At 44.0% G+C, this 72,089-nt stretch overlaps 2 pseudogenes; both read right to left on the bottom strand.

Annotated features, from left to right (window-relative positions):
• Positions 1 to 53,669: 53,669 nt before the first annotated feature.
• On the bottom strand, positions 53,670 to 53,788 carry LOC115107222 (5S ribosomal RNA; annotated as a pseudogene).
• Positions 53,789 to 67,302: 13,514 nt separating this feature from the next.
• On the bottom strand, positions 67,303 to 67,421 carry LOC115107217 (5S ribosomal RNA; annotated as a pseudogene).
• Between the last annotated feature and the right edge of the window lie 4,668 nt (positions 67,422 to 72,089).

Genomic DNA, 72,089 nt, shown 5'->3' with positions numbered 1-72,089 from the left:
GGCTCTGAGCTGAAGAAATCCTCAGAATTGAGTGGAGGTGTTCAGCAGTAAGTCGACTTCTGTGTGATGTTTTGTTCAGGTTCATCAAAGAAAACAGTTGTTCACACAGGTATGTGCTGCCAAACATAGACAACGTTTGAGCAGCCTGGATGCGCAGCTGGGGCATTGTGCCGGGAGGAAACGGGCGAACTCCGCAGCACCCACTGCCGCATATTTTGCCCTCAGTGCATCATTGCATTGGAGGTCAATCAACTCCATTTGGAGGTTTGGTGGTGAGCTTTCCACGTCAACAGCAAATGGGTTACCGAGCAGTTCCAACCTGCTTTTTTGTGCTTCAAAGTCAGCAAATCGGCGTCGAAAGTCAGCGGCAAGCATACCTATTTTATCAGCCAACTGTGTGCTCGGGAACGCACTGGTAGAGAGCTTCTCTTTCATGGTCTGGCAGCTGGGAAAGTGGCTCAAATTTTCTTTCCGCATCTGCGTCTCCCACAGAGTCAGTTTGGTTTTAAATGCCTTCACTGTACTGTACATATCAGAGATGACACGATCCCGACCCTGCAGCTGCAAGTTTATTGCATTCAGATGACTCGTAATGTCACACAGAAAAGCCATTTCACACAGAAACATTTCGTCTCGGAGTTGTGTTGTGTCTTTCCCTTTGCTGTCCAAGAACAGACAAATCTCCTCACGAAGCTCGAAACATCTTTGAAGCACCTTTCCCTGGCTTAGCCATCGCACCTCTGTGTGATAAGGCAAATCACCATGCTCCGTTTCTAACTCCGTCAGAAATGCCTTGAACTGGCGGTGATTCAAACCTTTGGCTCTGATAAAGTTAACTGTGCGCGTGATGATGCTCATTACATGCTCCATTTTCAAGGCTTTACCGCACAACGCTTCCTGGTGTATGATACAATGATAAGCTGTCAGCTCACCTGTCGCGTTTTCCTCTTGCATCTTTTCCCGTATCTTCGCCACCAGTCCGCTCCTGTGTCCACACATCGCAGGTGCTCCGTCGGTTGTCAAACCCACGAGTTTTTCCCAAGGCAGCTCCATCTCATTTACACATCTTGACACCTCTTCATACAAATCATGCCCCGTAGTTGTGCCATGCATAGGACGTAAAGCCAAAAACTCCTCTGTCACGCTTAGGTTGGAGTCCACTCCGCGGATGAAAATTGACAACTGGGCAATGTCAGAAATGTCGGTGCTCTCATCCACAGCCAAGGAATATGCAATAAAATCTTTTCCCTTTTTCACAAGCTGCTCTTTTAGATTGATGGACAACTGGTCTACTCTCTCGGCAATGGTGTTTCTGCTCAGACTCACATTTAAAAAGAGTTGCCTTTTTCTGGGCAAACTTCGTCACAAACTTTAATCATGCAGTTTTTGATGAAATCCCCTCCGTAAATGGCCGGGCTGATTTAGCGATCTCTTCTGCCAAAATAAAACTGGCCTTGACAGCAGCCTGGCCTTGTGATTTGGCTTTTTTGAACAGAGCCTGTCGAGATTTGAGGCCTCGTTTTAATTCCTCTGCCTTTTGTAGCCTTTGTTCCATGTCCATATTCTTGTTTTTGTCCGCGTGTTTCGTTTCATAATGTCGTCTCAGATTATACTCTTTCAGTACCGCCACACTTTCTCCACACAGAAGACACACAGGTTTTCCAGCTACCTTTGTGAACATATACTCCGACTCCCACCTTGTTTGAAACCCCCGGTTCTCAGTATCCACCTTCCGTTTTGCCATTTTTGATGGGTATCTGAAAGTTAATTTTACTGTGATGCTGACGACTGCTGTGCCAATAAATATTGAAATGAAGCAGCCTACTGCTCGGTGCGTCACCTTTGCATTGTGGGAAATGTAGTATTGGTGCGTGTAAAAGATCTGCGGGCTGCCGGCTTGCTGCGGGCCGGTTCTAATAATAAATCAAGATCATCCCAGGGGCCGTAAAAAACCTTCTTGCGGGCCGGATGTGGCCCGCGGGCCTTGACTCTGACATATGTGGTCTACAGGAATAGGAGTGAAGATACATCTATACGGTGTGGCAGGCAATCTTTTGTCAGGAAGGTGGCCGCTCTCCCTACATTGACCCCTCTAGCCTCTTATTTAGAAACATGACACAAAAGCAACTCTGCGGACATGCCTTTACCTTTGACAAGGTGTTCATGCGCATCGCCACCTTATCCCCATGCAGGATAATCCCTGCCACAAAGTGATCCACAATAAAAACATCCCTCTCCACTTGAAGGTCAACCCTCTTCAGTTGGAGGTAGAGGTAGAAGTCAATTACCTAAAGCAGAATGGCATATGGTTGACATGATGCTCAGGCAATAGTCAGCTCAGTCAACAACTCTAATTGTACTTTATACCAACTGCACGCATGGAAATTTCATACAATTCAACCATAACATGTGGGGGAGCTTAACATACCTCCCCACTAAGCCACTCATTGGGCTTCAATGTAAGGAAGTCATGGAGGTGCAGGATGGCAACGGATTCCCCCTAACAAAATTGTGCAGTTGCCCTGTCCACTCCATCCGTCGACATTGCCCCACAGTTGCTTCACCTATACAAACAGATTTTGGCCATCAAAAATGGGGTCCAAACTGCCTGAGAGTACAGATGCAATCAACATGCAGTAGGAAAACATGCAGAATATAACAACAGTCACATTCCACTTACTCTATTCTCCAATTCGTCATCCCTGCTGGGGTGTTTCTCAGACAGAGACTGTTGGAATTGCTCACCCTATTGAGTAATGGTTACAGTTCAGTTTGGGACAGATCTGCATTTTGTCTTCACGGATATACATTAAACCTATGAGGATCACATGGCTTAGTAAAAATGCTTACCATTTTAACATACCCAAATAAGAAATGTAACTAAATAGCAACACATAAGACCGACCTGTTGATGAACGGTCGATTGATCTTCCTGTTGTTTGGTGCCCGTCTGGACATACTCCTTGGTGGCACACTTATGGCCAGAGCGTTTTGCGGCCAGATGCCTTGTCCTCAGCTTTATTGGCATAGGACTGTCCACACTTCCGCCAATGGCCAGTACAGCTGCCAGTCGGTGGACACACCTCTGGGCACTGTCAGATGCAGAGCAGTAGCACGTCTCCGTTGGTAACAGAGTAACCACATGCTGCTTGTCTGAGAAGCCCTGGTAGAGGAACGATTTGGTGCTTGGCACCAGGAGGATCCGTCCTATTGCCACAATCATCCTGGCTGAGGCCTCCGCTCCAGTTTCTGCCATGACAACCTCTTCTTGTGCCACACAGGACTGGATGCATTCAGCAAAAGACACCATGTCTCCCTCTGACATGTGGTAGGGGAAACTGGTGGTGGGCATTCGCCTGGAAAATTGCTCATGGCACTCAGGGGTCAGGTGGAAATTCCCTAGATTACAGTAGCCCCGCAGCACCTCCCTCAAGGCATTGGTTTGGAGTTGGTAGAGTAGATAAACCAATTTATCTACTCTGACCTTCTTCCATCCAACCGATGCCTTGAGGACAGCATTGAAGCTCTCTGAGCAGTTGTTGGTTATTCCATCTGACTGGATGCCCAAGCTGTTGAGCACGTATTGTGCGCTCGTCTATGGCATCAGAGAGCGACTGATGGAAATAAGCCGTGAAATCAGGGCTCCAGTGAAGACACACCCTCGCCAGTGTGCATTCGTAGTCACTCCTTGATTTCGTTGCCAAGAGTTCTTTGATGGCCTGCTGGTAATCGGCCACAGCTTGGGCACCCTCTGACCCCATCTTGTGCTTCACATTGTTGGAGATGTCTTTCCAGCAATTGACAATCCTGGCTTGCTCCCTCTATAGCCGCCTCACGGTCTGTGCAGAAGATTGCTGTTGATAGTTGGGGAAGGATGGTGCGAAAGAACTGTTTGTGGTTTTCCATGTGCCGGGTGGTGTAAATTAGTTATGCCAGGGGAAGGACAGGTGCCTCTTGAAATGCAACATGATGGAAAACAAGGGGTGAAACATAAAAATTGCAGAGGTCAAACGTGGTGTCATAGTGAAAAATGTGTGCCCCTTGGTGTTTGCTTTTAATAACTGCCTTGGCCTCTTCAACCATTTCTGGTGCTGCCACTACCAGAAGGGTTGCGGGTCGAGTCTCCATATGGGTGACAAATCCGGGGAGAATGTCACCCATATGTGTTGCCACCAACTCGTCCCGGTCCAAAACAGTGACGTCCCTTGCTCAACGAATTGTGTTCTTTACTTGTGCCAAGTTGCGAGGTAAACTAGCATGAATGATGCATTTGTGGGTGGTGGTGGGTTATTAGTAATGTCTGAGTATACTTTGCCAGGTGTTTCAGTCTTTCGCCGGGACATTTCATCTATGATTGAGGTAGCCGATCGGATGAAATCCCTTGCTTGCTGCTGTTGGCGTGGGGGTGGGGGACATTGGAGTGTGCCTCCTCACCAAAGTAGTGAATTAGCACAGGAGTATCAGGCTGGTGAAGCAACTCATACTCCCTTTTTTTGGAACCCTGGTGCTTCCTTTCCTGCATAGTACCGCACCCTTAGTTTTGGTGAACGGCGAGGAAGGCTGTGGGATCCCTTCTGAATCCATCTTTTTTGGTCCGCTTTCCAGTCCTCACATGACAAGGAACTACCTGCAAACAGAAAAATGTCTCCAGGCTTGGGGTGGAGTGGTGGAAGGTGGGATACCTTAGTGGGATCAACCGTTTCAATCATTTCAGCTGCTTGTGCTGGTGTTAAAGGCAGCAGGCGTGTGGTGTATACTTGTTGTGGTAGTGATTGGAGGACCTGGGGTTGTGCATTGGCCATCCTTCCCTTACTCCATACATCGTAGAGTTGACGGCGATAGCTGAAGGTGTTAGACCTTTCCAGTTCAATGACTATCAAAGAAAATAATCGATTTTCCTGATGGTAGCTCGCTGTTGTAACTTCCTCTGGTGAGAGGCCAAGCCTTTCAACAACTGAGGCAATGTAATCAAAAGTTGGGGCCCTCTTTCTCTTTGGCATTCTGACAAGGAAAATTACATTGGTATAAGTATTGATATTAAGACACTTAACTAACTATATGGAATGTTATATGGAAAAATATCTCCAGTGCTTCAAATCGTTTACTAAGCCAGACTGGGGTACATTCACAAAGAATTTGAGACCTCTTACATTCTACATAAATTAAATCATTTTGATTTAAAATCTGCATGCAGAATTTAAATTAAATCATTTTGATTTAAAATCTGCATGCAGAATTTGACATTAAAGGTAAAGGATTTAAAGTGAATTCTAACCTTTGATAAAAAATGAACCATATCCCCCCTGTAATCATTTCTAAATACATGACTTTCCAAATCATGTCTAAGCAATGATTACGCTATCATTCATAACCAGTGGGCTGCAGGTATAAGGGACATAAGCAGTAGCTAGGGGGCCACCTACCATTATTATTAGGATTGATTTTTTTAAAGAATTCAGTCACTTACTATTGTATTAGAATAGTAAAATACACAAGTTGAAATTGAGATTTGGTTATGAATCAGCAGTTGGTTATCAAATTGTAACATACACAGTAATACCTAACAAAATGTTTTTGCAATACCTAACAATAGAAAACACATTTTCTTTAAAGTATGTAATAAATATCAGAACAGGTTGTATAAGTCACTGAGTCACATGTCGGCTACAAATATTTAGATTGGTAGTCGCACCAGTTAAACTTCTAGTAATAATGGCCCAATACGGATTTTGTTGGGGGGGGGGGGGGCGCTAAAAAGTTGCCAGCGAGGTGGGGGCACCCCAACAAAATCTCAGTTAGGGCCCCCAAAAGGCATGTTATCCAAATGATCATCAGAACATGGACAGAGGGGGACCTGGAACTTCATCCACAAATCATCTCAGAGTCAGTGTTGATCTAGGATGTGTAATCTTATTCTTGTTGTAAACTGAAAAACTGATCCGAGAGGAACACTTCTACTCTGAGACACTTGATACGCAAGACCCCAGGTTAGATTGAATGTTGACACTCCCTGGGGTTGAGTGGGGTTATTTGGGTATCAAACTTAATGCTAATGAATTTACCTGGAGTAGGAGTGATGAGTTATTGCTGATGCGGATGACGCAGACGCTCAAGTGTTTCCACTGTACGAGATATCTGGAATGGTACAGACAGTATACAGGTCAGAGGTAAAAAGTCTATTATATGCAAATAACACAATTGGGATGTCGAGCTGACAATAGTGGCTTGCTCAATCTTTACATACAGTGCCTTGCGAAAGTATTCGGCCCCCTTGAACTTTGCGACCTTTTGCCACATTTCAGGCTTCAAACATAAAGATATAAAACTATTTTTTTGTGAAGAATCAACAAGTGGGAAACAATCATGAAGTGGAACGACATTTATTGGATATTTCAAACTTTTTTAACAAAACTGAAAAATTGGGCGTGCAAAATTATTCAGCCCCCTTAAGTTAATACTTTGTAGCGCCACCTTTTGCTGCGATTACAGCTGTAAGTCGCTTGGGGTATGTATCAGTTTTGTACATCGAGAGACTGACATTTTTTCCCATTCCTCCTTGCAAAACAGCTCGAGCGAGGTTGGATGGAGAGCATTTGTGAATAGCAGTTTTCAGTTCTTTCCACAGATTCTCGATTGGATTCAGGTCTGGACTTTGACTTGGCCATTCTAACACCTGGATATGTTTATTTTTGAACCATTCCATTGTAGATTTTGCTTTATGTTTTGGATCATTGTCTTGTTGGAAGACAAATCTCAGGTCTTTTGCAGACTCCATCAGGTTTTCTTCCAGAATGGTCCTGTATTTGGCTCCATCCACCTTCCCATCAATTTTAACCATCTTCCCTGTCCCTGCTGAAGAAAAGCAGGCCCAAACCATGATGCTGCCACCACCATGTTTGACAGTGGGGATGGTGTGTTCAGGGTGATGAGCTGTGTTGCTTTTACGCCAAACATAACGTTTTGCATTGTTGCCAAAAAGTTCAATTTTGGTTTCATCTGACCAGAGCACCTTCTTCCACATGTTTGGTGTGTCTCCCAGGTGGCTTGTGGCAAACTTTAAACGACACTTTTTATGGATATCTTTAAGAAATGGCTTTCTTCTTGCCACTCTTCCATAAAGGCCAGATTTGTGCAATATACGACTGATTGTTGTCCTATGGACAGAGTCTCCCACCTCAGCTGTAGATCTCTGCAGTTCATCCAGAGTGATCATGGGCCTCTTGGCTGCATCTCTGATCAGTCTTCTCCTTGTATGAGCTGAAAGTTTAGAGGGACGGCCAGGTCTTGGTAGATTTGCAGTGGTCTGATACTCCTTCTTCCATTTCAATATTATCGCTTGCACAGTGCTCCTTGGGATGTTTAAAGCTTGGGAAATATTTTTGTATCCAAATCCGGCTTTAAACTTCTTCACAACAGTATCTCGGACCTGCCTGGTGTGTTCCTTGTTCTTCATGATGCTCTCTGCGCTTTTAACGGACTTCTGAGACTATCACAGTGCAGGTGCATTTATACGGAGACTTGATTACACACAGGTGGATTGTATTTATCATCATTAGTCATTTAGGTCAACATTGGATCATTCAGAGATCCTCACTGAACTTCTGGAGAGAGTTTGCTGGGCTGAATAATTTTGCACGCCCAATTTTTCAGTTTTTGATTTGTTAAAAAAGTTTGAAATATCCAATAAATGTCGTTCCACTTCATGATTGTGTCCCACTTGTTGTTGATTCTTCACAAAAAAATACAGTTTTATATCTTTGTGTGAAGCCTGAAATGTGGCAAAAGGTCGCAAAGTTCAAGGGGGCCGAATACTTTCGCAAGGCACTGTATATCCCTCCTTTCTTCCTCCCTAAAAGTAATCACTGATTATAAATAACTAGAAGGTTTAAACTTATGTAGTGGAGCACTTGGTTTGACCTGCCCAATCCTGTCTAAGCAGTGATAGCTTCATTGAGGGAGGAAGGAGTTAGTACCAAACATCTCAGTTCTCCCAAAGTGCACCCATTCAATTCTCAGTATGTAGAGGAAATATGGTGCAAAGTCCTTTTAGGCCATGCATGTGCAAATCTAAATGCTTTTACACATATGGCAAATAATAATATGTGCGCCCTTCAGGAGAAGTGAGTGTTTGATATCATTAAACTAAATTGAAATCATGATCATTATTAGTTATTTGTTACATAGGCATCAGACCAGATTATGTAAAAATATTTACAGCCGACTCAAAACGACAAATTAATAGACTACAAATTAAATGCTTCACCCACATATTCAAAGTATGTCTACAAGAACATGTACTGATATACAGATAATATTTGCTATTTCAGTTGTCATTGATTGGCATTTCCCCTCATCCCAATTCACATGCAATGTCTACATCGTGTAGAACCTTTCCATTTAACTGCATAGTAGGCCAGCCAACATTTGACAAGTGCTGGGGGAAAAAGTCACATGCTAGATCAAACAGTGACATACCAAAGTTTGGAAGGATGTCATCCAGAATGTGGAAATTAAAGGGCGTTTGCAAGGGGTCAAAGGTCACAATTGGGCAGAATGGGAAATATCATCGATAATCAGAGATTGGATGCATTATTAGTATATTTGTATACAGTTATGCTTAAAGACCCGGTTCATTTTTCACACATTATATGGATTTTTTCTACCCCAAATTGTCATAGTTTTAGTAGTTCATTAAAGTCTTTGTACAGGAAAGTTGTGGTTAGCTAATGGGCCACTAAAGGCTATTTTTTTGTATAAAAGCAAAACGTTACTAAATGTTTTCTGATAGGGTATCCTACAGCATAGGAGAATGGTCCTTAGTGGTGATGCAGACCATCAAGGTAACAGAAAACCCAATTTCAACATTTCAGTATATTTCCATAACTGTAAAGGCTAAAGATTATTAGGGTAATGCATGCATGTTTGTCTGATAATGCATTCAGTCATTTTGGTAAATTAAAGGGTATTTCACCTGCATGTGTTACTAGTGCCATTCTGGCCCTAAAGATAAGATATTGGACCGTTGACCCTTCTAAATTCCGGATGACCTCCACCCATACAGTGTTCATCACCCTATCATTTCATATAGCATGGATGACTGACTGCAAAATTTAATGTAAATGACTCACCCAAAATAATTGGGTGAAATGTTTTCAATACACTACTTTTGAAATGTGAAGTCTTACATTTTAGATTGGAGGGTCACATCCTTTCACTTAAATTACATGGCATCTGTATATGAATTTTACCATGTCATGTGTAAAATGTGATGCTATAACAAATAAGTCAATGAATTGTTGGAGTCACGTTCCAGATTGCAGATGACTTTTAAGATGAATGGAGACTGATTAGATGAATTTATAAACTACTTAATATTATTTGAAGCTCAGTTATTCAGTCACAATTCACCCTTCATCGATCAGTCTTGATGCTCTAGAACACAGCAAAGGAGTCAGTCTATGATTTCAAGCACTTATAATGAGCACCTAGACAGACACCTGTGTAGCATTGACTGCACTTCTACTTGCACTAATGTGTGGTCAATTAGACATTAATGACAACAAATGACTAGACACCTTGTAAATACTTTACTTAACCCTTGTGTACTCAACATTCTGTTTACCCCGAAAATAAGCAGCTTAATTGAATTTTAAAGCCAAATCTATTTTGAATGAATAAACAACCTGTCATTCATCAAACTTTGAATGTCTGGGTTTTCCAGAAATACTGCATTTAGTCAGTGGACACCACTTGTTTTTATTACTAAAGCAGAGGTTAATTATTATTATTACTGCTAAAGGTATTGCAAAGTTATCAACATGTTGTTTTTCAAGAGATAGCACTTGTATAGCCTAAGACGGTAGCTGTAACGGTTTTCTTTAGGTGAAGTAGAGGCGGACCAAAATGCAGCATGGTTGTTATTCATTGTACTTTAATAAAGAAACTGTACACGAATAAACTAACAAAACAACAAACCTAAAACAGTCCTATCTGGTGCAAAACACAGAGACGGGAACAATCACCCACAAACACAGTGAAACCCAGGCTACCTAAATATGGTTCCCAATCAGAGACAATGACTAACACCTGCCTCTGATTGAGAACCATATCAGGCCAGACATAGAAATAGACAAACAAGACATCCAACATAGAATGCCCACTCAGATCACACCCTGACCAACCAAAACATAGAAACATACAAAGCAAACTATTGTCAGGGTGTGAAAGTAGTTTGGAAATATTTTTATTGAAGGGAACAATAACAGTCTTGAGCTTTTTGGAATAAGTTCTGATATATTCTGATATACAGTACAATGAGGAAGTCTTCTCCTATTTTTTTAAACCATTGTCCTCACCTGCAAGGTGTATAAACCTTGTGTAGAATGTTCTTTAATAGAGTTCTGATAACGTACTATGTTGTGGAGTAACAATATATTATCCTTGTCTGCAAAAGCCAACTTTGACCTGGGGGCATGCTTTGTAGACCATTCAAAAGCGTTCCGATACCTTGTTCCCAAGAAAACCCACATGTTATGATAGCTTATAGACAGTAGTAGGCAAATGAAGGGACAAAGTTCCAATATTAAAATTTTGGAATAACATTTCTAGGGTCTATTTGTTGGTAATTGGAAACACGCCTCTTTCTAATTTCGTCCCCCGTTCCTAAACACATCCATTTGTAGTCATCAAAAGAAGATTGAGGAACGGTTGGTGGACCCAAGAAGAACAAGCCCCCACACCATTCTCTAACCTCTGAAATGTTGTCTTTGATGTGTGCATTTTGAAGTACCCCTTAACATTCTGTCTCTGTCTGTCTGGTAGAGTAGTGGTTATGGCGTTTGCTCCCCACACCAGAGTTTGAGTTCAAATCAAAGAAGGGAGATTTTTAGAGAGCCATTTTTGATGTTGCCCTTTGTGGGCATGAAAGAGCTAACTTGAGGTGTGTAGAGGGGTAGGGGATTGTTCCCATTCAATATTTAAAAAAATGAAGTGACACCTTGTGATATCAGTAGTAAATCTATAAATGATTTGACCTTCCCTATATTAAAAACCAGACAGCACAACTTTCTTGTTTTTTTATTTAAGAAATAGCCATGGGAGCACTCAGACATGATTTACAAATGAAGCATGTTTAGTAAGTCCGCTAGATCAGATGCAGTAGGGATGACCAGGGATGTGTGATTTGGACCATTTTCCTGTCCGGCTTAGCATTCGAAATGAAACAAGCACTTTTGGGTGCCAGGGAAACTGTATGGTGTAAAAAAAAACATGATTTTCTTTAGAAATGTAGTGAAGTAAAATTAAAAGTTGTAAAGAAACAGAGAGTAAAAGTACAGATACAAACCCCCCCCAGATATAAACATAATGTAGTGGAGTACTTTAAATACATTTTTTGTTAAGTAATATACACCGCTGGACTTGAAAGGAACACCTCAATTACCTCGACTAACAGGTGCCCCCACACATTGACTCTGTACCGGTATCCCATGTATAATAGCCTCGCTATTTATTTGTTACTTAAAAAAAATAATAATAATTTACTTGACACATTTTTCTAACAACTAAATAGTTGGTTTAGGACTTGTAAGTCTGAATTCCACTTCAAAAGTCGGAAAGTTATTCAAAAGGAGGTGTAGTGAATCAAGCATCTTGGGGTTACCTGAAATAGGTCAAAGTATATATTTTAAATGTTCTAATTTATTTCATCTTTATTTAACTAGACAAGATGAACTCAACAACATCGACACAAGTTACCTGCTATATTTGGGAAACAGGATTAACAGAGAGAACTTGGCAAAAATACAATGCATGCGTCTGTAGTACGAGTAGGTATATACAGTATCATCGGTAACAATGATGTACAAGCCACCTAGCTAATAAAATTCTGGGGCTTGCGGTCATTAGTCACATTTCAACCACAGCGATTCCCCAATTGAGGAGCAACAGAGTTCACCGGCAAATGCAGGAACACCGGAAATAATAACTAAACCAACGAATGAGAAATGGTGGAGTCTACCAGAACGAAAATACATTTTTTTCCGAATAAACGTGGTGAGTGAAAAACGTAATTACATAGCTCACTCCCTACCCGGTATCTCATTCTACTGTTATATGACTCTGTATGTGTTGTTTGTTGGCAACCTTGTTATTTACGAAGTTTTTGGGAACGGATTCCTGTTGGAACATTACACAAATAATACCCACCCATCTGACAGGCTGGTTGAGCTCTGGGGATTTCAGTAAGATTAAGTGGCCCAGGGCTGACATCTGGTGGTTGTGTGGGGAACTGACGTTATGGCCAAATTTACCTACGAATTGGACAGGCCTATGTGCTCTAGTGCATTTGGGAATGTCTTTCACACTCATTCAACACCATGACATGAAGTTGGCCAAACGGGAGAAAAGAAGTACTCCGTCTGGGTCTTTTGACGATAGAATACATATCGATAACATTGGTGTTCCGGGGGGTGCCAGACGAGTTCAAAGCATGAAATCCGATCTTAGCAGGATTAGAGTAAAGTATTTTCTGGTGGTCCACTCTCAATAAGAATGTGGACTGGATCAATTATGTTTATTATAATCCACGATATCAGAGATGCAATAAAATGATTGGCAGAGCAGACTAAAGCGACCAGCCCAATGGCTTGGCAGAATAGAATAGCCTTGGATATATTACTGGCTGAAAAGGGTGGGGGGTGTATGAGGGTAATTTCAATCCGATTGACACAGCTCCAGACGGATCAGTGACCAAGGCCCTGGCAGAGAACTCTGGTAGATAATGCTCTAATGAATGTTTGATAGTGTGTTTGAGAAATGAATAAACGTCATGATCACTGTGTTTCGGGCAACCTTCACCTGTGTGACTGTGTTAGTTTTGTGTGAATGTTGTGAGAAAGGTTCTCATTTCTAGGACTCTGGAGAAATCGATGACACTACAGATGGTGAGGTACGAACCGATTCCAAGGTCTGATCAGTGGAATGATGAATTCAGACCTAGTAGATGAATCCGGATCTTTCACATATGAGGAGCCTATGTTGGATGAGACCATTTTTTATGTTTAGGGAAATTAGATGGTCTCTTGTTTTTATTGTTTAGACTGTTTCTTTGATGAAGATTGTAACGAAAATCCTGATAAGAGTTATGATTCTGATGTAGGGTAGAACAGTCATTGATGATGATCGAGTGTAAATACATGTATTGTTTTATTCTTGTATAACATTAATGTATCCATATAGTGTTTGATATGTCATTAAGGGTGGATTGTTAGGAATTTTATGAATGACTAAACAATATCTACATTGAAATAGAACTAATTAAACTTTACCCTGTTTTACAATATCTGATTAATAATGTTAGTTCCTAAGAAAGAGATTATGTAGCATGGATAAGGGGTAATTGGAAATGATAACCATTGTGTAGGAAGGAATGTGTGTGTGTCTTAAGTAAGCAAAGAGGGTCATTACCCTATTTTTGAACCGACTCAACTATAACTCTGTGGCGATCAAATACAGTGCCTTGCGAAAGTATTCGGCCCCCTTGAACTTTGCGACCTTTTGCCACATTTCAGGCTTCACACAAAGATATAAAACTGTATTTTTTGTGAAGAATCAACAACAAGTGGGACACAATCATGAAGTGGAACTACATTTATTGGATATTTCAAACTTTTTTAACAAATCAAAAACTGAAAAATTGGGCGTGCAAAATTATTCAGCCCCTTTACTTTCAGTGCAGCAAACTCTCTCCAGAAGTTCAGTGAGGATCTCTGAATGATCCAATGATGATAAATACAATCCACGTGTGTAATCAAGTCTCCGTATAAATGCACCTGCACTGTGATAGTCTCAGAGGTCCGTTAAAAGCGCAGAGAGCATCATGAAGAACAAGGAACACACCAGGCAGGTCCGAGATACTGTTGTGAAGAAGTTTAAAGCCGGATTTGGATACAAAAAGATTTCCCAAGCTTTAAACATCCCAAGGAGCACTGTGCAAGCGATAATATTGAAATGGAAGGAGTATCAGACCACTGCAAATCTACCAAGACCTGGCCGTACCTCTAAACTTTCAGCTCATACAAGGAGAAGACTGATCAGAGATGCAGCCAAGAGGCCCATGATCACTCTGGATGAACTGCAGAGATCTACAGTGGAGGTGGGACACTCTGTCCATAGGACAACAATCAGTCGTATATTGCACAAATCTGGCCTTTATGGAAGAGTGGCAAGAAGAAAGCCATTTCTTAAAGATATCCATAAAAAGTGTCGTTTAAAGTTTGCCACAAGCCACCTGGGAGACACACCAAACATGTGGAAGAAGGTGCTCTGGTCAGATGAAACCAAAATTGAACTTTTTGGCAACAACGCAAAACCATATGTTTGGCGTAAAAGCAACACAGCTCATCCCCACTGTCAAACATGATGGTGGCAGCATCATGGTTTGGGCCTGCTTTTCTTCAGCAGGGACAGGGAAGATGGTTAAGATGGATGGAGCCAAATACAGGACCATTCTGGAAGAAAACCTGATGGAGTCTGCAAAAGACCTGAGACTGGGACGAAGATTTGTCTTCCAACAAGACAATGATCCAAAACATAAAGCAAAATCTACAATGGAATGGTTCAAAAATAAACATATCCAGGTGTTAGAATGGCCAAGTCAAAGTCCAGACCTGAATCCAATCGAAAATCTGTGGAAAGAACTGAAAACTGCTGTTCACAAAATGCTCTCCATCCAACCTCACTTAGCTCGAGCTGTTTTGCAAGGAGGAATAGGAAAAAAATTCAGTCTCTCGATGTGCAAAACTGATAGACATACCCCAAGCGACTTACAGCTGTAATCGCAGCAAAAGGTGGCGCTACAAAGTATTAACTTAAGGGGGCTGAATAATTTTGCACGCCCAATTTTTCAGTTTTTGATTTGTTAAAAAAGTTTGAAATATCCAATAAATGTCGTTCCACTTCATGATTGTGTCCCACTTGTTGTTGATTCTTCACAAAGAAATACAGTTTTATATCTTTATGTTTGAAGCCTGAAATGTGGCAAAAGGTCGCAAAGTTCAAGGGGGCCGAATACTTTCGCAAGGCACTGTAAGACAGCGAGAGCCTCTCCAGGTTTTCCGTATCTGGAACTGTCTGCTAAGTAGTGATAAATTATGGTGAGACTTCAGGAGTTCCATATAGTGTGTGTCATGAGTGTGCGGTAGTAGGTTGGAATGAACTTTTGAACCTGCTTTGTCCTGGTCGAGAGGAGGAGATACATTTTTATAACCTATAATGTCATTTTACATATAAACAGCTGTAAATTGTTCTATGGGCAGCGCGCTCCGGGAATACATACTATTGGCTCATTTTTGATAGACTGGTCTGTCCATTTTATGCAAATAAGGATCTTACAAATTCTTAGAAACAGAGAGTGATTTTAATTGAATTGGTTAATGAACACATATAGGAATTGTAAAATTCTGTTGACAGTTTGATCCCTGTACTGGCCATGAGGTACATTGAGTGTTACATGAGTGTGTATCGTCAAGGGTGCCACATAATTAATTTTGGTGGCTTGCCAAAATAGCTCAGTTGGGAGAGCGTTAGACTGAAAATCTTAAGGTCTGTGGTTTGAGATTTGACATTAATTGTTCTTTCTTTATGCTCTGGCTTCAAGGAAACTGCCCACAGCTTTGTTTGTGGGCCTCAATGGTGTGTGCTATGCTGCTCCTCTGAAAGTAAGTAATGTCTTTCTTTTTCATCTGACATTGTGACATCAGTGTTACATGAAAGTTGCTTGTCATTGATGTAAGACAAGGCTGCATGAAGTGTGGATCTATGATCCACAAAAAAAAAATTGGGGGGAATGCGGGTTTCAATCCCACTACCTCTCGCATGCTAAGCAAGCACTCTACCATTTGATCAAATTACCCAGCTGTTTGGAATTGCCACAAGGAGCAACCAAGAGTGTCCAGTCTTGTCAGGCTATGCTGTTGGACTTGTTAGTTTGCGCTCCAGCACTTGCAGAGGCTCGGGTGCATCTCAACAATTGTGCTTTGTAGCCAGCGGCCGGTTAGCTCAGTTGGTTAGAGGGTGTGCTACGCTGCTCCTCTGAAAGTACGTAATGTCTTTCTTTTTCATCTGACATTGTGACATCAAATTTATTCATATAGCCCTTCGTACATCAGCTGATATCTCAGAGTGCTCTTACAGAAACCCAGCCTAAAACCCCAAACAGCAAGCAATGCAGGTGTAGAAGCACGGTGGCTAGGAAAAACTCCCCTGAAAGGCCAAAACCTAGGAAAAAACAGAGAGGAACAAGGCTATGAGGGGTGGCCAGTCCTCTTCTGGCTGTGCCGGGTGGAGATTATAACAGAACATAGCCACGATGTTCAAATGTTCATAAATGAGCAGCATGGTCAAGTAATAATAATCACAGCAGTTGTTGGTGTTTCATACTGGAGAGGGAATGCAAAACAACGACGCTGGACAGAGTGGAATCAGGTGTATCAAAAAGGCTGTTTATTGGTCAAAGATATCTTGTCCTGCCGTTTATCGTGCACGGACCTCAGGAATGTGACTCCTGTGAGGAGTCAGAATAATTAGGCTGCTCAGCCAGAGTTTACAGAATAATGTAGGTGGAGTCTCGTCGTGTTGGTCTTCTGACTGGTCCTGAAGAGTTTGAGGCGGGCCTTGCTCTAGCCAGAGCGGGCCCCATTGGTGCACAGCAAAGTCCTTTGCTCTTGGCACCCGACCAGTAGGGGGGGGGTAGAGTGTGTGTGTACAGTGCTCATGAAATGTATGTGTGTCAAGGAAACGTGGATATTGGTAATGTCTGCTTTAGGCCCAGGTGTTTCCTGTCTTTGCAGGAGTGCATGCAGGGTTCAATGTCAGTGAGATAGCTTGGCACTTCTAAGCTCGTTATTGTTGCAGGCTGCTCTTTGTAGTTTACAGGGGAGTATATTTGCGTGATGGCAGCTGTGTGTCCTTCGGATAATCATGTTATTGCACACAGGCTCTAGACTTGACTGTAACCAGAGCTTTGGTCTGCTAGTAACGCTTCATATTCGATTATTTATATAACACAAGTCAGCACCTCAGGACTAAATGTCAGTTGGCTTTTCATAGCCAATGGGTTTTAGTTGTCTCGCCTTCACCTACTCAACATGGCATCTTATTGGCTGGTTTGCGTAGCTTGCTTACGAGGGGGGATGTTTCAGTTAGAATCGTCCCAGTGAACAAGCACCAAACCAGCGGTAAGTTGTTGGTTGCAAAGCACTGTACGTCAAAAGTGATTTTTATACTCCCAAGTGATGATTTAAATGTACAATATATATCAATTTGTTTGTATATGTTATTCGAACATCACACATAAGATGCAGTGTTTTTGGGAGAATATTTGTTGTGCATTTTGTTGTAAAGAATTCCTGCCAGTACTAGCTAGCAACTTACGGTGTCTGGTGGAGGGGTTCATATATTTTGTACAGCGCGTGAGTGTGGAGTTGGATGGGGAGCCGTGCATTGCATGACATGCAATTTTGTGCTGTTCCTATCAGGTACATTGTTAAAGGTATTATTTTGGTAACTACATGCCCAGTGAACAAGCACCAAACCAGCGTGTGTGAGTGCAGAGTTGGATGGTGAGCTGTGCATTGCATGCTGTTCCTATCAGAATAAATGTTCATGACTGGTGCTACACGTTGGAGTTCGTGTCGATGATTGATTGTACACAACGCAAGCAGAGTACTGTTACACAGGGATAGGAGTATAGTGTTGTGTGTTAGAGAGTTGACGGGCTTCAAAGAGGTACTGTTGGTTGTCCATAATAATTATCTTTGAGCCTTTGTCTGCTGGCTTTATGGTTATATGTTTGTGTTTCCTTAGTTTAGCTATGGCTTGTCTTCTACTGTGATATTATGTTGTGAAGTTATGGTGGTGGTATGGAATTCTCTGTGTGTGTTGGTTTTAATGAGTTTCCTAAAGGGTGCTGATATTGTCTGTGATTTTGGTTCCCATCTGGATGGAGCTGTGAATGGCAGGGTTCGATAGTCAAAGTGGTCCAAAAGTTTCAGAGCTCTATGATACCTGTAGATGTCCCCATAGTCAGACTGCAGTGGTGTGGGGATAAAAGTGAGTCCCCTCTCCAGCAGTCGAGTCTCAGCGGGTGGGTGATAAGTGAAATGTGGATGAAAGATTAAGGATGTTTGTGTCTTGGTGGAGGGGCTGTGATGTAGCCATACCCTCCCCCACTATTTTAGTTGTTCCATCCAATGTTGGAGTATTTTTGCCCCTGTATTTGGTGTCCAATGTATGTTGTCTTTCTCTGTGTGGAAATCTAAATGGTGGATTTCTAATAGGGGGCTGTAGTGTGTGGCGATGTGCGAATTGCTATATTTCAACATGGTTTGTTGTTTCTCTGACAGGCGGGGCGGGGGCGGGGGGGGGGGGGGGGAGTAAATGGTTGCATTGGGATACATCGCTGTTGCTTTACTGTGAAGTGATTGCAGTTGTCCTAGGGTGTTTGTTCCTGTGTTTGATCTTTGTTGTTCAGGCACAGAGACAGCACAACTACCTTGGTGTTAGGATTTGGGGTAGATTTTTCCAATACCTCAGTAATGTGGTGGAACTGTGCTCCGGGATAACTATCAATTTGGATGTGTTTGTACGGATGGTAGGGTATTCTGTTCAAGTTTGAATCGCCAATGATGGCAATCGGTTTGAGAGATTTTATTTTCCAATTGTCGATTTTTCTATTTGTCATGTCATGTCTAGTTGGCTGGGGATGTTGGGGTAGAGTGTATTTTTATTTATTTTATATTTCACCTTTATTTAACCAGGTAGGCTAGTTGAGAACAAGTTCTCATTTGCAACTGCGACCTGGCCAAGATAAAGCATAGCAGTGAACAGAGAACAGAGTTACACATGGAGTAAACAATTAACAAGTCAATAACACAGTAGAAAAAAATGGAGTCTATATACATTGTGTGCAAAAGGCATGAGGAGGTAGGCGAATAATTACAATTTTGCAGATTAACACTGGAGTGATAAATGGTCAGATGGTCATGTACAGGTAGAGATATTGGTGTGCAAAAGAGAAGAAAAGTAAATAAATAAAAACAGTATGGGGATGAGGTAGGTAAAAATGGGTGGGCTATTTACAGATGGACTATGTACAGCTGCAGCGATCGTTAGCTGCTCAGATAGCAGATGTTTGAAATTGGTGAGGGAGATAAAAGTCCCCAACTTCAGCGATTTTTGCAATTCGTTCCAGTCACAGGCAGCAGAGAACTGGAACGAAAGGCAGCCAAATGAGGTGTTATACACCTGCTGGAGCGCGTGCTACGGGTGGGTGTTGCCATCGTGACCAGTGAACTGAGATAAGTCGGAGCTTTACCTAGCATGGACTTGTAGATGCCCTGGAGCCAGTGGGTCTGGCGACGAATATGTAGTGAGGGCCAGCCGACTAGAGCATACAGGTCGCAGTGGTGGGTGGTATAAGGTGCTTTAGTGACAAAAACGGATGGCACTGTGATAAACTGCATCCAGTTTGCTGAGTAGAGTGTTGGAAGCAATTTTGTAGATGACATCGCCGAAGTCGAGGATCGGTAGGATAGTCAGTTTTACTAGGGTAAGTTTGGCAGCGTGAGTGAAGGAGGCTTTGTTGCGGAATAGAAAGCAGACTCTAGATTTGATTTTCGATTGGAGATGTTTGATATGTTTAGTCTAGCCAGACACCTAGGTACTTATAGATGTCCACATATTCAGGGTGGTGATGCTAGTCAGGTGTGCGGGTGCAGGCAGCGAACGGTTGAAAAGCATGCATTTGGTTTTACTAGCGTTTAAGAGCAGTTGGAGGCCACGGAAGGAGTGTTGTATGGCATTGAAGCTCGTTTGGAGGTTAGATAGCACAGTGTCCAAGGACGGGCCGTAAGTATATAGAATGGTGTCGTCTGCGTAGAGGTGGATCAGGGAATCGCCCGCAGCAAGAGCAACATCATTGATATATACAGAGAAAAGAGTCGGCCCGAGAATTGAACCCTGTGGCACCCCCAGAGACTGCCAGAGGACCGGACAGCATGCCCTCCGATTTGACACACTGAACTCTGTCTGCAAAGTAGTTGGTGAACCAGGCAAGGCAGTCATCAGAAAAACCTACTGAGTCTGCCGATAAGAATATGGTGATTGACAGAGTCGAAAGCCTTGGGAAGGTCGATGAAGACGGCTGCACAGTACTGTCTTTTATCGATGGCGGTTATGATATCGTTTAGTACCTTGAGCGTGGCTGAGGTGCACCCGTGACCGGCTCGGAAACCAGATTGCACAGCGGAGAAGGTACGGTGGGATTCGAGATGTTCAGTGACCTGTTTGTTGACTTGGCTTTTCGAAGACCTTAGATGGGCAGGATGGATATAGGTCTGTAACAGTTTGGGTCCAGGGTGTCTCCCCCTTTGAAGAGGGGGATGACTGCGGCAGCTTTCCAATCCTTGGGGATCTCAGACGATATGAAATAATTTTGCACGCCCAATTCTTCAGTTTTTGATTTGTTAAAAAAGTTTGAAATATCCAATAAATGTCGTTCCACTTCATGATTGTGTCCCACTTGTTGTTGATTCTTCACAAAAAAATACAGTTTTATATCTTTGTTTGAAGCCTGAAATGTGGAAAAAGGTCGGGTTGGAGCGAGCCGGTCGCATCCGCGCTTCGGTCTGCAGGTTGTATAACTTTTTCATTACATTTCATTACATTTCATTATAGTACAACGGTCTGATTTGTCTAATCTTAGCAATTTCTTCTTAGCTAGCTACATAGTCGTCGTTGTATCAAAGATAATTGCGTAATTATCGTATTTCGTCGTCTCCTATCTGCCCAACACGTTCACCGTCTACCGTAGCACTGTAGTAACTATCACACTCAACTGAACGACTTGATTAGTGTAGTGTTAGCTAGCTACATAGTTGTCTTTGCTGTCTTCGTATCCAAGATAATTGTGTAGTTTAGAGTATGGAGTCTTAGAGTGATAATTGCGTTATTATCGTATTTCGTCGTCCTCCTATCTGCCTAGCAGCTAGCCAGCTAGCATACGTTCACCGGCTACCGTAGCACTGTAGTAACTATCACACTCAACTGAACGACTTGATTAGTGTAGTATTAGCTAGCTACATAGTTGTCTTTGCTGTCTTCGTATCCAAGATAATTGTGTAGTTTAGAGTGTGTAGTCTTAGAGTGATTATCTTAATTCACCGAGGTTAGCTAGCCAGCTATTTTGTCGTCCTTAACGTAGGAGACACTCCTAGCTAGCCAATAGCCAGCCAACGTCTACTGAATAGAACTTTCGCATTCCGGTCGCATTCCGCTTCGCTCCACAGGTAGTATCACATTTTCATTTCAGTCCCAACGGTGTGATTTGTTTGATCGTAGCTAGCTACATAGCCGTCTTTGTTTCAAAGATAATTGTGTAGTCTAGAGCGATTTTCTAGGTTAGCTAGCCAGCTATTGTCGTTCTCCTAACGCAACGTAACGTAACCAACACTGCTAGCTAGCCAGCTAGCTCCCGAAAAGCAGCATTGTAGAAACTTCACACTCAACGGTACGACTTGATTAGGGTAGTGTCAACAACGCAGCTAGCCTACCCCAGCAGTACTGTATCATTTTAATCATTTTAGTCAATTAGATTCTTGCTACGTAAGCTTAACTTTCTGAACATTCGAGACGTGTAGTCCACTTGTCATTCCAATCTCCTCTGCATTAGCGTAGCCTCTTCTCTAGCCTGTCAACTATGTGTCTGTCTATCCCTGTTCTCTCCTCTCTGCACAGACCATACAAACGCTCCACACCGCATGGCCGCGGCCACCCTAATCTGGTGGTCCCAGCGCGCACGACCCACGTGGAGTTCCAGGTCTCCGGTAGCCTCTGGAACTGCCGATCTGCGGCCAACAAGGCAGAGTTCATCTCAGCCTATGCCTCCCTCCAGTCCCTCGACTTCTTGGCTCTGACGGAAACATGGATCACCACAGACAACACCGCTACTCCTACTGCTCTCTCTTCGTCCGCCCACGTGCTCTTGCACACCCCGAGAGCTTCTGGTCAGCGGGGTGGTGGCACCGGGATCCTCATCTCTCCCAAGTGGTCATTCTCTCTTTCTCCCCTTACCCATCTGTCTATCGCCTCCTTTGAATTCCATGCTGTCACAGTTACTAGCCCTTTCAAGCTTAACATCCTTATCATTTATCACCCTCCAGGTTCCCTCGGAGAGTTCATCAATGAGCTTGATGCCTTGATAAGCTCCTTTCCTGAGGACGGCTCACCTCTCACAGTTCTGGGCGACTTTAACCTCCCCACGTCTACCTTCGACTCATTCCTCTCTGCCTCCTTCTTTCCACTCCTCTCCTCTTTTGACCTCACCCTCTCACCTTCCCCCCCTACTCACAAGGCAGGCAATACGCTCGACCTCATCTTTACTAGATGCTGTTCCTCCACTAACCTCATTGCAACTCCCTCCAAGTCTCCGACCACTACCTTGTATCCTTTTCCCTCTCGCTCTCATCCAACACTTCCCACACTGCCCCTACTCGGATGGTATCGCGCCGTCCCAACCTTCGCTCTCTCTCCCCCGCTACTCTCTCCTCTTCCATGCTATCATCTCTTCCCTCTGCTCAAACCTTCTCCAACCTATCTCCTGATTCTGCCTCCTCAACCCTCCTCTCCTCCCTTTCTGCATCCTTTGACTCTCTATGTCCCCTATCCTCCAGGCCGGCTCGGTCCTCCCCTCCCGCTCCGTGGCTCGACGACTCATTGCGAGCTCACAGAACAGGGCTCCGGGAAGCCGAGCGGAAATGGAGGAAAACTCGCCTCCCTGCGGACCTGGCATCCTTTCACTCCCTCCTCTCTACATTTTCCTCCTCTGTCTCTGCTGCTAAAGCCACTTTCTACCACTCTAAATTCCAAGCATCTGCCTCTAACCCTAGGAAGCTCTTTGCCACCTTCTCCTCCCTCTTGAATCCTCCTCCCCCTCCCCCTCCTCCCTCTCTGCAGATGACTTCGTCAACCATTTTGAAAAGAAGGTCGACGACATCCGATCCTCGTTTGCTAAGTCAAACGACACCGCTGGTTCTGCTCACACTGCCCTACCCTGTGCTCTGACCTCTTTCTCCCCTCTCTCTCCAGATGACATCTCGCGTCTTGTGACGGCCGGCCGCCCAACAACCTGCCCGCTTGACCCTATCCCCTCTCTTCTCCAGACCATCTCCGGTGACCTTCTCCCTTACCTCACCTCGCTCATCAACTCATCCCTGACCGCTGACTACGTCCCTCCTGTCTTCAAGAGAGCGAGAGTTGCACCCCTTCTGAAAAAACCTACACTCGATCCCTCCGATGTCAACAACTACAGACCAGTATCCCTTCTTTCTTTTCTCTCCAAAACTCTTGAACGTGCCGTCCTTGGCCAGCTCTCCCGCTATCTCTCTCAGAATGACCTTCTTGATCCAAATCAGTCAGGTTTCAAGACTAGTCATTCAACTGAGACGGCTCTTCTCTGTATCACGGAGGCGCTCCGCACTGCTAAAGCTAACTCTCTCTCCTCTGCTCTCATCCTTCTAGACCTATCGGCTGCCTTCGATACTGTGAACCATCAGATCCTCCTCTCCACCCTCTCCGAGTTGGGCATCTCCGGCGCGGCCCAAGCTTGGATTGCGTCCTACCTGACAGGTCGCTCCTACCAGGTGGCGTGGCGAGAATCCGTCTCCTCACCACTGGTGTCCCCCAGGGCTCTGTTCTAGGCCCTCTCATATTCTCGCTATACACCAAGTCACTTGGCTCTGTCATAACCTCACATGGTCTCTCCTATCATTGCTATGCAGACGACACACAATTAATCTTCTCCTTTCCCCCTTCTGACGACCAGGTGGCGAATCGCATCTCTGCATGTCTGGCAGACATATCAGTGTGGATGACGGATCATCACCTCAAGCTGAACCTCGGCAAGACGGAGCTGCTCTTCCTCCCGGGGAAGGACTGCCCGTTCCATGATCTCGCCATCACGGTTGACAACTCCATTGTGTCCTCGTCCCAGAGCGCTAAGAACCTTGGCGTGATCCTGGACAACACCCTGTCTTTCTCAAATAACATCAAGGCGGTGGCCCGTTCCTGTAGGTTCATGCTCTACAACATCCGCAGAGTACGACCCTGCCTCACACAGGAAGCGGCGCAGGTCCTAATCCAGGCACTTGTCATCTCCCGTCTGGATTACTGCAACTCGCTGTTGGCTGGGCTCCCTGCCTGTGCCATTAAACCCCTACAACTCATCCAGAACGCCGCAGCCCGTCTGGTGTTCAACCTTCCCAAGTTCTCTCACGTCACCCCGCTCCTCCGCTCTCTCCACTGGCTTCCAGTTGAAGCTCGCATCCGCTACAAGACCATGGTGCTTGCCTACGGAGCTGTGAGGGGAACGGCACCTCAGTACCTCCAGGCTCTGATCAGGCCCTACACCCAAACAAGGGCACTGCGTTCATCCACCTCTGGCCTGCTCGCCTCCCTACCATTGAGGAAGTACAGTTCCCGCTCAGCCCAGTCAAAACTGTTCGCTGCTCTGGCCCCCCAATGGTGGAACAAACTCCCTCACGACGCCAGGACAGCGGAGTCAATCACCACCTTCCGGAGACACCTGAAACCCCACCTCTTTAAGGAATACCTAGGATAGGATAAAGTAATCCTTCTCCCCTCCCCCCCCTTAAAAGACCTAGATGCACTATTGTAAAGTGGCTGTTCCACTGGATGTCATAAGGTGAAAGCACCAATTTGTAAGTCGCTCTGGATAAGAGCGTCTGCTAAATGACAATGTCTTAAATGTAAGTTCAAGGGGGCCGAATACTTTCGCAAGGCACTGTATATCTGTTCTTAGTTCTGCATTTTTTGAACGGAGCATGCTTATCTAAAATGGTGAGGAAGTTACTATTAAAGAATGACCAGGCATCCTCAACTGACGGGATGAGGTCAATGTCCTTCCAGGATACCCGGGCCAGGTCACAGAAGTGTTTTAGGGAGCGTTTGACAGTGATGAGGGGTGGTCGTTTGACTGCGGCTCCGTAGCGGATACAGGCAATGAGGCAGTGATCGCTGAGATCCTGGTTGAAGACAGCGGAGGTGTATTTGGAGGGCCAGTTGGTCAGGATGACGTCTATGAGGGTGCCCTTGTTTACAGATTTAGGGTTGTACCTGGTGGGTTCCTTGATGATTTGCGTGAGATTGAGGGCATCTAGCTTAGATTGTAGGACTGCCGGGGTGTGAATCATATCCCAGTTTAGGTCAACTAACAGAACAAACTCTGAAGCTAGATGGGGGGTGATCAATTCACAAATGGTGTCCAGGGCACAGCTGGGAGCTGAGGGGGGTTGGTAGCAGGCGGCAACAGTGAGAGACTTATTTCTGGAGAGAGTCATTTTCAAAATTAGTAGTTAGAACTGTTTGGGTATGGACCTGGAAAGTATGACATTACTTTGCAGGCTAACTCCTCCCCATTTGGCAGTTCTATCTTGACGGAAAATGTTAGTTGGGAATGGAAATCTCAGAATTTTTGGTGGCCTTCCTGAGCCAGGATTCAGACACGGCAAGGACATCAGGGTTAGCAGAGTGTGCTAAAGCAGTGAGTAAAACAAACTTAGGGAGGAGGCTTCTGATGTTGACATGCATGAAACCAAGGCTTTTTCGATCACAGAAGTCAACAAATGAGGGTGCCTGGGGACATGCAGGGCCTGGGTTTACCTCCACATCACCCGCGGAACAGAGGAGGAGTGGTATGAGGGTGCGGCTAAAGGCTATCAAAACTGGTCGCCTAGAGCGTTGGGGACAGAATAAAAGGAGCAGATTTCTGGGTATGGTAGAATATATTCAGGGAATAATGCGCAGACATGGGGTATGGTGGGGTGCGTGTACAGCGGAGGTAAGCCCAGGCACTGGGTGATGATGAGAGAGGTTGTATCTCTGGACATGCTGGTTGTAATGGGTGAGGTCACCGCATGTGTGGGAGGTGGGACAAAGGAGGTATCAGGGGTATGAAGAGTGGAACTAGGGGCTCCATTGTAAACTAAAACAATGATAACTAACCTGAACAACAGTATACAAGGCATATTGACATTTGAGAGAGACATACAACGAGGCATACAATAATCACAGGTGTTGAATTGGGAGAGCTAGCTAAAACCGTAGCTAAAACAGTAAGTGAGACACCAACAGCTAATCAGCTAGCACAACAACAGCAGGTAAAATGGCGTTGACTAGGCAGGGAGGGTCGGGAGGGTTAACTACACACAGAGCCTGAGTGCGGCTGGGGCCGACAGATAAAACATAAACAAGCAGAATGGAGTACCGTGATTAATGGACAGTCCAGCATGCATCAGCTATGTAGCCAAGTGATCAGTGTCCAGGGGGCAGCGGTGGATGGGGCAGGGAAGCTAGACTGGCGAGTATTATCCAGGTTTTAAAAAACTGGCTGTCTGTGCAGAAGGTAAAAGCCGCTAGCAGTGGCTAACAATGACTAAATAGCTTGTAGCTGGTTAGCTTCTGGAGGTTCTTGAATGTGTTCTAAAAATTAAAAAATAATAGAGATTCCGTATCACATTGGGTGAGGCAGGTTACCGGAAGGTATAATCAAATTAAAAATCGAAAAGAGATTGAAAGTAAATATGGGTCCAGTGAGTGGTTGGGACACGGCGATTCAGACAGTTAGCAGGCCTGTGCTAACAAGCTAACAGTTAGTAGGCCGGGGCTAAACAAGCTAGCAGTTAGCAGGCCGAATTAGCAAGCAAGGAGATAGCAAGGGCTAGAAAGTTAGCCTTTGGGGGACGTCGCGATGGGGTGAATCTGTTTATGCCTCTTCATGCGGTGACATCGATAGACCGGTCATGGGTCCGGATATTGTAGCCCAGGAGTATGCTTCGGTGATAGCACAGGAGCTCTGGCCGGGCTAGCTTCAAGCTAAGTGGATGGAAACGCTAGCCAGCTCTGGTTAGAGTCGCTAGTTGTGAAGATCCAGCTGAAAATGTTCCGTTTGCGGTGGGAATCCGGGGATAAAAAAATAATAGGTCCGTTATGCTCTGGTTAGAGTCGCGTTGTTCGAACTGGCGAGAGATTTCCGAGCTAAAGGTTAGCTGATGACCGGTTAGCAATGGTTTGCTGACTGATAGCTGGTAGTTAGCTGGCTAGCTTCAGTTGAGGGGTTCCGGATCCGAAGTAAATATAAATACTTTCGAGAAAAAAAGGTGAGGCGGGTTGCAGGAGAGTATTTAGAAGTTGAGGTTTAGCTAAATGTTTTAAAGATATGCAAAAAATATGTAAAAAATGTTAAAAAAAAAAAATATATATACAAGGGACACGACACGACGTCTGACTGCTACGCCATCTTGGGTGAAGGCAGAGGGGAGAGTCTCTGAAAGAACCCTATTTTTTGGAGACAGACTAAGTGGGGTGGGTAAGAGGCAAGAATTGGGGAAGGTTTGATTTTCCCTTTGTTTTCTCCCATCATCACAACTTTTTCCACCTTTTCTCCTCTTTTCATAATCACCACCTCAGCGGAGTTTTTGTGTCTATTTGGTTTAGCCTCTGTTGGAACAAAAGTGGAGATGTTAGTGTCTGACCCAGAAAGGTCAGAAAGGTTTAAATCAGAATGAGTCGCTACATTACTGATAATTGGTGTTTGGGGTGGTTGTGTGGTCTCCAGGGCCCTAGTCAATGTGGGGGCATTCCGGGAGTCAAGTTGGCTGCAGGGTCTGTGGATCAACGGTGCCTGGACAATGAGAGTCTTGGTCTGGGCTATGGTGTGTTCTGTCTGCACCATGATCGACTGGAGAGTGAGAAATTCTTCCTCCTCTAAGTTCAAAGTCTACTAAAAATTCATCAGGGTCAGGTGGTGGGGAGGTGAACTGGGGAAAAGCAAGGGTGTCCCTATTAAGAGTGGGGGAAGGTATTGGTGGTATGTTGTCTAGAGCCTTAGTCAGTGTCGAAGCTACGGGTATGGTAACAGTGCCCCTTGAGGACCAAGTCAAATTTGGAGGGGATGTTGGTTTGCTACTGACGGACCTAGGAGCCAAAGTTGGTGTTTTAATTGCTCCATGTCTCGGAGCTGGTCGTGTTGCCCTTACTACAGAAGATTGAGTGAGCCTGGAGGCCAGAGTGGATGGTAGTGTATCGGCTAGGACGTGTGGGGAAGGCCCTTAAGTTGGTAAACTGGTCTTAGCTCCGGCTGTTGGATGACGTGGCCATGAGGCTTGAGTAGGTCGTCTGGCCTGTGCTAAGGTTGGGCTATTTTCAGTCTTGGGGTGGTGATAGGAGAAAGGGAATTGTCCTAAAGCACTAGTAGATGGTGGGTCTTCTAACAGTGATTGCACTATGGGGACTGTACTGTCACGTAATTTGCGCTTGTACCTGTGTTGGGCCCAACGAACTGCTGTCTGGAAGGCACTACTGCTAAACAGGAAGCCTGTAGGGGATAGTGTTTAGTATTCCCTGATAGTGTTCATGTAAGATATGCATATTAGCTGACATCCAATTTTTGTATTGTCAGCTACTTTCTGCTTTGTCTCTGTTGGGGGATGATGGTTTAATAAAGTCTGAGTTTAGTGACCTGTCTCATCATCCCCACTGGAAATGTCTGAGTGTTGAGTGCATGTTCAATGATTTGTTTTTAGTGTATGGCTTGTATCAATTTGAAGTAGGTCTTAGTTGTGTGTTGAGTGGAAGGTGTGTTAGGCATTGTGTGTTGTACGTGTTTGTCTCCCCCTCCTGAGGAAGAGTGTTCAAAACAGTAAATCTATTGCTAAGCATATTTAACTCAGCTAATGTTCGGTCACATACAAAATGGTGGTTGTTGGATTATGCTTACCGCCTTCTGTGAGGGGTATTAGCACAGGTGGATGTTACAACCGACTTGACTGTTATCGTTGAAGTGGTGAATTCCTTTAAAGTTTTATGAGTTCATTATCCTTTTTGTGTTGGCTTGGAGCGACCCAGGTAGCTTATGTTGTTCATTGTCTTCTGGATAGTCTTTTTAGGTTTTCAGTTGTTGGTTCTTCGGTTGTCTTTGGTTGTTAGTTCTTAAATTGTCTTGTTTCCTCCCAATAGCTGGATTAAAATGTAACTTTATTATTAAAAAACTTCCAAAAGCGAATTTCAATAAATCAAAGAAAAGGAAAGAAAATCCTGACGTTTTGCATGTATGAGAGCTGTCTTTGAGGAAGGGATATAAATCCTATTTGGAAGGGGAGGGGGGTGGGTTCTCGACAGATTCCAAGAATGCTATTGGTTCATATTTGCCTCTGTTATTCTTTTTGGAAGAATGATATGTCCTAATTCTAATGTGTCTGATTGGATCGTAAAGTAGTGTTTACTAGTATGCTAGGTTGGGAGGGCATAAGTCAAGAACGTTTAGGCTGATGTTAGCTAGTATGGTAGGTTGAGAGTACAAGAGAACCCACTTATATCAGAAAGTAGAGGGGCAAATAGGCTAAAAAACTGTAGATAGAGAGAAAAAGAGGAAGACATTTAAATCAATATATATGTTGTAAGAACAATGATCGTCTCCCCCAATCTGGGTATTGTGAGAAGCCACACCATTGTTCTTTTTTAAGGATATTTTTAAGATAATCAAAAAGTGATAAAAGAAAAATGATACTACAATAGGATAGAATGTACCTGCATAGAAGTAAAATCTATCTAGGAAGGGCTCCTTAAAATATACTAAAATGCCAACATAATCTCTGGGTTCTAGTGGGTGTGGTTATGTAAATATCTATTGGTGTTGCATCATGGGTCTTTCTATATGGGGGGATCCCGTGAATGGAATCCATGTCTTTGTCCATTACCAGCATCAGTAGGTGTGCTATTTGGTTTATTAAAAACATCAGCAACCAACCAGAAAAATGTTAAGTAATATCTTTCAGACCAGTTCAAGTTTATCCATACAGAAGTTTGTCAGCTTTCTGGAGTTACCATGTTGTCAATGTTTCCTTTATCATGAGTGGATGGTGAATGTGTGTTCTGATCTCTCCAATAGGCCGAGCTTGTGTATTGAATGTGTAGCACTTTGATTTCTGTGGAGTCGAACACAAAGAATTCACCAAGAGTCTGTCAGTAAAATAACCATGGAGGGGGTGGACAGAGAATGTATAAAATAAAACTGTGATAATAAAAGGTGTACTGGTTATTCTGCAGATTACCGGGCAGATAAGTGGGAGCAATGGCACTGGCTAGGTTATAAAGGTTACACCAAATCTCATATAAAATCACATTAAAACATGTATACCAGATCAATTAGATAATTTAAAAAATGAATATTTAAATAAATAATCAAGTCACATGCCATGCTAAAATGTATAATATAATTGAATTCAGCACAAAATACAAAAAAAGACATCACCAGGTTGAGCAATCAAACGCTTATTTTTATTATTTTAAATGTGAACTTCCTCCTTGCTTCCGTGGCCCCTCCAGCCCTCTTCCTTAGGCCTCCACCCCCTCCCCCTGTTAGTGTTTTTTGTTATTTTATATTCAATCCCAGTGGAGACAAAGTATTCCGTTTTGAAATCCACCTAGATTCTGCCGTTTTTCTCTGGCCTGTGGTCCAGGTGGATTTCGTCTACAGACCGGTAATGCGGAGGGAGGGAGATTGATGGGTGGATTTGAACGTGTTGGACCAGGTGTGTTTGTAATCTGTTTATTCCAATTGTGTAGAGGTGCTGTTTGAGGCGTGTCAATACTGTGTGACCGGTTTCTCCTATATAAATGTTATGGCATAGACAATATTGGTGCTTTGAATGGTCATGAGTTGTGAGATAGGACTAGAGGTTTGCGCATGTGGATTTTGAATGTGTGTCTATAATACTGTTGTTCAATGAGTAGTTTAGGAGTGGGTTTATTGGAGAATTTTGCAAAAATTAAGAGATCCCTTAAGAACAATAAGTATTTTTTGGAAGATGGTAGGTTGAGAGGATATTTTGGGTTAATTTTATATTATCCAAGGATCCATGGTCCTGGTAACCCCAAGAGGAGAAAATTACTTTTTTGGTTAAATATATATTAGTTACCTAGTGATTTATTTGTACAGGATCCAAGGGATCATTTAGGATACATTTAAAGTACATTTTTAAGAGTCCGTGGTCACGGTAACTCTGAAATGCTATTAATCTGTTATGTCTGCGATCCCCATACAGGGATCAACATCAGGGAAAATTTCAGAGTGACAATTAAAAATACAACTTCGTAACATTAAACATTCTTGAAAATGCAAGTGTCTTACACCCTTCAAAAGATTAGAATCTTGGTAATCGAACTACGTTTTCCAATTTAAAATAGCTATTACAGAGAACAAATCCCATGCTTTTGTTTGAGAAGAGCAATCAACAACAGAAACATTTTCCGCCATGACAGTTTTTACACATTCACATCTGAAGGTAAAATTATGACTTACATTCTGATATCTTGCTCTTATTTCTCTTCGAGGGTCCCAGTGATCAAATGAAGTGCCGTTTTCTTTGATAGAAACATTTTGTAAACCGTTTTTGCCGTGAATTCCATCTCTATCAATTCTTTACGGAGCATTCGAGGTGATTCCCCCTGTTAACAATCGTTTATCTAGACATGGTGGGTTTCAGTGCATTCCTCTGGATGTTTGCAACACAGCCAAACATCATTGTTTTTTTGCAGGGAGTATTGACCAAAGTGAGCTGATTTTAAGACAACGATAAATTACTACCTTACGCAGCAATAATTTTAGCGAAGCTTCATTGATTGACTATATTTCTGCCCAATGACCACTGATCTTCTTGAAATCTAGCTGGGTAGATAGCCAATGAGCTGAGGTAAACGCCAGTATGTAATGGTTTTGGGTTGGACCACAATTCCTTTTTTGTAATCGCACGCGCAGGGAACTCCATTCTCGCCTTGACGATCAGAGGAGTTGCTGTAAGGCTTTTTACGTGCAGCTGTATTTCGGAAAGTTGTAGTTTCAACAATTTCAATGAAGATATCATGGCGAATAAATCAGTGAAAGTGAGATTTTTAGTTTGAGGAATCTTTAGTGTTATGATTCAAACGAACTGAGCTGTTTCTCCAGATCTCAACCCCAAAGAAAATCTTGAGGGAGTTGAAAGTCTGTGTTGCCCAGCAACATCCCCAAAACATCACTGCTCTAGATGAGATCTGCATGGTGGAATGGATCAAAATACCAGCAACAGTGTGTGAAAACCTTGTGAAGACTTACAGAAAACGTTTGACCTCTGTCATTGCCAACAAAGGGTATATAACAAATTATTGAGAAACTTTTGTTATTGACCAAATACTTATTTTCCACAATTTGCAAATAAATTAATTAAAAATCCTACAATGTGATTTTCTGGATTTTTTCCCCTCATTTTGTCTGTCATAGTTGAAGTGTACCTATGATGAAAATTACAGTCCTTTTTATGTTGGAGAACTTGCACAATTGGTGGCTGACTAAATACTTTTTTGCCCCACTGTACATCGGTCCTCAGCTGGAGACCTGCAATGTAGTGGTGCTCTTTGGCTTCCAATGTTTCCGGATTTGCCAACCAGTGATTGCTGTTTCTGTCCCTGCCAAATACCTGTATTCCAATTCCTTGCGACGTCAGGCTCTGCCATCTCAGGAACTCTACTTCTCCAGTCAGGAGTGACTAGGCTTTTTGGACTCACTGATTCGGTAGGGTCTGCACTCCATACAGTCTCCTCTTCCCTTTCTTCCATGGGAGGCAAACCTGCCTCATCCCCACCGGCTCTCATCAACATCCCAAGGTACTCCCTTGCCTTCACTGTCCTGCGGGTGACTAGCCGTGTAATGCCATCCTTGGAATGCCATAAGCGGAAGACCCTCCTAGCCTGGATAGCTGGGATTTGACAAGCTAGCTTTCCTATGCCAAGTCCTCCATCCCGGCATCTTGAGTAAAGCAGCCCATCACAGGTACACGGTGGAATGGGAAGCCACACCTTCACCGCTTTCCTGGTCATCCCATCAACTACCTTCAGGATTTTGGGCCTCAGCCCGCCAAGATCAGCCTGATACACCGTCCTCGGAATCGCATAAACATCCTCACCTTCTGCGAAGGCTTCAGCGGTGACAGCCCAATCGATCTAATCCAGTTACGGAGTCGTTCTACAGGTTCTGGTTCCATAATACCATGCCACGGACTCACCTTCAAACCCAGGTACGCCACCGACTCCTCCGTCCCGACCATGTGTAGTTCTTCCTCACACATTGTCCAGGGTTTACAGAGGTTAATCAGCCGCACTCACTGGACCCTCTGCGTGAGGAAACCGTGGCACGTCCTGGATTCTCAACCCAGTCAGACGGCAAAATTCAGGATATTGTACGCCATGCCCTCCCAAGTACAGCTCACCAAGACCAAATCATCAGCGAATGCCAAGGTTGTGATCTGACGATCATCCATCTTGTAGCCTTCAAGAGTTTCAATCAATGGGTCCAGGGCCAGATTGAACAACAGCGGAGACATTGGATTTCCCTGTTTGACCCCTACCCTCACGTCAACGGTAGGGGACTGTTCCCCGTTGACTGTAATTGTGGTCTCTACTTCGGTGTATGAATCACCTACGATTCCAATGATGTATTCATCGAGGCCTCTCATCCTGAGCACCTCCATGATGTGCAGATGACTTACCGAGTCAAATTCAACCAAAACCATGGCCAGCATCTCACCTTTCTCCCTACTATGCTTGATTAGCCCTCCCAAGATCATCAAGTTTTCTGAACACCCAGGTGAGGATATAAATCCTCTCTGGCGCAGGTTAATGGGACACACCCGCGCCAGAATTCGGGAGTATAGCCTCAATACCACCAACCCGATAGGTAGAGGTCTCCACCCAGCGACTTGGGTATCAAAGTTGTTCTGCACTTTTTGAAGGGCCCAGGACGGGTGCCCAACGTTAACCATATGGAAAAGGTAGTGGCCAATTTCGCACCAGAGGGATCCCATTATTTTATTGCCGTTTTCGCTATCCCATCTGGCCCAGCTGCTGTACCATTTTTTTATTGACCCCAGGTTCTCACATACCTCAGCCGCCGAGATAGGTGACCGAAATTCACCATTATCCGCGTCACCCCTCTGTGAACTGTCCAAGACCCAGGTATTCTTCTGTTACCTCCCACCACCTCTTGAATGTCGAAGCAACCTCCAGCGGCGGATATATAGCAGCCAATCCTCCTTTGCCATCTAGAATATTTTTGACCAACCTGGACTGATTGTTTTGAAAGATCTTTTGTACTTTTCCGTACTTTGTTTGCTTCAATCTTTTCTCAATCATTTGGCAATGTGGTCTCACCGAGTAGGTTTCCCGGACTCTGGGACCTCGATTTCCCACCTAGCAACCGCTGCAGCTCAAGAGCGGACGTATTGAGCAAGGCTGAGTCTTGCTCCACTCCCATTAGGGTCAATTTGACAGTTCCAATTTGGACACCATCTTTGGTAGCACCCCCTTTTAACTCTCAGCGGAGGATTCCACGTAAAGTATTTGGGGACGTTAATGGTGCCCCAGGGTTGAACAGCATTGAGAAAATCCTTTCCCTCACATGCTTCCTTGGAACTGCCACTTGGTACCTCCAAGTCTCATTTTACGCCTTCTCATCCTCACCTGTTCTGCGGTTTTGCCAGTTCCCAGGCTTTTTGGTACTCGCCTGTTGGTATGTCTTGTCCCAGTCATCTCACCACACAGTCGAGTAAGCTCAGTTTTCCCACTCGCTCCACCTCTCTCTGTTCACTTCACTTCCCCTTTTCCGCGCTGTCACCTCCCCCTCCTTCTCCCGACAGTATAGCTCAATGTGTTTGTGTCTCTTATGCTGGGTCAGCCCCCTGGAAGTTGTAAATCTTTTCATCATCTGTCATTTTCTCTCGCATCTGATCGTTCTCTTTTCGCCCCTCCAAGTTTTGCTTCTCACAATCATGCCCTTGGAGTAGCATGGTTGATCCCCCAGTTTGGACCCTCTGGGATGAGAAATGAATCAAAAACATTTCCCTGGTGAACAAATGGCTAGGATTCTGTCAAGTAGTCACTTGTACCTAGTTAAGAACCTTTGGTACGTCTAAGCCCGGAATCCAGCCAGGAGGGGCAGAAGGGGCCCTACTAGAGAGCCCCTCCCCCACCTCCCGGCCTTCTCCCACCAGAGCCCTTCAATATACACCACAGGTGTCATGTAGTGAGGGGTTGGGGAGGCCCTCAAAGGGCTCCCCCGTTGCCTCCCTGCTTTGACCTGTGTGAGCAGATCCGAAACATCCCCGCCACGCTTCTCACCAGGAGAGGCTGAAAAAGCCCGACTAGAGGGCTCATCCCCTACCCCCCGGCATCAGCCTGTCAGAGACATCTCGACCCACCCCTGCTAGGCATCATATAAAGAGGGGTTGGAGAAGCCCTAACAGAGCCTCCCCCTTACCTCTTCAGGAGCAGCTCCTCGAGCCTGCTCTATCTCCGACTCTTCCTCATACAGAGCTCTTAAACAAGGTCGTACAACGCTGATACCAACATCAATGGTCGAGGAATTATTGGAAATCGGTGAGTGGAGACTGATTACAGTTGGATCGATTGTCCTGAGACTCGAGAGGGCATGTCCCATTAACCCTAGACAACGGGGATTTATCGCCACCCCTGGGTGCACAGAAAACCTGATGGTCCTGAATGGAATAATACATCAGAGTAAGAAAGGTCATAGCAGTGGTATTCATTGATTTTGCGAAGGCATTCAACTCAGTGGCCCATGAACACACCATGTTCTAAGAGGAAGGGGCCTTGACGACCACATAGTAGGGCTGATCAAAAACTCCTACGAAGAGGATTACATGAGAGTAAAGGTTAAGGAAGGAACCTCACCGCCTATCAAAGTGGAGTGAATGTCCCCTCTCCTCTTCAATTTGGAGGTAGACCCTCTGATCCACAAGTTGGAAGAGATCGGAGAAGGATATATGTTCGAGGGACAGAAAGTAACTCCCTTGGCATTTCCCGATGATTTGGTGCTTATGAGCAGGCATGCAACATAACATCAAAGTATTAAAACTATTTTGTCAACTTTCTGGATTGCGTGTGCAGTGCAACCAAGGAAGTGTCATGGATTTATGGTGAGATGAGGGGCAGTGGCTTTCACCATCAACAATTGGGAAAACCTACACCTGATTCACCTAGATAAATCTTTAAAATATCTGGGCCTGAAAGTTAACCCCTGGCTGGGAATCGCTAAACCGGATTTGAGAAGACACATCTTTGAGTGGGTCAGCAAGATAAATAAAGCGCCACTCAAACCCAGACAGAAAATAACGATACTGAACTCGTATGCAGTCCCCCGGATGATATATAAGGTGAACCACGGGGACATAGGGTCAGTGGAGTTGACAGTCCTAGACGGTATAATAAAAACAGCCGTAAAGGTGGCTCCATCATACGCCCGGAATAGGCGAAATTGATACCAGCAATCCAGGCTCGAAGGTTATTCAACCTATCAGTGTCGTCAGACGCACTGACCAGGGCGGTGACGACATATGCCGCAAAGTTAATTCACTAAGTTGTGGGTGAGGGCAGGAGGAGACCCAGATCAAACTCCGGAATTGGGAACATACCCAGTTGAGGAGGAGAGCACTAGCATGAAGGGAGTTAAAGTAGTGCCGAAGAAGCACAAGCAGGTGTGCAGTCTCTTTCTGCTGTAAAGCAGAGGGTTACTGAACAGCTGGTGCAGGTGATGGGGCATTTCCTGTGACAAAGGACACAACGACGTCTCCCTATTGTGCCCTTTTTGCCCTGAGGCACATTCATGCCTGCAGAGATGAATCTGGGCAGGTGAACACTACTGGTTGGAGCAGAGGGGCCAGATGTAGAGGGGACAGAAGGTGCTACAGTGGACTTGCTGTAGCTAGCAAGCTCATGGATGGGGGGATGTCCACAGCTCTGAGCCATTTCTTTCTGGAGGATGAAGGCGTTCACCACATCAATGTCAACGAAATGATAAAAAAAATGTCTTGTACCACTTCATTGTCTTGTGGAGAACATTGTAGTATCCTATAAGCGCATCTGAGAGGTCTCCACCTCCCATGCTCTTGTTGTAGTCCTTGATTGCTTCAGGAATGGGGACATTTTTGGTGGTCCATGCCCCAGCAGCGTCCTTCACACGCCTGATGACGTGATCTCCACTGAAGGACTTGTGGATACTGGAGCACATGACCACCTCTCTGGTGTCCATCCACTTCACAAAGAGCAGGCCATCTTCACGGATCCATCTCATGGTACCCCGCTCAGCCCGCTTAGGCATGTCATTCACCTTGGTTTTCGGAAAGCCCACTCTATTGGGCCGAATGGTGCCACAAGCCAACACATCCCGCTTCCTCAGCTCTGTAAACAGGGTAGGGCTTGTGTAAAAGTTGTCCACAAAAAGTTTGTAGCCCTTCCCCAGCAGTTGAAAATCTAATAACTGCATAACAGAGTAACTAAGTCCCTTACCGGTCGCAAAACTGTTCTTCCCCTCATAAACAAAAAAATGCACGTGTATACACACACCGAATCAGCCAAAACAAACAGTTTGTAACCCCATTTAGTTGGTTTGTTGCGCATGTATTGTTTTAGGCCAATTCTGGCTTTTGAAGCTACCATCCTCTCATCGATGGAAACGTTCTGGGCAGGCTGAAAATAGGTTTTGCAAGCCTCAACGATGCTGGGGTAGAGAGGTTTTATTTTGCACAGCCTATCAAACCTAGCTGTGCCTCTCTTCTTCTCGTTGTCCTCATCAACTTCTGGGTCACTGATATGAAGCGCCCCTGAGATTGTCATAAACCTTTTGCATGATATGACCGTGGATGGGAAAGGCAGTTGATAGAGGGAAGCAGTTTTCCAGTAGTCTTTCAGGGATTTTAGCTTCACAAGACCCATTTAAATGACCATTGACATGAACCCAAAAAAATCTGAAATGGCAATGGGCTTCCATCCCTCTTTCTTGCCCGCCTGCTTCTTAGCACCATACTTGTTTGTGTTCGACACCAGGGAATCAACAACTGCCGAGGTGAAAAACAGCTGAAAAAGTTGCATGGGGCTGTACTTAGAAGTCATGTCCAGCTGAGGTCCTGTTGGCCTCTTCAGTCTGAATACTGGAGGTGTAAGGCAACACATCCTCCTCCAGCACAGAGTGCCAACGACCCTCCTCCTCTCTGATTGCAGGTTTAGCCCTTCCCCACCTCCGCTTCTTTGTCACAGATTTCACACCTTGCAGGGCGGGGGTAGGTGTGGAGCCGGAGACAGCAGGGGTCCGGCTAGATGGTCCAGCTCCTTTCAGTGGGGGCTCCCAATCAGAATCAGAGGGACTGGGACTGTGAAATAAAGACACAGAAACACAGATTATATTAGAGTAGGGAATGTAAATCACTCAGGTGAGGTTCAGACACACACAAGGCAAAGGGAAAGCCATGTGGCCAACAAACATTTCATGTTTAGATAAACTACATTATATATAGGAACGCGCAAAGGGAAAGCCATGTGGCCAACAATACAAACATTTCATTACTGAATATATAAATATATATATATATATATAATGTCAAATATTTCAAACAACTGCATGAGAAATACTTACCAATCGAGAATGGCATCCTCACCATGCAGAAACATGTCCTCAAAGTTGCTGTCCAAACTTGACACACAATCTGATAGATCATCTGGGAATTCTGTGTCACTTTCTCGTTCAATCTCGCAAATAATCTCTTGGAGATCCGTATACTTGGACTTTTCCTTTGCTTTTACAGCTTTACTCGCCATAATTACTTCAATAAAAGAGCGGAAAATTATCTTGACTAAATACTGCGTCGGGCAAAGAAAATGGCTCCTTCTGGTAGAAATTCCAATGGCGAATGGCTGCGTTACGCTCGAGTTTCGGTCAAGAGCTGGTCTTCCCTGATACAAACAATTGCTATTTCCATTTACCTCAGCCCATTGGCTATCTACCAAGCAAGATTTCAAGAGGATCAGTGGTGATTGGGCAGAAATACAGTCATTCAAAGAAGCACAGGTGAGATCATTGGCGCGTAATCAGGTCATTGTTTGCTGGGTTCAAATCACCTCCTTTCGGTCAATATGCACCTAACAAGAGCCATCAGGTGTCGTTGTGTTACTAACAAACAAAGGATTTCACAGAAACCAACCATGACTAGATAACGTCAATGCTGTGTGACTGATTGCATCCCATGTCTCGTTGAACGTCGAAGGATACGGAATTCACGACACAAGCCTTTTACAAAATGTGTTGTTTTATGCATAAAAACATGATTTAATCGAACAAAGCAACCATTTATTGTGAAGATTGAAGATCTTCTTTTGGCAATACAAAAGGTCCAAAGGTAATTGATTATTTTAGTGCTATTTCTGGCTTTTTGTGACGCTAATGCTTGGATGGAAAATGCTTGTAATACTTGTGTGTGTGGCGCGCTGTCATCAGATTATTGTAAGATTGCTTTCGCTGAAAAGCATTTAAAAAATCTGACACGGTGGTTGGATTAAGAGGAAGTTAAGCTTTTAAATGATGTTAGATACATGTATTTACAAGAAAGTTTAACATTACGAATTGTGCATCTAGTATCTTTGCGCTATGCTATTTCACCGGCTGTTAGCCTATGTGGGACGCTGACGTCCCACATAGGAGTAAGAGGTTAACAGTTCTGGCTCAGTCGTGTTCTTTGGTTTCCCGATGGGGACCCGTGGGAAATGGCCTACCTCAAGCTACGATCTGTTCAGGACGTTGGGCCTATCAAAGTCGCGAAGCCCGAGATTCGCAAAGGTGATCAGTATACGGGCTCTGTTGTACTCATTGGACATTCTGAAAGCCTTTGGCTTGGAGTGTGGAATAGGCGGGTGGAAGTTGGCTCTGTTCGGCAGCGGGAAGTTCCATCCCTTTGCTGCCTGGAAATTCGCAGAATGAAGAAACCACTTGCATAGCGTTTTTGTAAATTTGGCTATAAATTGGTGAACTGAGCCTAAATGTCTATCTAATCTGTTTTCCACAGATCAGACAGTCTCATATCGGTCTGCCCATTGTAACCCTTCGACGCTATTGCACTTCCCTTCCAGCCATTTAACCTAACCCGGAAGGGAGACCAGGTGCAGTTTGACCGGGAAGAGGATCCGTCAGATATAAAAACCAGCTTCGGAAACTCCGGACACCCGGCCCCGTCTCGCTCATACTGAGCCGACCACTACAAGACTTGAACAACATAGCGACAACAACTCACTGGCTAAGAATGACACCCTATGGGGAACCACGATCCTGGAAGCGAGTGGCCTCACTAGTCTTGCCATCTCAACCGCATTGCCTGATCCCACACCAAGTATGCTGCGACAGCACCAGCTAGACGTGAATACACGGCAATCGTTTCAGAGTAAGGATCCTGGAAGGGAATTATTCTTAAACGTATTGATGAACAAAAACATCCAGGATCCAATAACGGACGGACACTGAGTGACACTCGGCTAATCAGCAGTGGAGGACGGCCCCAGGGGCAATTTTCTCTCTGGTGGCCAGTTTTCACCACCTTTGACACCTTGACCAATCGAAGGACTCCTCTTATCCTTATGCTAACCCTAACCTCACTCTAACGCTAACCCCTACCCGGACTTAAAATAGACCTAAAAACCAACTCTAATGAAGTGGGCAACTATAGGGTTCTACAACCTGGACGGATCTGTGACCAGACCCCTCGACTCCCCCATTCCGCAAGCATAGTACACCCATCCCCCGGTCTCTGCATTAGCTTGAAGGCATCAGATCGACCTTGTGGATTCCTTAACAAAAACCTAACCCCTAACCCTAATATAGGAGAAACCGGTCAGTCTTGACACGCCTCAAACAGTACCTCTACACAATTGAAAAAAATCACCTGGTCAAACATTTTCAAAATCCACCCAACAACCTCCCTCCGCATTACCAGTCTGGAGATTAAATCCTCCTGGACCACAGGCCAGAGAAAAGCAGCCGAATCCAGGTGGATTTCAAAACGTAATACTTTGGCTCCAATTGGAATGAATATTAAGGAGTAGTATAAAACAGTGGGAGTGGATGTGGGCCTAATTAAGAGAGCTGGAGGAGCCACTGATAAGAGGAGGAAGTTAAAATTAAAAATGATGCATTTGATTGCTCAACCTGGTTTAGTCTTTATATTTCGACCTGAATTGTATTATATTATGCACTTTAGCATGGCATGTAATCCCTTCATCCCCCCACTTTTTTTTGTGGGAGGGGGATTTCTACTTACATACTTTGATCTAGTATGCATGTTTTATTGTGATTTTATATGAAATTTGGTTTCAAGTTAAACCCTTTACTCATAGGTTTTTATTGATTGTCTTCCTCCTGTTTATGAATTGTTGTGATTGACCCCTTGGATCTCTCGGCCTCCATGTCCTCCCACTTTCTCCAGACCGGTCAAATGTACAACACTGAAACAGGATAGAACGTTGCAATAGGCCCGTACAACCCAATGTTGGATACCAATATAAACATAAACCCTCTTAAACCTAACCCTAATCCAAGTGGATAGCCACCCGTAGAACTTTGGCTCCACTTGGACTGAATGGCAAAATAAGGGTAGGTCAAATATTTACACATTTTCACACACAAATTTCCCCGTAAACCCAGGATTGGAAACAATAACAGAGGAGATCACATTAGATCCGTGCAACTCAAGGTAAAAAACCTGAAACCGAATTTACCATAAACCTAACCCTGTTAGACATCCCAGCACAGGGAGAAAGCGATTGGAGATTGACATGATTAAACCTATTGTAGTGTTTGGAGATTCGAATTTGTCACGTATCCCGACCTTCTCGGATGCAGGTGGACAGCTTCCTGGCAGCAGCCTTTCATCTTTTGTTTGAACCAAACCCGGTGATAAGGGAATTTATATGTTTAAAGTCATGACTAAAGAATTCCACCTTGAAACGTATTTAATGGTGTGAAATGTATTAGAATTATAATACAATAATGTGTGTGTGAGACAAGTTAAGGGTGAGAAATGTATGGTTGAGAAAACTACACATGACCTGGTTGTAACTCTGAAAGCTGACAACAGGAAAGACGGCCCTTCCAAGGCCTCTCTAATCTAGGGAGGAGAGGAACGGCAAGAAACTGCCAAGGCTGGTAGAAAAGTGATGTGTGCGTGTCGGTAAGTTATAAAATGACTATTTGCATTTTTGATTTCAGAAATGTCTGAATAAAGAACTAACCTATTGCAGACTGGGAGCTTTGTCTAATTCTTCATTAACCAGGGTCTTACAAACTTATGGGAATTGGTCAAAGCTATAGTGATAGTTGAGTTCAACCACTGGGATAAAAATTCTCGTGACACCCGGCAATAGAGAAGGTGATTCTGTTGGCAGGCTTAAACAACTGCCTTTCGAGACAGAAGGCAAGTACCACCTGGAAACAGCTACAGCAGTTGCTGAGGGTGTGTAAGAATAAGTACCCCAATGCAATACTTGTCCCACTCATAAACCTTTTGGATAGGCTGGAAAAAGATCAACAGACCCTTATAAACAGATTGAAATGCAATTATTTACCGGAACTCAATAGACTCCGGTTCCATATATGTCACCGTGATCCAGAGACAGTGGCTGGATACCTTAAACATGTGAGGGGAGATCAGTGTCAGGATACAGCTCCCCAATCGAACATTACCAACCTCTCCCTATCGTATAGACTCACAGAGATGGAGGGAAGTTTGAGCAAGGACTTTTATTCCCACCAAATCGGATAGACCGCATGGAGCTTCTTAGGGACTTGTATACTTGTTATTGGACCATTTTGAGTACGAGACAGAGTTTCCTGATATGACCTTTACGAACAGCTCCACTTGGGATCCTGAATTAGAATCCGTCTCACATCCCATACAGACTCTCATACGGAGGGACTTGGAGTCCTTTGTGAACAACAATTGAATGCTATTAAGAATCTTGGCATAAAACCAGCTGATAAGGGGTCACAAATTGTTATTATGGATGAAGTCCAATATCTGGAAAAGGCAAATGGACAGCTAAGTGATGAGAAATATTATGCCCTGCTACCCCAATCTATTCAATTGGAGACACAGAGTAGGATCCGCGATATAGTATTAGTTGTAGGAAAAAAAGTTAGTTACGGTAAAACATATGTTTTGTTGGGACCGGATTTACCCAGGCCTAGACCATTTTACTTGCTCCCGAGATCCACAAAGCTCCAGAGGGTTGGACAGTTCCCTTCCAGGTCGTCCGATCGTTAGTGACTGTGGCTCAGAGTTGTACCGAGTTGCGGAATACGTTGACTCTTTTATTAATCCTCTTTCACAGAAACACGCATACGACTTCGTAAATAAACTAAAAGGCTTGAAGATGCTGATGGAGGCATTTTTATTCTCTATAGATAAACTCACTGTATACTAACATTGAGATGGCTCTGGGCCTACAGGCAGTGAAACATGCTTTTAATAGATTCCCCGACGTAAAACGCCCAGAGAGGATTATTTTTCATTTGTTGGAACTGAGCCTGACTAGGAATGACTTTGAATTTAATGGCAAGTTTTATCTCCATACCCATGGAAGTGCTATGGGGAAAACATTTCCCCAGCTTTCGCCAACCTGTATATGTGTTTTTGGGAGGAAACAGCATTGATGAAATGTAAGACCACACCACTGCTTTATTGCAGATACCTCAATGACAGCTTTGGTGTCTGGGGGAACTGAGTTTGAAGAAGTGTTGTGTGTGTTAAATACATTACCATCACACATAATATACAGGAGGAGAAACTAGAGTTTTTAGATACAAGCATTTTTTATACCCGAGGGGGGGAAAATGAAATCATTGGCAACAAGAGTTTTTTTTATAAAGAAACAGACATGCTATTTTGCACAAATCCAGCTTCCACCCAAAACATACATACAGGGGGTTGACTAAGTCCCAATTGATAAGCTTCCATAGAATTCGCAGTTCCCCTGAGGACATAGAGGAGACCACAAGAATACTCTTTTCAGCCTTGAGGCCCAGGGGTTATTCCAGGTGTTTCCTGAGGGAGGTTAGGGCTGAGGTAAATCAGGCCTTCCAGATTCACGGAGCATATCAGATAGAGAGGGACAACCGCCCGGTGGTACCATTTATAGTGACGTATTCTCAGGCTTTGGGGGGACTCAATTTTGAAATTAAATCTAATTTCCAACGAGCCCAGAATGATTGTGAGGCCCTGAGAGGGTTCAGGGTAATTTCAACGTATAGGAGGAATCCTAATACATTCAAGTCTGACTAAGAGTAAATTGAGAAAGAATAAACATTTTACCCAAACAAAGTTTCTGTTCAATAGTTATTCAGGCTTGGAGGCCCTAATGAGGCATCATGTCCAACTGGACACTGGGAATATGGTATATGTGATCAAGTGCCTGGTCTGTAATAAACGTAATATTGGAAAGACACAACACACTAGAATGCAGATTGAAACAATACCTGTACCACATTCAGAAGGGTGATAGACCTACTGTGTTGTATGCCCACTTTAGGGTGCATACAGTTGAGAACCTTTTTTGGTTTGGAGGCAAATACAGGGTGGTCAAACACTCAAAGACAAAAGGCGGAGAGACAATGGATTAGAGCAGTAGGAACCATTTGACCCTGCTGGTCTCAATGAAAAATACTAGGACATCTAGAATATCTCTATTCTGGTTGCTGTTGGAGTCCCTATTGGGACTTCTGAAATGGTTTAGGATAAAGTTACAGATCTATAAACTCAATGAATATGGCTGCCTAAATATGTTTCCCAATCAGAGACAACGATAAGCACCTGCCTCTGATTGAGAACCACTCCAGACAGCCATAGACTTTGCTAGATAACCCCACTAGCTACAATCCCAAATACATACACACCAAAACCCCAAGACAAAACAGACCACAATACAAAAACTCCATGCCTGACCCAATACATGAAGAAAAACACAAAATACTTAGACCAGGGCGTGACAAAAACTCTTTGACCTCTGTTTAATTCTAACCATCCCCGAGGCCTGAATCCTAATCCTAGCCTTTCTAACCCCTAGGTCTAACCTTAACCATTTTGAGATGTACCTAAACATAAATCCTCTCCTTCCCTTTTCTATCCTCCCCCCCTTTGTTCCCCCAATTTTCTTTTAAACTTTACTCCTGTTTTTTCCCCCTCGACAAATTCCCACGCCCCTTCTTTGATTTCATTCAAATATACTGGAGGACATATCACCCCTGTACTCTATTGTCCCCACCCTAACCCCTACCCCTTAACCTACCATTACCCTAATTAGGTCCAACAACAATTCCCCCCCCCACACACACAGAAATCAAGGCTGGACCGGTGGACAGCAAAAGAGGGTGAAGCGGGACTAACATCAAATGGCCTGAATGAGAGGAACAGAACATGGTTTTATTCAGTTTAGTTTGACATTTCCTCTTTTTAGGTCTTTCCTTTTAACAGAATAAAACCATTGAATGCACAATGTTTCTTTTATGTTCATATCAAACAACACTATGGTTGAATGTGTATGTCACCCAGGAAAATAGTCTTTAGAACTTACTTCACGTCATTTCAAATCAAATGAACATGGTTAGCAGATGTTAATGCGAGTGTAGCGAAATGCTTGTGCTTCTAGTTTGTGGAGGGTCCTATGGTGCTAAATGCTGAACTGTAGTCAATGAACAGCATTCTCACATAGGTATTCCTCTTGTCCAGATGGGTTAGGGCAGTGTGGTTGCGATTGCATCGTCTGTGGACCTATTTGGGCGGTAAGCAAATTGGGGTGGGTCTAGGGTGTCAGGTAGGGTGGAGGTGATATGGTCCTTGACAAGTCTCTCAAAGCACTTCATGATGACGGAAGTGAGTGCCACGGGGCGGTAGTCGTTTAGCTCAGTTACCTTTAGCTTACTTTGGAACAGGAACAATGGTGGCCCTCTTGAAGCATGTGGGAACAGGAGACTGGGATAAGGATTGATTGAATATGTCTGTAAACACACCAGCCAGCTGGGGATGCCGTCTGGGCCTGCAGCCTTGCGAGGGTTAACACGTTTAAATGTTTTACTCTCGTCGGCTGCAGTGAAGGAGAGTCCGCAGGTTTTGGTAGTGGGCCGTGTCAGTGGCACTGTGTTGTCCTCAAAGCGGGCAAAAAGTTATTTAGTCTGTCTGGGAGCAAGACATCCTGGTCTGTGATGGGGCTGGTTTTCTTTTTGTAATCCGTGATTGACTGTAGACCCTGCCACATACCTCTTGTGTCGCGACTCTACTTTGTCTCTATACTGATGCTTAGCTTGTTTGATTGCCTTGCGGAGGGAATAGCTACACTGTTTGTATTCGGTCATGTTTACGGTCACCTTGCCCTGTTTAAAAGCAGTGGTTCGCGCGAATGCTGCCACCAATCCACGGTTTCTGGTTTGGGAATGTTTTAATCGTTGCTGTGGGTATAACATCGTCAATGCACTTTCTAATGAACTCACTCACCGACTCCGTCAATGTTGGACACAATGCAGAACATATCCCAATCCACGTGATCGAAGCAGTCTTGAAGCGTGGAATCAGATTGGTCGGACCAGCGTTGAACAGACCTGAGCGCGGGATCTTCTTGTTTTAGTTTCTGTCTGTAGGCTTTTAGAACTTCATTTCATTCATGATCTTAGGAGGACACCTACGGGCCTTTTTAACCATTACAGCTAACGTAACATATCATTAAAGGGAGGGGATAAACAGGAGATAGGCCTGTGCACCGGAATGCAAACCAGCTAACCCAAAACACAATCACATTCAAAATCTAACCCGTGCCATCCCTCTACAAGTATAGTGCTGTTCAGGCCTTCACATCTTTAATTCTAAATATAGTATTGCCCTGCTTTTTTAAATTACACTGTCTGGTCCTCCTCGACTGAACACCCTGGTTGTATCATATTTAATTATTTTAGCTTCATGGTTTAGTTAGTAACCATGCAGTCATTAATGAATTTGACAACCAAGTCACATGGCAGGATATCACAACCCCAAGCATACAGACAGCCTGGCCTATACGAACCCGCAGATGAGGAGAAAAGTTAGACTGCCAAACTGTATTTTAACCTGCTCAAATTTGCTCGTGTCTCAAACTGTTACCAATTTGGGATGCAACTTTAATTATTATTATTAATGTGTGCAGAAATATCACCAGAATCAAAGTCATTTCAAAAGAGACTTCCTTTGTTCCAAATCCCATCTCCCTAGCTTTTGACAATTACCTCTTGCAAACATCTGAGGATCCTCACTATCTATTTCATCATCTGACTCATGACTTGGAATTGTGAGGGGAGCAGCAGTCAAGCCTTTTGAAAAGTGTGATTTAACAGTGCCATCGACTTCAGTGGACCCAGTCCTCTCTTTGGTGTCATTTTTACACGGGCTTAAGACTGGCTCAGGCACCATCTAGTTCACCCATCATGTGCTGCTGTTCTACCTTGTCAGCAGCAGAGACTAAAACTGTGTCTCATGTATTGCCAGATGACATTACTCTCTATCTGCTACTGTCTCTGGAATCACTCTCCCCTCATCTTCCTCAGAAGTGAGGTCCATTGTTTGCAAAAATAAGTTCTTTCCCTTATTACATCTACATCTATCTTTGGGTCTGTCACACATTAACTATGTTCAAACATTCTCTAGCATAATGCTCTTGTTCACTACATTTATGTCATGTGAATTCCGGGCATTCCTTAAGGATGTGCCCTGGCTGAATGCATAGTCCACATACCTTCACTTGCTTGTCATGGATCATACGGAAGAATTGAAATCCCTCGACTGTATTGAATTTGGTTGAATATGGCAAGGATTGCACACTTTGCAAAATCTCGTCCCGTCTACAATGTCTGTTCCTGGACACATCCACTTCTTAATCGGCGTGGTTGCCTTCACTTTCCAGCCTTGTAATTTCTCATATAATTCACCATCTGTAATATATGCAGGCAAGTTTAAAAAGGACACCACAAGTTCATCATTCCCCAGTTCTTTATCTTGAGCCCGTCCATTAGGCTTTTCCATGCGACATTGTTACTTATTACTAATTTCCGTTTTTCGTTCCACAAACTTCTTATACCTCTCACCCCTTCCATCACTGTTATTTTGTATTCTCCAATGATTTCCACATTCACCGTCAGTTCTTTCTCATTATCTTCTACTCAGCTCTTCATTTGAAATAATTTTGTCACTGTTGTCCTTTCTCCTCGTCGTTGGTATTATTGATGTCGAAGCCATGGCGTCCGTCCAGTTATTTTCAGCAGAATACCCCAAACAGCTCGCGCCGTTAGGGTATAATTGTAAGGGTTTTCTGGTGAAAGAGGCGGACCAAAATGCAGCATGGTGGTTATTCATGTTCTTTAATTTATAAAGAAACTACACATGAGATAACCTAAAACAGCCCTATCTGCTGCAAAACACAGGAACAATCACCCACAAACACACAGTGAAACCCAGGCTACCTAAGTATGATTCTCAATCAGAGACAACTAATGACACCTGCCTCTGATTGAGAACCATACTAGGCCGAAACATAGAAATACCCAAAACCTAGAAAAACAAACAGACTTCCCACCCAACTCACGCCCTGACAATACAAAACAAAGGAAATAAAGGTCAGAACGTGACAGTACCCCCCAAAGGTGCGGACTCCGGCCGCAAAACCTTGACCTATAGGGGAGGGTCTGGGTGGGCGTCTGTCCGCGGTGGTGGCTCTGGCGCGGGACGCGGACCCCACTTCACCATTGTCTTAGTCTGCTTTATTGTCCGCCTCCGTGGCTTTCTAACCATGGCCACCCCTCTCAATGACTCCACTGGACAGAGGGGCAGCTCGGGACAGAGGGGCGGAAGCTCTAGACAGAGGGGCAGAAGCTCTGGACAGAGGGGCAGAAGCTCTGGGCAGAGGGGCAGAAGCTCGGGACAGAGAGGCAGGGGCTCTGGCGCCTCAGACTCCGGCAGCAGCGCCGGACAGGCGGGAGACTCCGGCAGCAGCGCCGGACAGGCGGGAGACTCCGGCAGCAGCGCCGGACAGGCGGGAGACTCCGGCAGCAGCGCCGGACAGGCGGGAGACTCCGGCAGCAGCGCCGGACTGAGTAGCTCTGGTAGCGCTGGAGAGGAGGAAGGCTCCGGCAGCGCTGGACAGGCGGGAGCCAGAGAGACAGCCTGGTGCGGGGGGCTGCCACCGGAGGGCTGGTGCGTGGAGGTGGTGACGGATAGACCGGGCCGTGCAGGCGCAGCACTGGAGCTCTTGAGCACCGAGCCTGCCCAACCTTACCCGGTTGAATGGTCCCGGTCGCCCTGCCAGTGCGGTGAGGTGGAATAGCCCGCACTGGGCTATGCAGGTGAACCGGGGACACCGTGCGCAAGGCTGGTGCCATGTAAGCCGGCCCAAGGAGACGCACTGGAGACCAGATGCGTAGAGCCGGCTTCATGGCACTTGGCTCGATGCCCACTCTAGCCCGGCCGATACACGGAGCTGGAATGTACCGCACCGGGCTGTGCTGTGCACCTGCACTGGGGACACCGTGCGCTCCACAGCATAACACGGTGCCTGCCCGGTCTCTCTAGCCCCCCGGTAACCACCGGAAGTTGGCTCAGGTCTCCTACCTGGCGTAGCCATACTCCCTGTGAGCCCCCCCAAGAAATTTTTGGGGCTGACTCTCGGGCTTCCATCCGCTCTGCCGTGCTAGTTCCTCATAATGCCGCCTCTCTTCTTTTGCTGCCTCCAGCTCGGCCTTGGGGCGGCAATATTCTCCTGGCTCTGCCCAGGGTCCTTTCCCATCTAGAATCTCCTCCCAAGTCCATTTCTCCAAGTAGTGCAGCCTCTCCCACTGCTGCTGCTGCTGCTCTTGTTGCTGCCTTTGTTCCTTCTCCTGCTGCTGCTTTTGCCCGTTACCATGCCGCTTGGTCCTGTTGCGGTGGGTGATTCTGTAAGGGTTTTCTGGTAAAAGAGAGGCGGACCAAAATGCAGCATGGTGGTTATTCATGTTCTTTAATTTATAAAGAAACTACACATGAGATAACTAACAAAAACAACAAACGTGAGAAAACCTAAAACAGCCCTATCTGGTGCAAAACACAGAGACAGGAACAATCACCCACAAACACACAGTGAAACCCAGGCTACCTAAGTATGATTCTCAATCAGAGACAACTAATGACACCTGCCTCTGATTGAGAACCATACTAGGCCGAAACATAGAAATACCCAAAACCTAGAAAAACAAACAGACTTCCCACCCAACTCACGCCCTGACTATACTAAATAAATACAAAACAAAGGAAATAAAGGTCAGAACGTGACAATAATGATGCAAATGTTTAAGAAAAAAATAAACTACACTCAGAAAAACTTTCAAACGTATGTATCAAATAAACCTAAAAAAAACTATTCTCTCTCAAACACTCAGCCACCTGCTGCTCATCCACTTCCTGAAATTCCAAAAAGGAGCGTATTCAGGATGGTATGGCCGTAAGCCGTGGAAGAAGAGTTGGATAGACTCTTTCAAGTTTATGTAACTCAAAAACCTTTGAGGAAGTGGGATGGCCATTCCATTTTAAAATGGCCATAATAATATACTCAACTGGGCAAAAAGCTAACAGCACCTGGTACTCCCAAGTGGTCTCCCAACCGAGTACAAACGAGGTTTGACCCTGCTTAGCTTCCGAGATCAGACAAGATCAGATGTATTTGTCGCGTACGTCGTATGAATAATTGGACCAAGACGCAGCGTGAGTAGAGTTCCACATTTTAATGAAACTTCCAAAACAACAAAGATATAACGATCGCGAAATATGTAACGCACATTGGCACTCATACAAAACAATATCCCCCATAGATTCTAAAACACTATTATTATCCTCCATATATTGATAAACTTCCAATAAAATAGGTGCTAAAAGACTACCATATATTTGATAAAACTCTGCAATTATTCCATCTCCCCCAGGACTCTTATTTACTTGTAAATCCTTAAATCACATCTTTGACTTCATTCACTGTTATCTTCCCATCACACATTTGTTTGTCCTCCACATCAATTTGCACATCCACACTATCCAAAATCTCCTTGACACACTCCTCATCCACCTCCCCTTTCTTAAATAAATCCTTATAAAAATGATCCACTGTTTCCAGTATCAATGTCTCTAATATACTGTATGTTCTCCTTTGTTAACTCTTCTCTAAACCAAGAAAACAGGAAGTACATTTCTCCCCCTCCAAAACATACTTTGCCTTACTTCTGATAATTGCACCCTTACACTTACGTATCTATTTCATATTTACTCAATTGTGTTAATTCCAAAAACCCTTTCTATATTATAATTAGGTTCACACATTTCCTCATTCAATTTAGCTCTTAACTCATTTTCTTCTCTTTTCATCCCAAATCTCTTCTTCCTTGCATATCTAATACTAAGTACTTTTATTTTTTCTTTAACATTTCCCCACCATTGACACTTATTTCTTTCTGCTTATCTTCATTTCATATTCTATCAATGCGTAAGTTTCCCATATTCCTCATCTCCTAAATACCCTGCATTAATACACCATATTCCACCTCCTGTTCTTCCCTTATCTAAACCCACCGAGAATATTAACGCTGCATGATCACTAAAAGTTGTAAAAACAATATCTTTCATAAAATTCCTTAAACAAAAACCAAATCTATCCTTGTTTGTTTCAATTCACCTAAAACCACCTGCCTTCTAGAAAATTATGTCTTGAATTTCGTCCCTCCATATTTCTATAATTCCTTTTTGTAATATCTTCTTTAAAACCTTCCTAGATGAATCACTTCTAAAAGTTGCTACTCTCGTCATATCAAGTCTGTCTATTTTAACATTAAAACCCCAACCACAATACAATTTCCCTCACACCATTGTCCTAATTCCATAAATAAATCCCTTTGCTCTATTTCATTATCAGGCGCATAAATATTTATATTTCAAAAAACCATACTCAAAATCTAAAATGAAAATCCTCCCATTTTCCACCACATCCTTCCTCAACAAAATTGCAACACCACTTGAATTCCCTCTATCATTATTTACAAAAATAAAATCTCTCCATATTTGTTTTACTTCTAATATTACATTTACATTTAAGTCATTTAGCAGACGCTCTTATCCAGAGCGACTAATATAGTCATTGTCTCAATGTGTCTCTTGTAGACATAATCAGAATTCTTCATTTGCACTATACTTTGAAATTTTTCCATTGTCCTTAAACCATTGACATAAAATTAACCATTCCAATAAATAAGAGAACATATTCTCATTGTCCTGTTCATGTTTTTCCCTCTGCAGTCCTTTTCCGCATCCGCAGCTGCTTTCCTCTTCCTGTAGCCTTCTGAATCAGACATAGATTCTAATTCCATTTCTTCCAACCAAATATTTTTTTCTGTTCCGTATCTTTTGTGTTCCCTGTGTCCATTTCAGTCTCCTGTACAGTTGTCTGTAACAAACTCCCCTCCATTTCATTACCTCCCGAGGTACTCACATGGGCGGAGCTTCCCCCCAAAACCTGTGAGTCACCAGTGCTTCCATTCAGCCCAATCTTTCCCTCTTCTTGACAGCTCCCCCTTGTCCCACCTCCACTCTCCTCCACATCCTCTTCTCCATCTTCTTGCTGTGATACAGCTTCTTTACCAAACAGTTCCTGACTCCCCTCCACAGCCACAACCTCTCCACAGTTGCACTCTTCTGGTCTCATTCGGCATCCACCGCAAAATGCCCTTTCCTTCCCTCCAACACATTCCCTCGCATAATGTCCTTGCTTCCAGCACTTGAAACATTTAAATTCAGGGCAGACTTTTACTATGTGTCCAGGCTGAATACATAGCCGACAGACCCTGACCTGCTTATCATGAATTACCCGAAAGTACTCTCCACCCTCGAGTGTCTGAAATTTAGTAGAATACGGCAAAGATTGTACTTTACAATATCGCGTCCCATCCACTATCTCCGTCCCTGGCCAAACTCTCCTCCTGATATTTGAGACAGGAGCTATGCCCCAGCTAGGCAGCTTATCCAGTATAGCGCTGTCCTCTATATATACCGGAAGATTCATAAAAGAGACTGAGCTCATTAGCAATCATATCTCTTGCCATGAATCCATCCATTAAACGTTCCTTTCCTTTTCCATTGCGCATTGTAACCTCATACTTTCTTTCGCCTTTCAACCCACCACCTCTCCACACACATCCTTCATTGGATCGTCATAATTCCATCATTTCTTCTGCCACCGTTAATTCTTTGCCGTATTTCATTACTCCATAATTTCCATGTTTCTTCCTTTGAGCATTTTCTTTGTCCTTGTCCATTCCGTTCGTCGTTGACATGTTGTCTATCATAGAAATATAAAAAGAGACCCAAAAACTCTCCCACAAGCAGCAAAACTGCAAGGGGGGGGGGGGAACTAACCAAACTTAAACTTATTCAAATACAAAAATCTAAATTACACGTCGTAAAGCTGTTAAGCGAGCAAACACACAGCGCAATCACCTTCACCGGAAGTGCGTATTCAGGCTGGTATGGCCGTAAGCCACTGAAAGAGTTGGATAGACCATTCCAAGTTCATGGGACTCAAAAAACTTTGAGGAAGTGGAATAGCCATTCCATTATATTGTTGTGTTTAGAATAGCATACTCTACAAAAAGCTTACAGCACCTGGTATTCCCAAGCTGTCTGCCAACCAAGTACTAACCAGGCCTGATCCTGCTTAGCTTCCGAGGTCAGATGAGATTTGTCATTTTCAGGATGGTATGGCCATACGTCACAGAAGAAGAGTTGGATAGACTATTTCAAGTATATTTAACTCAAACTTTGAGGAAGTGGGAATCGCCATTCCATTTTAAAATGGCCATTATATTATTATTGTGTATAGAAGAGTATACTTGACTGGGCAATATGCTTACAGCACCTGGTATACCCAAGCGGTCACCCAAGCGGTCTCCCAACCAAGTACTAACAAGGCCTGCCACTGCTTAGCTATCAAGATCAGAGGTGATCGAGCGTATTCAGGATGGTATGGCCGTAAGCCATATAAGAACTGTTGGATAGACTATTTCAAGGTAATGTAACTCAAAACAATTGAGAAAGTGGGACAGACATTCCATTTAAAATGGCCATTGTTGTGTATACTCGACTGGGCAAAAAGCTTACAGCACCTGGTATTCCCAAGAGGGCTCCCACCTAAGCACTAACCAGGCCTAACCCTGCATAGCTTCCGACATCCGAGGATAACGGGTTATTCCTGGATAGTATTGCCTTAAGCCATTGAAGAAGAGTTGGACAGACTATTTCAAGTTTATGTAACTCAAACTTTGAGGAAGTGGAATAACCATTCCATTTAAAAATGGCCATTATATTATTATTGTGTATAGAAGAGTATACTCGACTGGGCAAAAAGCTTACAGCATCTGGTATTCTCAAGCGGTCTCCCAGCCAAGTACTAAACAAGCCTGACCCTGCAAAGCTTTTGAGATCAGACGAGATTGGGCATATTTCTTTTTTTAATTAATTAAAAAAACTATTTTGCAATATACAAAAACCAATAAATACGACACAAGACTAAACATAGGCAGGTGAACAATTCACCCCCTGTCAAATAAAAATACCAAAACCTTCATACAAACATTGCATACAAGACTAAGACAAATCAAATTCCACAAAATTAGACCGATTTAAAAGCAACGCCTATCAAAACAATGTTTTCAAAATTATTAATGATTCCTCCCCAAAACTTTGCACATCAAAACCCATACACCAAACCCCCGTCCTCCCCCACAGCAATGAACCCACAATATTTCACATACACCCTCTCAAAATCCCTCTGCCTAGACCTATGCATCAGTCCCACAACCTTCCTGACCAAACCTTTAAACACCTTCCACACTGTCACACTCTTTCCCTCATACCTTGCCAAGTTCCTCCTTGAATATACAGCATACCTTGCATGTGACAACATAAAATTGAAAAAGTCCATTTTCACCCCCTCACATGCTGACCCACTCCAAACAATACCAATCAAACCTACCTATCAACTCTACTCCCCAGTACCTTTCTAATATGTCCCTCAACCTCACATAGAACCCAGCTACATCAACACACTCAAACATCATGTGCATCAGATTTTCATCCATAACTCTACATACGTCACGTCACACACAACGAGACACTGACCAGTCTACCTGATGCAACACCACCTTGGTAAAAACCTGATTGTGCCTCAGCATAAAATCTAAATGTGTACATCCAAAACTGTTGAACCTCACTAGCATATTCTCCCACAACCGCTCTACATCCAACCCTGGAAACACTTGCCTCCACAATTTTTCAGATGCAGGCGCCTTGACCTTCTTGGTAAGAAGAGCCCAGTAGAAGACCCTCACCCGGGTAGAGGATAAGGCCTGCACAGACTCCCCACATTTCACCTGCATCTCAGGCAAGGTCTCTAAAACACCATTACTTAAGTCATTGTCCAGCAGCCTCACCCACTCCCCTGGAACATATTCCTTTATCCTCAACACCGTCCCTTTCCTGACATCCTCATCTACACCCCAGACAGAATCTAAGATCGGCACCACCTCATACCTCAAGTCCCTCACTCTTGTTATACCCGCCCTCATTACTCTCCAGCATCTTACCCTCAGATTTCAGCAGTGGGTTCAGAAACAACGGTCGATTCAAAATCACCCCGACAGAGTCACACTCATAGCTAATCTGTGGTAAAAACTCAGCCCAGGCCCTGAACATCCCCTGATAAAACTCGGGCACCTCTGCATACATGCTAGGCTTTAGACACATTAACAATGCATAGTCTCCGCAACTTCCACTTCTATGCAACCAATGATGAAAAAACGAATTCCCCCCCCTGACCCTCCACATAAACCGTTGCACTCTTTTAACCCACATGGCTTTTCATTTAACCTCCAGATCTACTAATCTCAAGCCACCCCTATCATAATCTGCTATCATCACATCATGAGCAATCTTCGCACCCTTCCCACCCCACAGGAAACTACATTATTAATTCCCTTCAGAGCCCATACAGGCATGTTCAGAACCCCTTAAGTATACACACATTTTGACATTAATAATGCATTCACCACCACCACTTTCCCCCTCAATTTTAATTCCCTTTGTTTCCAGTACTTCAAAGTTGATTTAATTTGATTAAATCACCCCTGTCCAAGTAAAGTCCCTCGCCTCCCGCTCATCTACCCCAATATTCACACCCCAAATTCTCATATGTTCCGTTAAGAGTCTTAAAAGGAATGTTACATGTAGACACAACCATATTGCAGCACATAACATTTTTGATTTTTCAACATTCACCTTAGCCCCAGGAGCCCTCCAATACACATCAAAACACGTCATCAAACAATTAAAACTCCCTCCATCCCACACACTACAGGTGGTATCATCAGCATAATGATGCAGCACACTAACGCCTCCCCCCGGCAGGTCCACTCCATGCACTCCTCCATCACGCTTGACAAAAGCAGCCAAAGGCTCAACTGAGATGCTGTACAGCAAAGCAGACGGTGGACAACCCTGCCTAATAGACCTGCCCAGGGGAAAGGGATCAGTCAGCACACCATTACACTTAATGACAATGCAAGCTGACCCATACAAAAGCTTCACCCATTCTCTTAGATGAGGGCCAAGGTCTATCAGGAACCGATGCTCCACATGATCAAAGGCTTTATTCAGATCCAGACAGAGCACCACCCCACCCACATCCCCCATATGCCTCACTGCATCCCGGATAGTGCAGAGGGTGTCAACTACATCCTGCCCCGGAACCCCATAGGCCTGAGTAGGTGCAACGATGCTATCCATCACCTTTTTCAACCGATTAGCAAACACTACGGTCTGTAGTACTCAAGTTTCAGTCGACTCCCGTTCCCTTTATCCATCACAGTCAACACCCCCAAAGCTAAGGATTCAAGGACTACACTCCTCTCCATACACGCATCATCAGTGGGGCTAGGATGTCACTAAACTCATGGTAAAACTCTGCAGTAAGGTCATCTGAACCCGGGCTCTTATTCAAGTTCAGGCCTGAGAAAGCAGCTTTAACCTCTGCCAATGTAAAATCAGCATCACACATCACCACATCAGTTGACACCCTAGCCTCCATTGCGTCTAGCGCACTCCCATACACACCTCACCCCCCCCCCTAAGTAAATACACCCTTATAAAAAGACTGCCCTGTATTCAAAATACCCTCCAAATCTGTCACCCTCTCCCACCGCTAATGTATAAACTCAGTTAAAAAACTCATTTCCTGCTTCCGCCTTTCTAACCCCAGGAAAAAAGCAGTACTTCTCTCCCCCTCCACCACATACTGCACTCTACTCCTCACCACTGTCCCCATACACCTGTGCCTCTCTAAGACCCTCAACTCCTCCCGCACCCTCAGGTACTCTGCAACATCATAGAAAAAGTAGAGCATTTTCCAGGCTCACTCATAACAGGTGGAACTTAAGAATCCTCTCCTCCCGCCTCAACACACTAGCCTGTCTTGCAAAATACCATGCCTGCCGCTTGAACTCCCCTTTTAAACCTTCCCACCACACACACACATCAGACTCAGAGGATCTGACATGGCATCACACACACACTCTTTCACTGCTACACTAAACCCCTCGTCGTTCAGCAGACTGGCATTAAGACACCACAACCCACCCATCCCTCCCTCCCTTGACCCACCCAGCTGGAAAAGCAGAGCATCATGGTCACTAAAAAATGTGTGGGAATGTCCCCACAACCAAGTGCGCAACCCCTCTATGAGCGAGACACAAATCTATGCGTGACTGCCTGAGCTCACCCCTCACCACTTGTCTTCTAGAGAACACCCGCTTATCTGATTCCTCTCCCTCCATATATCCACCAAACCCTCCTCCCGCATTAGCCTTAATAGCGCGCCCCGAGATGAGTCAGAACAAAATATGTGCGCTACTTGAGGCATCAAGCCTATCCATCCACTCCTTAAAATCCCCAACAAGCAGACAGTTCCTCCCACATAATCCCCCATAGACAGAAACAAAACCCTTCTCTCAATCTCAGTATTAGGAGCATACACATTGTACAACTAATACTCCTCATCTTGAAAAGTGAAACCCACTCCCACCATTCGACCCACATTATCAGCATATAACATATAAGTTAAATTATACACAACATCTTGTTTGACCAAAATAGCTACTCCACATGCAATTGTAATTACTTCGCTACTACATGGCTTATTTATTGCCTTACCTGCTCATGCCATTTGCACACAGTGTATATAGACTCTTTTTTTCTATGTGTTATTGACTGTACGCTTGTTTATTCCATGTCTAACTCTGTGTCACACTGCTTTGCTTTATCTTGGCCAGGTCGCAGTTGTAAATGAGAACTTGTTCTCACTCAACCAGCTTACCTGGTTAAATAAAGGTGAAATAAATAAAGCGCATAGTACTCACGCATGTGTCCATTCCATCACTGTCTTACATTATACATATAAGGCTCAGTCCAGTGAGTATCCTGAAGACATAATAGATCCGCACTGAAGGCTTCCAGCAGCAGCTCTAACTTTTCTTTTTTTTGTATTTTCACCCCTGAACCCAGAATCTCTAGTGGGCCAGCTAGCACTGCGGTGCAGTGCCTTGCGCCACTTGGGAGGCCAGCTCTAGCTTTTCTGTGCTACGAAGTCCATTGGTGTTGATAGAGACATCTCTCACCATAATGGACACAAAGAGGAGATCAATCCAGTCCATCGTGATAGATATTTTCCGTTTTTCTTCTTCTTGGCTTTGGTTCCTTTTATTATCCCTCCGCACAGTTTGTATAAACTCCATCTCTTCCCCGTCAGCTCTTCTTCAGACCCTTTACGCGTGTAAGACTCACGCGGTCATGATAGGGGCTGCACCAATTGATTATGCTTATGTTGTACTAATAGAAGGGGAAGGGCGATAAGACCCCTCCTCCACTACATCTATAGGGTCATGGACCACAGATTAGCAATATATATATGCATTATAAGGTTTAATATTGTTCCACAGGTATTTTCTAGTCTCTGCTTCTTATAAGAAATGGTCTGAGAGATGTGTGAGTTATTGCAGTCAAAACAGGGTGTCTGAGAAAGTGCCTCAAGGCTAAAAGAGATTCATAGACACAGAACCCTGCAGGGGAGTGTAAGAGATGAGACTAGTCAGACATACCACTATAAAGCAACTTCGGGAGTGGAAAATTACTTCTGAACCCTTAGAAAACACTGGAACCATTGTCTCTCCTGCAAGTTTATATAACTATATATGCATGGGATGTCACGGTCAGGGTGTGAGTTGGGGTGGGCAGTCTGTTTGTTTTTCTATGTTTCGGCCTAGTATGGTTCTCAATCAGAGGCAGGTGTCATTAGTTGTCTCTGATTTGAGAATCATACTTAGGTAGCCTGGGTTTCACTGTTTGTTTGTGGGTGATTGTCTGTTAGTTGCTTGTGTCAGCACAGTTCTCATTAAAGCTTCACGGTCGTTATTTGTTTATTGTTTTGTATAGTTTGTATTCAGTGTTCAGTGCTTTCTTTAATTAAAAACTTCATCAGGAACACATACCAGGCTGCATTTTGGTCCGTTCCTTACGACGATTGTGACATGAGTAGAAGGTGTAACACTAGGGGTTGACTGCAAGCATATTAAAGCAACTTGGACCCTTTCCTATTTTGCAGAACTTACTCAGAAACATGCGTGCTATGTTCCAGTTGTCAACTTCTGTCTGCAATTGCATTAATAAAGGTTTTTGATTGATTTACTTAAAGATATTGTCTGATTTGCTGATTTCACCAATAAGCAAATGATTGACAAGGAACCTACCCCAACAGAGTCCACCAGACTACAGACACCTTCGGGATCTCCACCGCACCACCAGAACCCGAGGCCTCCACGCTACACCCGCCTCGCCACCAAGAATGCCCTCCAACTCCACATCATCTAGGGTTGAACAGATATCCTCACCCTTGGAGACCTCCTTTCCCACAGGACAAGGCCCCGTCTCTTCTTCATCCTCCATCTGTCCCTGGGACTCCTCCCCCATGCTGATCTCCTCCCCAGATTCCTCCACCTCACTCTCCTCCACGACACCATCTCCACTGAAGACCTGAGATGACAAGCCAGGAGGTCCACCACCATGGGAACAGGAACACTGCACAACACTCCCGCAACCAACACAACCGCGCTCTCTTCTCCCATTACACTCTCTTGCGTAATGCCCCTGCTCACCACACTTATGACAGGAAAAATCACGTAGCACGTGTCCTGGCTGAATACAAAGCCTGCAGACCTTGACCTGACGATCGTGTATTCCATCATCTCAAATTTGCCCGAATATGGCAGCGAGCGCACAGTGTCTGTGAATTTCACTTTACAGAAGTGCGTAACGTCTGTCTCCGTCCAGTAGCGCCTCTTCACCGGTGACATCGCAGACACACCCCATGCTCTAAGCCGTTCTAGAATGACCTCGTCTGTAATGTACACTGGAAGGTTTAAGAAAGAGACACCCATTTCATCAAGTGATAGGTCCTTAGCCATGATACAACAGTTCCCGAATTTTAAAACCATCCATCAGATTTTATTTTCCTCTCACACTTGACAATGTCACTTCCATCCAACAGTCACACACCAGTCCACAACCTTCCTTAATCCCTCTAAATAACTACATCATAGTACATTTTTCTTCACCCAACATGTCCACAGCCACTTTTAAGGTCTTTTCATAATTTTGCATCTGTCTAGTCGTAGAACCATTATAAATATTTCCTTTGCTCGTCATCCTTGTGTCTGCATGGGTCGAAGCCATTGTATCCATCCAGGAACAAAATAAACGCCAGGAGGAAAGTCCCCCAAACAGCAATATGCTGCCGGGGCACACAAACAAACAAAAACTCATACTTATTCAACAATCAAAAATGGGATTGCATTGCAAACACTCAACCTCAGCACAATCAGCAACACCTGTCTCACTCTCCTGCACAGGAAGGGAGTGATCAGGCTGGTATGGCCGTGGAAGAAGAGTTGGCTAAACTATTTCAAGTTTATGTAACTCAAAAACCTTTGAGGAAGTGGGATGGACATTATATTATTGTGTTTAAAAGAGTATACTCGACTGGGCAAAAACAGCACCTGGTATTCCCAAGCTGTCACCCAACCAAGTACAAACCAGGCATGACACTGCTTAGCTTCAGACGAGAGAGCTTTTTCAGGATGGTATGGCCGTAAGCCATGGAAGAAGAGTTGGATAGACTATTTCAAGTTTATGTTACTCAAAAAACTGAGGAAATGGGATAGCCGTTCCATTTGAAAATGACCATTATATTATTATTGTGTTGAGAAGAGTATACTCGACAAAAAGCTTACAGCACCTGGTATTCCCAAGCTTTCTCCTGACCAGGCCTGACACTGCTTAGCGTAAGAGATCAGGCGTATTATTTTTTTATAATAAAAACGTTATAATAATTTTCAAACAAATCACATAAAAACGAACAATTCCTCTTAATTTCACAAAAATTCCAACTCAGAAAGAACAGATTTCCAGTACAACAACCTAAAGAAAGGCATAAATCCGCCATCACATTCACAAATAAACATAAACATCTGATATAGACATACACCATTTCAAAAGATCACCTTAAATCCTCCTCCTCCATAGACACTAGAGTACTCCCCTCTACAAACATACATTCACATTTCTCAAGTTTTGCATTGTACCTGCTTTAAAGATAACCCAGACACATTTTCCCTTCAAAATGGGTTATATTCCTTCTACAGTACATGACATACCTAACGGAACTCAATACAATGTTCTTCAGGTACACATTCACACCTGAACATTTCCCCACCACTCCAAACAATATTAACCTGTCCCATGCAAAACTTTCTAAAAACTTCTCCAGTGCCTCCACAACAAAACTTTTACTTCATAGAGAAAATCTGTCAGACTTCAACATACACTTGTACAGTCTTTTCTGTGTTACTTTTGATAACAATTTTTTTCCCGGTCCCTTACCCACACTATATGGTACACTCTATGCCTGGGTCTCCGATATTACCCCACCCATAACTTTTTTTCACTCTAATAGCTAAGACCTTGGCTAAAATCTTATCACAAATTAAAAGTGTCAACGGTCGATAATTATCTAGATTTACACGACTCCCTTTATTTTTATACAATATGGTTAGGACTCCTGTGGCCAGCGAATCTGGCACCACTTGAGTCTTTTCATTATATTCACATAATTTTCTTAAAATTGGAGCCAACAAATATACAAAAGCTTTATAAAACTCTGCAGTTAGGCCATCAGAACCGAGGCTCCTATTGCAATTAGCATCAAATATGGCATCCTCTTAATGTCAGTTAGACTCATATGTGCATCACACATTTTTGTCTTCTGTTAACTTAGCATCCACATGACCAAGCACCCTTTTTTTGTATTTTCACCCCTATTACTATTATTAGTTTCCAATTGGTAGTAGTTACAGTCTTGTCTCATCGCTGAAACTCCCATACGGACTCGGGAGAGGCAAAGGTCAAGAGCCATGCATCCTCTGAAACCCAACCAAGCCGCACTGCTTCTTGACACAATGTTGGAGGAAACACTGTACACCTGGCGACCGTGTCAGCGTGCACTGCACCCGGCCCGTCACAGGAGTTTCTAGTGCGCGATGAAACAAGGATATCCCTGCCGGCCAAACCCTCCCCTAATCTGGACACCACTGGGCCAATTGTGTGCCACCCCATGGGCCTCCCGGTTGCAACAGAGCCTGGACTTGAACCCAGAATCTCTAGTGGCAAAGCTTGCACTGCGATGCAGTGCCTTAGACCACCGCACCACTCGGGAGGCCCCATACAGGAATCATTAACCTCATCGTTTTTAAATAAGCATTCATAATATCTCTCTACCGTATCCAGAATCCCCACTAAATCATTGACCTTATCCCCCTTATCATTAATTAACTCCGTAATGTAAGTCTTCTCTTGCCTTCTTTTTTCTAAATTCAAGAAAAACGAAGTACATCTTTCCCCCCTCTATCGCATATTGCACTCTAGTCCTTGCAATCGCCGCATAATATTTCTTCTTCTCATATTCAACAAGTGCATCCTTAGCCAGTAAATAATCCTCCACCCCTATACACTCAGGTTCATATGGAACCTTCTGACGTAGGTCCCTCTCCTCCCTTTTCAAAAAAGAATTCCTCTTAACAGCGTATTTTATAGTAAATTCCTTACATTTGATTTTCAGCTCCTCCCACCACAACCCCATGTTCTTCTCCATTAGCTGCTGTCCTTTGGCCCGCCCAATACATTCTGATATCATAGCAATATACTTTTCCTCCTCTAGCAAGCTATTATTTAAACACCACATTTAGTAGGTGTCTTTTACCCCACAAGAAAATACCAGCGCAGCATGATCACTTAGAGCATTAAAAATATATTCAGGATCATGTATTAGATGCTCTACATCACATATGTCAGAGTCAAGGCCCGCGGGCCACATCCGGCCCGCAAGAAGGTTTTTTACGGCCCCTGGGATGATCTTGATTTATTATTAGAACCGGCCCGCAGCAAGCCGGCAGCCCGCAGATCTTTTACACGCACCAATACTACATTTCCCACAATGCAAAGGTGACGCACCGAGCAGTAGGCTGCTTCATTTCAATATTTATTGGCACAGCAGTCGTCAGCATCACAGTAAAATTAACTTTCAGATACCCATCAAAAATGGCAAAACGGAAGGTGGATACTGAGAACCGGGGTTTCAAACAAGGTGGGAGTCGGAGTATATGTTCACGAAGGTAGCTGGAAAACCTGTGTGTCTTCTGTGTGGAGAAAGTGTGGCGGTACTGAAAGAGTATAATCTGAGACGACATTATGAAACGAAACACGCGGACAAAAACAAGAATATGGACATGGAACAAAGGCTACAAAAGGCAGAGGAATTAAAACGAGGCCTCAAATCTCGACAGGCTCTGTTCAAAAAGCCAAATCACAAGGCCAGGCTGCTGTCAAGGCCAGTTTTATTTTGGCAGAAGAGATCGCTAAATCAGCCCGGCCATTTACGGAGGGGGATTTCATCAAAAACTGCATGATTAAAGTTTGTGACGAAGTTTGCCCAGAAAAAAGGCAACTCTTTTTAAATGTGAGTCTGAGCAGAAACACCATTGCCGAGAGAGTAGACCAGTTGTCCATCAATCTAAAAGAGCAGCTTGTGAAAAGGGAAAAGATTTTATTGCATATTCCTTGGCTGTGGATGAGAGCACCGACATTTCTGACATTGCCCAGTTGTCAATTTTCATCCGCGGAGTGGACTCCAACCTAAGCGTGACAGAGGAGTTTTTGGCTTTACGTCCTATGCATGGCACAACTACGGGGCATGATTTGTATGAAGAGGTGTCAAGATGTGTAAATGAGATGGAGCTGCCTTGGGAAAAACTCGTGGGTTTGACAACCGACGGAGCACCTGCGATGTGTGGACACAGGAGCGGACTGGTGGCGAAGATACGGGAAAAGATGCAAGAGGAAAACGCGACAGGTGAGCTGACAGCTTATCATTGTATCATACACCAGGAAGCGTTGTGCGGTAAAGCCTTGAAAATGGAGCATGTAATGAGCATCATCACGCGCACAGTTAACTTTATCAGAGCCAAAGGTTTGAATCACCGCCAGTTCAAGGCATTTCTGACGGAGTTAGAAACGGAGCATGGTGATTTGCCTTATCACACAGAGGTGCGATGGCTAAGCCAGGGAAAGGTGCTTCAAAGATGTTTCGAGCTTCGTGAGGAGATTTGTCTGTTCTTGGACAGCAAAGGGAAAGACACAACACAACTCCGAGACGAAATGTTTCTGTGTGAAATGGCTTTTCTGTGTGACATTACGAGTCATCTGAATGCAATAAACTTGCAGCTGCAGGGTCGGGATCGTGTCATCTCTGATATGTACAGTACAGTGAAGGCATTTAAAACCAAACTGACTCTGTGGGAGACGCAGATGCGGAAAGAAAATTTGAGCCACTTTCCCAGCTGCCAGACCATGAAAGAGAAGCTCTCTACCAGTGCGTTCCCGAGCACACAGTTGGCTGATAAAATAGGTATGCTTGCCGCTGACTTTCGGCGCTTCGATTTGCTGACTTTGAAGCACAAAAGCAGGTTGGAACTGCTCGGTAACCCATTTGCTGTTGACGTGGAAAGCTCACCACCAAACCTCCAAATGGAGTTGATTGACCTCCAATGCAATGATGCACTGAGGGCAAAATATGCGGCAGTGGGTGCTGCGGAGTTCGCCCGTTTCCTCCCGGCACAATGCCCCAGCTGCGCATCCAGGCTGCTCAAACGTTGTCTATGTTTGGCAGCACATACCTGTGTGAACAACTGTTTTCTTTGATGAACCTGAACAAAACATCACACAGAAGTCGACTTACTGCTGAACACCTCCACTCAATTCTGAGGATTTCTTCAGCTCAGAGCCTTACCCCGAACATTGATGAACTTGTGGAAAAGATGGGACACCACCAAGTATCACCCTCAACCTCAAACAAGTGAACATTACTGTGCAATCACATATTTAGAGTTTTTACTCAGTTCAAGTTTAAAAGTTAAAATTTAATATTTGTTTTCACTGCATGTTACTTCTCCTTAAACAAAGTGTTGTTTTTGATTAATAGATTTTTGCACTTTATTTTTTTGTATTTCAATCCAATTATATTTTAAAAATATTTCAGTTGAGTGGATGATAGAAAATTGCTATTATTGTTTTTTCTTTGAAGTAAATTTAGCCCACTTTTACTAAAATAGAAAATATAGTCTACTGATGGTGCCTTGAATACCGGTTTCTTTCATTTAATGTTCATGTTATGGGGATATTTATATAAAGGAAATTTGTCTTTTGTGTCTGTTGAAAATTAAAGATTACTGACAGAGCCATAAGAAAATATTGCTTTATTTATCTGATCATATTGTAATATATTTGTTAGGTTTTCAGTAGGTTCAATTAGGTTCACTAGACTATATGCGTCATTTAAAATTTTTTCAATGAACATTCGAACAGTCCGGCCCTCGTCTTGTAGCTGATTTTTTTATTTGGCCCTCCGTCCATTTGACTTTGACACCCCTGCTCTACATTCTTCCCCGTTAAACAGTAATCAAGCCTGCTTTGTTTCACCTTATTTAAAACTATTTGCTTTCTAGAGAAATCTCTCCTCCCAGGTTAACATTCTCTCCAAAAATCATGCAAATCATAAACTCCCATAACTGATAACAGTTCCTTTCGTGAAGTGTCAGGGCGGAATTGCACACTACTCTTCGCTAATCGACCTAACCGCACATTAAAATCCCCAACCAAAATTGCATTGCCATTACACAGAGACCGAAATGCCCTGAAAAAACCCTCGCTCTCCTTTACTACATTCGGGGAATAGGCAACAGAACCCACTGAAAAATCTACAGCAAGAAGTCGACCTTCATAAGGCGTTCCCGCTATCCGTACATTTTCCACAGTATCGCCACACCACATGCACCAACAAAACATAGATAAATCCATAGACAAAGGAGACCATATATCTGTATCTGCAAATGCCAATAACATATTCAGCTTGTCAGCCCCACTCAACCCACGTGCATTTAAAGACAATATCTTTATACCCGACATTAGTAACACAAGCAGATGTCATAGAGTGCAACTTATTCCTTCTCTAGATATTTGAGCTTCTTACTGCACTTCTTATACTGTGTCGATATTCTCTTTTGACATAGTAAAGCCTGGAGCACTCCCAAATCTACTTCATCATCCCCTGATCCCATCAGACTGTTTGGAGAAATTGGAGCATTCCCTGCTTCCTCAGCAGGTTTGACATTCTGAACAGTCAAATCAAGTTGTACATCCACCATTAGAGGTTCTGTGCATGGGTCCTTGCCACACTCAGATTTCTGTAAGTCCATCTGAGCTTGTCTAACCCTTGCATCTTCCCCCTCCACACCCTCCAATGAATTTATCCAGTCTACAGCAATGTCCATACTGGATCCCAGCTCCATCATCACCCCCATCTCTGCATACTTGCTGGGACTTCTCACCCCCTCATGCATTCCACTGATCCCCTCCATATCACTCTTTTCTCCCAGATCACGTTCCTCCACACACCCTTCCGTAGACACTGAGCCTCTCTCATTTACGATCTCAAGCCCTTCACCACACTTGCCCCACATATAAAGTTAAATGAGTGAAATGTATGATGCAAGAGCACCCCTAGTGGACAAAACGTTTACAGCACCTGGTATTCCCAGGCGGTCTCCCATCCAAGTACTAACCAGGCCCGACCCGGCTTAGCTTCCGAGATCTGACGAGATCAGGCGTACTCAGGCCGGTATGGTCGTAAGTAACAAAATAGCTCGTGGTGCACTATATAAAGTCAAAGTGAGTCTGATTAACAGATGTTGCATTTTCACCTTTTAGATAAGCAGCTTCGTGTCACTCAAAAAGTGGAAGAAATTGCATATACTGTAGCCATCACTTTGTAGCACAGATCGTTGGATGAAATACAAACTAACCTTGCTTACTTATTTCAAAGCGAGGGCACATATTTCAGCCTTGTGGGAAAAACGTACAAAGAGTTTTAATTCTACAAGGCAGGGATGCTGATGAAATGATGCAAGAGCACCCCTAGTGGACAAAGTTTACAGCACCTGGTATTCCCAGGCGGTCTCCCATCAAGTACTAACCAGGCCCGACCCTGCTTAGCTTCCGAGATCAGGCGTACTCAGGCCAGTATGGTCGTAAGTAACAAACTAGCTCTTGGTGCACTATATAAAGTCAAAGTGAGTTAGATTTTTGCAGTTGAATAAGTTTGTTTTGCTGCTTGGGGGAGTTTTGGTGTCTTATTTTGGTTTACCATGACGGACAACATGGCGAGTACAAAGGCAATGCACAACGGACAAAACATTGACCTGAAGGTGGTTTAAAATATGGCAAAGAGCGAATGGTGGCAGTGGAATTGATGGGAGAAGACAGAATAACGACGATGGAATTATTAAGATCAATTAAGGATGTGTGCGGAGAGGTGGTGGGGTGCAGAATAAAAGGAGACAGAAAATATGAAGTCACGATGTGGGATGCAAAAGGAAAAGAGCATTTAATGGATGGTTTCATGATTAAGGACACGAAGATAATGGCGAGAGACATGATGACAAACAAACTAATAGTCTCGTTTATGAACTTGCCGGTTTATATCGAGGTCGGCTATACTGGAGAAACTGCGCAGCTGGGGTGTAGCTGCCGTCTAGGATATCCAAAGGAGAGTTTGGCCGGGGACGGAGATACTGATACTGAAACGAGATACTGTAAGGTGAAGTTCACTGACACCGTGCAGTCTTTGCCGTATTCCACAAAGTTCGAGACACTGGAAGGTGGCGAATATTTCAGGGTGATTCATGACAAACAGGTCAGGGAGTGTCGCTTGTGTATTCAACCTGGACATATTTTAAGACTACCCTGATTTGAGGTGTTTTAAGTGCGGAAACCATGCGAGAGAATGTGTCGGAGTGAGGGATAGGGCAGTTTGCGGAAGATGCAGGATAAGAACAGAAGTGTGGAGAGGTTTTGGCTGTGGAGAGAAGTCAAGTACTGATTGATGAAGCAGCTGTATCACCGCTTGGAGAAGAAAATGATAGAGAAGAGGACGTGGTGAAGAGCGGAGATGAGGAGAGAGAGAAGGTGGCGGATGAAATAGGGAGCAGCATGGATTGAGATGAGAAGAGGGAGTTTTCAGGAGGAGGGAGGGATTGGGCTGGGTGGAGGCACTGGGGACGCACAGGTTTTGGGCGGAGGCTCGGCTCTTGTGGGTGCCTCGGGAGGAGGTGAAGTGGAGGAGAGTGGGACACTGTCAACGATACAGGAGACTGAAATGGATACAGAAAGCACAACTGACATGGGAAAGAAGAATTTGAGTTGGTTTGATGAGATGGATTTAGAGTTGATTTCGGATACAGACGACACTGAAAAGATAGCTTCCCCTTATCCTCTCTACAGGAAGAGGAAAGTGGCGGCTGGGGACGTGAAAAAGGATGGAAAAGGGAAAAAACACAATGAAGGTATATTTTTTAATTTTATGTCCCTAAATGTAAATGGACAATGAATACATTTCAAAATATAGTTCAAATGAAGAATATGGATATCTTATGCCTACAAGAGACACATTGGGACAATGATTGTGTATTGAAAGTCAAAAAAGTGTGGAGGGATTTTATTTTTGTGAATAATGGTAGGGGGAATTCTAGTGGCGTCGCTATTTTAAATAATAGCTTGCTAGAGGAGGAAAACTATATTGCTATGATATCAGATTGTATTGGGCGGGCCAAAGGACAGCAGCTAATGGAGGAGAACTTGGGGTTGTGGTGGGAGGAGCTGAAAATCAAATGTAAGGAATTTACTATAAAATATGCTGTTAAGAGGAATTATTTTTTGAAAAGGGAGGAGAGGGACCTACGTCAGAAGGTTCCATATGAACCTGAGTGTATAGGGGTGGAGGATTATTTACTGGCTAAGGATGCACTTGTTGAATATGAGAAGAAGAAATGTTATGCGGCGATTGCAAGGAGTAGAGTGCAATATGCGATAGAGGGGGAAAGATGTACTTCGTTTTTCTTGAATTTAGAAAAAAGAAGGCAAGAGAAGACTTACATTACGGAGTTAATTAATGATAAGGGGGATAAGGTCAATGATTTAGTGGGGATTCTAGATATGGTAGAGAGATATTATGAATGCTTATTTAAAAAAGATGAGGTTAATGATCCTGTATGGGGCCTCCAAAGAAAAAAAAATTGGCTCACGGCTGAATCAATCCCTGCTGTAGGGTCTAGTAGTAGCTCCACTATGCCCTATGATAGGCTAGTTGTAATTCTGACATATTGTTTATAGCTTTGCCACTAGAGATTCTGGGTTCAAGTCCAGGCTCTGTTGCAGCCGGCTGCAACCGGGAGGCCCATGGGGTGGTGCACAATTGGGTTAGGGGAGGGTTTGGCCGGCAGGGATACCCTTGTTTCATCGTGCACTAGCAACTCCTGTGGCGGGCCGGACGCAGTGCACGCTGACACAGTCGCCATGTTTACTGTGTTTCCTCCAACACTTTGGTGTGGCTGGCTTCCAGGTTGGATGGGCATTGTGTCAAGAAGCAGTGCGGCTTGGTTGGGTTGGGTTTCAGAGGACGCATGGCTCTTGACCTTTGCCTCTCCCGAGGCGGTACGGGAGTTGCAGCGATGAGACAAGACGAACTACTACCAATTGGAAACCATGTAATTGGGGAGAAAAAAAGGGGTGAAAATACAAAAAAAAGGGTGCTTGGTCATGTGGATGCTAAGATAACAGAAGACAAAAATATGTGCGATGCAGATATGAGTCTAACTGACATTAAGGATGCCATATTTGATGCTAATTGCAATAGGAGCCTGGTTTCTGATGGCCTAACTGCAGAGTTTTCTAAAGCTTTTGCATATTTGTTGGCTCCAATTTTAAGAAAATTTTGTGAATATAATGAAAAGACTCAAGTGGTGCCAGATTCGCTGGCCACATGAGTTCTAACTATATTGTGTAAATCTAGATAATTATCGTTGACACTTTTAATTTGTGATAAGATTTTAGCCAAGGTCTTAGCTATTAGAGTGAAAAAAAGTTATGGGTGGGGTAATATCGGAGACCCAGGCATAGAGTGTACCATATAGTGTGGGTAAGGGACCGGGGAAAAATTGTTGGAATACTCTTCTCAACACAATGATAATAAAATGGCCATTTTCAAATGGAATGGTTATTCCACTTCCTCAAAGTTTTGAGTTACATAAACTTGAAATAGTCTATCCAACTCTTCTTCGGTAGTTTATGGCCTGACTACCCCAGATCTCATCTGATCTAGGAAGCTAAGCAGCGTCAGTCCTGGTTAGTGCTTGGTTGGGAGACAGCTTGGGAATTCCAGGTGCTGTTATCTTTTTGCCCAGTCGAGTATACTCATCTAAACACAATAATAATAATATAATGTCCATCCCACTTCCTCAAAGGTTTTTACATTTACATTTAAGTCATTTAGCAGACGCTCTTATCCAGAGCGACTTACAAATTGGTGCATTCACCTTATGACATCCAGTGGAACAGTAGTGCATCTAAATCTTTTAAGGGGGGGGTGAGAGGGATTACTTTATCCTATCCTAGGTATTCCTTAAAGAGGTGGGGTTTCAGGTGTCTCCGGAAGGTGGTGATTGACTCCGCTGTCCTGGCGTCGTGAGGGAGTTTGTTCCACCATTGGGGGGCCAGAGCAGCGAACAGTTTTGACTGGGCTGAGCAGGAACTGTACTTCCTCAGTGGTAGGGAGGCGAGCAGGCCAGAGGTGGATGAACGCAGTGCCCTTGTTTGGGTGTAGGGCCTGATCAGAGCCTGGAGGTACTGAGGTGCCGTTCCCCTCACAGCTCCGTAGGCAAGCACCATGGTCTTGTAGCGGATGCGAGCTTCAACTGGAAGCCAGTGGAGAGAGCGGAGGAGCGGGGTGACGTGAGAGAACTTGGGAAGGTTGAACACCAGACGGGCTGCGGCGTTCTGGATGAGTTGTAGGGGTTTAACCTCTTCAGTCGACCCTCTACTTTTTTGAACATTTTGTTAAAAATCGCGCAACATTTCAGCGCCCTGCTACTCATGCCAGGAATATAGTACGTTCATATGGTTAGAATGTGTGGATAGGAAAGCCTCGGACGTTTTTAAAACTGGTTAAATCACGACTGTGGCTATTACATAACGTGCGTTACATCGGAAAGCGCAGGAAAACCTGATCACAGAAAATGGAAATAAATATCCTTGCGCCACTTCCAGCAATTGTTAACAGTGAGCCGAATTAGATAAGACCGAGCATTCAACTCCCACAGCATCCCCATGTTGTCTATAGTCTTGTGAATTGAATCGTCTTTGATTCTTGGTTGAACCGAAAGAGGGGCACGACTTACCTCCGGTCTCCGCCCAGATCATTCCGGAAGAGCTCTCTCCTGAAATTTTTTCCAAGACGACAGCTAATGA

This window comes from Oncorhynchus nerka, linkage group LG23 (genome assembly GCF_034236695.1).
Source record: "Oncorhynchus nerka isolate Pitt River linkage group LG23, Oner_Uvic_2.0, whole genome shotgun sequence".
NCBI lineage: Eukaryota > Metazoa > Chordata > Actinopteri > Salmoniformes > Salmonidae > Oncorhynchus > Oncorhynchus nerka.
The sequence above is the reverse complement of the archived record's forward strand: the minus strand, read 5'-3'. Positions and strand labels throughout refer to the sequence as shown.